This window comes from Hemiscyllium ocellatum, chromosome 46 (genome assembly GCF_020745735.1).
Source record: "Hemiscyllium ocellatum isolate sHemOce1 chromosome 46, sHemOce1.pat.X.cur, whole genome shotgun sequence".
NCBI lineage: Eukaryota > Metazoa > Chordata > Chondrichthyes > Orectolobiformes > Hemiscylliidae > Hemiscyllium > Hemiscyllium ocellatum.
This window is the reverse complement of record NC_083446.1, coordinates 10,832,173-10,899,563: the sequence shown is the minus strand read 5'-3', so window position 1 is coordinate 10,899,563 and position 67,391 is coordinate 10,832,173. Positions and strand designations below refer to the sequence as shown.

Below are 67,391 nucleotides of genomic sequence, written 5' to 3'. Positions count from 1 at the left end.
GATGTCCAATACCTTATCTTGAAAGAAGGCTTCCCATACATTCACCCACAATGGGAATCAAACGCATTGCCCCCTAACTTCCTGAACAACCCTCAGGATGAATATGGCAACCACAGTGCCTACGTCGACTGTAATCCAGGAAAAGGTTGACAGTCTCTATCCAAATTGTCTGCTATTTGCCAAGTCTCCCACTTACTAATATGAAAAGTCAGCATCAATAGCGAGTAGAGTCATCTTCATTATTCAGCGATTGCAGACTTGCCCACGTATGATGGTGGTATAGTCTATTTCAATATATTCCTGAGAAGTGAGCATTGAAAATGGTGCCAGTATAAGGCACATAGGGGGCAACCTCAATTCCAGTGTGTATGAAGACGCCATGGTGTAAATTCCACAGTGTAAAAAAACTCCACGGAGACAGGTCTAACATTCATCGTTTTATTCCAAAAACTAAGAAAATGGTGTTATGAAGATTGTGTATTTAATACTACCTAAAAAGTCACAATTTTTGAAATTGGATTTGTTTGCGTTTCATAGAATCCCGTGCTGTGATTTTTTTGAAAGAGGAAATTGAATGTTTTATTGTGAGTAACAGATTTTTTTTTAATTAACAAGGTTTCCTGTAAACTACATGATTGGTAATAATTGCTTCCTTTGCTGCAAACTCTTGCTGCAGCTGTCGGAATAGTGACTACCTCACAGAGGTTCTTGCGTGACCGGGTTGAATTAAAGGAAAGCACGCTAAGAACATCCGAGATCGGGAGGAAAGCGCGCTAAGAACAAACCTAGATCAGGAGGAAAGCGCGCTAAGAACATGCCGAGATCGGGAGGAAAGCGCGCTAAGAACAAACCTAGATCGGGAGGAAAGCGCGCTAAGAACAAGCCGAGATCGGAAGGAAAGCGTGCTAAGAATAAGCCGAGATTGAGAAGAAAGCACGTTAAGACCAAGCCGAGATCGGGAGGAAAGCGTGCTAAGAACAAACCTAGATCGGGAGGAAAGTCCGCTAAGAATAAGGCGAGTTCAGGAGGAAAGCACGCTAAGAACAAGCCGAGATAGAGAAGAAAGCGCGCTAAGACCAAGCTGAGATCGGGAGGAAAGCACGCTAAGAACAAGCCGAGATCAGGAGGAAAGCACGCTAAGAACAAGCCGAGATAGAGAAGAAAGCACGCTAAGAACAAGTCTGAATCGGGAGGAAAGCGCGCTAAGACCAAGCCGAGATCGGAGGAAAGCGCGCTAAGAACAAACCTAAATCGGGAGGAAAGCGTGATAAGAACAAGCCGAGATCAGGAGGAAAGCGCGTTAAGAACAAGGCGAGATCGGGAGGAAAGCCCGCTAAGGACAAACCTAGATTGGGAGGAAAGCGCGCTAAGAATAAGCCGAGATTGAGAAGAAAGCGCGTTAAGACCAAGCCGAGATCGGGAGGAAAGCACGCTAAGACCAAGCCGAGATCGGGAGGAAAGCACGCTAAGAACAAACCTAGATCGGGAGGAAAGCACGCTAAGAACAAGCCAAGATCAGGAGGAAAGCGCGCTAAGAACAAACCTAGATCGGGAGGAAAGCGCGCTAAGAACAAACCTAGATCGGGAGGAAAGCGCGCTAAGAACAAGGCGAGATCAGGAGGAAAGCGCGCTAAGAACAAACCTAGATCGGGAGGAAAGCACGTTAGGAACAAGCCGAGATCGGGAGGAAGGCGCGCTAAGAACAAGGCGAGATTGGGAGGAAAGCACGTTAAGAACAAGCCGAGATCGGGAGGAAAGCGCGCTAAGAACAAGGCAAGATCGGGAGGAAAGCGCACTAAGAACAAACCTAGATCAGGAGGAAAGCGCGCTAAGAATGAACCTAGATCAGAAGGAAAGCACGCCAAGAATAAGCCGAGATTGAGAAGAAAGCGCATTAAGACCAAGCCGAGATCGGGAGGAAAGCGTGCTAAGACCAAGCCAAGATCGGGAGGAAAGCGCGCTAAGAGCAAACCGAGAACAGGAGGAAAGCGCGCTAAGAACAAACCTAGATTGGGAGGAAAGCACGCTAAGAACAAACCTAGATCGGGAGGAAAGCACGCTAAGAACAAGGCGAGATCGGGAGGAAAGCACGCTAAGAACAAGCCGAGATCGGGAGGAAGGCGCGCTAAGAACATGGCGCGATTAGGAGGAAAGCCCGCTAAGAACAAGCCGAGATTTCGGAGGAAAGTGCGCTAAGAACAAGCCGAGATCAGGAGGAAACCACGCTAAGAACAAGCTGAGATCGGGAGGAAAGCATACTAAGAACAAGGCGAGATCGGGAGGAAAGCGCGCTAAGGACAAGGCGAGATCGGGAGGAAAGCATGCTAAGAACAAACCTAGATCAGGAGGAAAGCGCGCTAAGAATAAGCTGAGATTGAGAAGAAAGCGCATTAAGACCAAGCCGAGATCGGGAGGAAAGCGTGCTAAGACCAAGCCAAGACCGGGAGGAAAGCGCGCTAAGAGCAAACCGAGAACAGGAGGAAAGCGCGCTAAGAACAAACCGAGAACGGAGGAAAGCACGCTAAGAACAAGGCGAGATCGGGAGGAAAGCATGCTAAGAACAAGGCGAGATCGGGAAGAAAGCACGCTAAGAACAAGCCGAGATCGGGAGGAAGGCGCGCTAAGAACAAGCCGAGATCGGGAGGAAAGCGCGCTAAGAACATGGCAAGATTGGGAGGAAAGCCCGCTAAGAACAAGCCGAGATTTCGGAGGAAAGCGCGCTAAGAACAAGCTGAGATCAGGAGGAAACCACGCTAAGAACAAGCTGAGATCGGGAGGAAAGCACGCTAAGAACAAGCTGAGATCGGGAGGAAAGCGTACTAAGAACAAGGCGAGATCGGGAGGAAAGCGCGCTAAGGACAAACCTAGATCGGGATGAAAGCGCGCTAAGAATAAGGTGAGATCGGGAGGAAAGCACGTTAAGAACAAGCCGAGATCGGGAGGAAAGCGCGCGAAGAACAAACCTAGATCGGGAGGAAAGCCCGCTAAGAACAAGCCGAGATCGGGAGGAAAGCCCGCGAAGAACAAACCTAGATCGGGAGGAAAGCGCGCTAAGAACAAGGTGAGATCGGGAGGAAAGCGTACTAAGAACAAGGTGAGATCGGGAGGAAAGCACGTTAAGAACAAATCTAGATCGGGAGGAAAGCACGTTAAGAACAAGCCGAGATCGGGAGGAAAGCGCGCTAAGAACAAGGTGAGATCGGGAGGAAAGCGTACTAAGAACAAGGTGAGATCAGGAGGAAAGCGCGCTAAGAACCAACCTAGATCGGAAGGAAAGCGCGCTAAGAACAAACCTAGATCGGGAGGAAAGCCCGCTAAGAATAAGCTGAGATTGAGAAGAAAACGCGCTAAGACCAAGCCGAGATCGGGAGGAAGGCACGCTAAGAACAAGCCGAGATCGGGAGGAAAGCATGCTAACAACAAGCCGAGATCGGGAGGAAAGTGTGCTAAGAACATGGCAAGATCGGGAGGAAAGCACGCTAAGAACAAGCTGAGATCGGGAGGAAAGCCCGCTAAGAACAAGCCGAGATTTCGGTGGAAAGCGCGCTAAGAACAAGCCGAGATCGGGAGGAAAGCACACGAAGAACAAGCTGAGATCGGGAGGAAACCACGCTAAGAACAAGCTGAGATCGGGAGGAAAGCGTACTAAGAACAAGCTGAGATCGGGAGGAAAGCGTACTAAGAACAAGGCGAGATTGGGAGGAAAGCACGCTAAGAACAAGCCAAGATCGGGAGGAAAGCGCGCTAAGAACAAACCGAGATCGGGAGGAAAGCACGCTAAGAACAAGCCAAGATCGGGAGGAAAGCGCGCTAACAAGCCGAGATTGGGAGGAAAACGCACGAAGAACAAGCTGAGATTGGGAGGAAAGCGCGCTAAGAACAAGCTGAGATTGGGAGGAAAGGTGCTAAGAACAAGCCGAGATTGGGAGGAAAGCGCGCTAAGAACAAGCCGAGATCGGGAGGAAAGCGCGCCAAGAACAAGCTGAGATTGGGAGGAAAGCGTGCTAACAACAAGCAGTGATTGGGAGGAAAACGCGCTAAGAACAAGCTGAGATTGGGAGGAAAGGCGCTAAGAACAAGCTGAGATTGGGAGGAAAACGTGCTAAGAACAAGGCGAGATCGGGAGGAAAGGCGCTAATAACAAGCTGAGATTGGGAGGAAAGCGCGCTAAGAACAAGGCAAGATTGGGAGGAAAGTGTGCTAAGAACAAGCTGAGATTGGGAGGAAAGGCGCTAATAACAAAATTGAGATTGGGAAGGAAGCCTTTTTAAGAACAAGCTAGGTCTTTCATCTCTCTAACATCTGAAAAGTAAACCTTCTCACCGAGTGCAAGGTAAAATCTTTTTGTTTGTTTTGACAGAATATCTCAAGGTGGTATTTCCTGAGGAAGGTGTGATGGTAAAACTTCAAAAGACCACCATGTGTGATTAGTTACTTGACCGCAGGCGCCCAAACAGCACAGCTCTGGAACATGAGTGCTAAGCTCTGGAACATTCCACTTTCTCATTTTGCCTCCTACAATGATTTTTTTCGCCAAACTTTTTTTTTGAAAAGCTAACCTCTGATGTGAAACCTATCTTTCCCCTTTTTATTTCCCCTTAAGAGCATGTGTTTATTTTTGTGTGTTTTGGGAATATTTCAAGGGAGAAACTTTGCTGATAATTATTACATCTTCATTAACTTTTTTTTTACAATAAACCAATAATTGTGGTTATTCAGGAAGCTGGTCGAGAGGTCTCATTTAAACTTGATGCAGGTACGGCAATGATCATCTTGGCAGCTGGAAAGGGTATTTTTAATTTATGTTGTGACTCATAGTGTCAGGGACTACAGTAACAGTCACTCCTCCATCCTCGGTTACAGCCAGGGGCTGAGGGGAGATGGGTAAGACTGCATTGTGTAGAAAGTGATATTTAAAAGACAGCAGCTATTTGAAGAACACAGATCATAGAATCAGTGTTGTGGTTCTGTTCGCCGAACTGGGAATTTGTGTTGCAGATGTCTCATCCCCTGTCTAGGAACATCCTCAGTGCTTGGGAGCCTCCTGTGAAGTGCTTCTGTGATGTTTCCTCTGGCATTTATAATGATTTGTACCTGCCACTTCCAGTTGTCAGTTCCAGCTGTCCGCTGCAGTGGCCGGTATATTAGGTCCAGGTCGATGTGCTTATTGATAGAATCTGTGGATGAAACGACACGACCAGCTATCCTTAGTAGCCACACACAGATGACAGGCAACATGAGTTCGACTGGGACAACACTACTATTATAGGACAAGCCAAACAGAGAACAGCCAGGGAATTCTTAGAATCTGTGGATGAGTGCCATGCCTCTATCAACAAACACATTGACCTGGACCCAATATACCAGCCACTGCAGTGGACAGCTGGAACTGACAACTGGAAGCGGCAGAGACAAACCACTATAAATGTGGAGGAAACAACACAGAAGTGCTTCACAGGAGGCTCCCAAGCACTGAGGATGTCACCTAGACAGGGGACGAAATGTCTGCAACACAAATTTCCAGTTCGGCGAACAGAACCACAATGAGCACCCGAGCTACGAATCTTCTCACAAACTTTGAACATAGAATCATACATTATAGAAGAGGCCCTTCTACTTAACAAGTTAGCACCAACAAAATTACTTTATATCTACACTGGTCCCACTTTCCAGCATGTGGCTGATGGTCTTCTGTGTTATAAGATTGTGTGCTCATCCTTTTAAAAGGTTGCAAGGTTGCCTATCTCAATTACCCCACACCCACTGGGCAGTACATTCCAGACTTCTATTACCCTGGGTGATTATTTTCCCCTCAAATCCCCTCTATACCTCCTGCCTTTCACCTTATATTTAGGCCGCAACATTATTGATCCTCTCAATGCTGCTCAGTTTTATGTATCTCAATCAGGTCCCCTTTCAGCCTTCTCTACTCTACAAAAAAAAATGACCTGAACATACCCAGCCTTTCATTTAAGCTATAATGTTCCATCCCAGATTAAAGTGATCAGAGCTACACACACTACCTCAACTGTGGTCTGACCAAAGTTTTGCATAGCTCCGACATGACCCTTGTCAGAGATACCACATCCTTTTAATCCATTAATGGGCTGTGGGAAGTCATTGCCTGGCCAGCATTTATCTCACACCTCTCGTTGTCCTTAAGTTGTCTTCTTGGATTGCCTCAATCTATTTGTGGAGGTGACCCCCACAATGCTCTTGCGGAATTCCAGGATATTGACCGAGCAACACTGAGAACTGCAATATATTTTCAAGTCAGTATGAGTGGTTTGGAGGGAGATTTGAAGCTCATGGCACTCCCTTGTATCTGTTGTCCTCATGCTTCTTCAAGGTGGTGGTGGTGGTGGTGGGAGTAGAAGGAGCCTTAATGAATTCCAGCAGTGCATCTTATAGATGACACACACTGTTTCTATAACTGACCATGTTGGGAACATTAATTGCTGCACTTGTGTGGCACAAATGCTACTTGCCACTTGTGATCCCAAGCCTTGTCAGAGGAGTTGCAAATGGTGCTCAACACCATGCAATCATCAGCAAACATCCCTTTTTCTTAACTTATTTTGGAGGGAAGGCCATTCATGAAGCAGCTGGAAATGGCTTGTCCTAAGACACTACCCTGGGGAATTCCTGCAGAGATGTCCTGGAGCCAAGACAACAGACTTCCAGCATCTTCCTCTGCACCAGAGATTACACCAACCAATGGAGTTTTCACCCTAATTTCCCACTGAGTCCAGTCTTGCTAGCATGCCTGGATTATGCCACACTTAGTAAAATAGCAATCACTTTGGGAATTTAGCTTTTTTAAAATCCATATTTGAACCAAGGCTGGAATCAGGTTCAGAGCTAAGTGGCCCTGGCAGAACCCAAACATGGTGTTCGTGAGCTGGTTATTGATCAGTACTGCTTTGAAGGCACTGTTGGAATGACCCTTCCATCACCCTACTGATGGTTGAAAGTAAACGATGGAGTGGTCATTGATTAGCTCATTGATGCTCAGTAGGGACTAAGTACAACACCTACAAGGTGCACCTCCAGTAACTCACCAACGCTCCTTCAACAGCACTTTGCAAACTTGTAACCTCTCCCACCTAGAGGGTATGAGCAGCAGATACATGGAGACACCACCACCCACAAGATCCCCAAATAAGCCACATACCATCCTCATTTGAAACTATATTAGCTATTCTTTCACTGGCGCAACTCCAATCCTAACAGATCCACACCTGTACCCAGACAAGGATCGCAGTGGGTCAAGGTGTTTGCTCATCACCACTTCCCCAAGCGACAATGTGGGATGGATCACAAATGTGAAAGTTGGAGTACAAGAAAATGCAGCATCCTTAATGGCCATTGTATCTCATTGATGTCCACAAATGATTTATTAAATGTTATTAATTTTTGCCCCCACTCATGGCCAGTGGGCTATTAGGCAATGAGCAGAAGCTTTCTAACTGGGAACCAGTGTGGCACTGTTTTCCATGAGACAGGGACCAACCAGTGAACAGCCATGAAAGAATGGAGTTGGCAACCCAACTTGCAACCAACATTGGAATTAATGAAGAGTACGACAACAAACAGGTTTAAAACATGATGCATTCTATTTATTATTTACAGAGTCAGCAGCAGGGCGATGATTTAAAACACATTATGTTGAGAACCACTGCAAAGATCAACTGGTGGGAGAGGTCCTCCATTCATCCTCGAACCAGCAAATGGTCAAAGAAGCCACAGGTTGATTAAAACAAAGCGAAGTTCCGTGTCTGTCATCTGCTGCACTTATGGGACTAATGCCCATTTACCGAAAAAACAGCAATGGTGGTAGTCTGCAGGAGAGGTTCAGGAGTCTCTGTTCTATTACAGCCTGCTTGTCAGGGAGGGACATTCAGTTTTATTGCCACTGCTGACGGCTGGGAAGTAACAGCTGAGCTGCGCCAAAGACTCTAATACACTGTAGCTGCCTGGAATAGCCCTAGGAGAGTGTCCAGGTCGGTTTTATCCTCTCTCCTGCATCACTAAGCCATTTCTCTAAGCCACTAACAGCCATGCCTCTCCAAGGCAGGAAACACTCTCAAATAGCAGATGCAGGAGTGGCTATCTGGGGTGATGGCTGGCTCCCAGTTTCAACATAAAACTAAAGTTTCACAATATATTAGGGAAGTTGCACCAAGTCATTTCTCTTGACGTACTGGCGATTTTATTAAAAATTAGACCAAGATGTTAATCAATAGTATTGTGGTAGTGTAGGACTTTTTTTTTAAGGCACTTCCTCCCTGGTGCAATCCTCCTCCTCCAACAGGAGGGTCAGGGAAACAGGGAAGGACGGTGTTGGAGTGGAAGATGAGAGAGAATGCACAAACTGATAACTGGGAGAATTACTGGTACTGTACAACTCAATTAGGCTGGGATGTCAGTTTCATAAACAGTATCAGCGAGTGCTGCAACAACAGCATGGGCACAATATGCTGCAGCCTCTTTTTGTCATTTCTTTTATTGAGGCTTGGATTGTAAGGCTTGGTGGAATATCTGGGGCAGACGCAGCCTTGGTTTAATGTATTGCTTCAGCACGTCAGTGTAGCATTGAAATATCAGCCTCGGTTATGTATCCCGGAGCAGGGCTTTTAATCACAACCTTTTGAGGGGAGTGCACGATACAGATGGAGTAAAGATTTAGAGTCGAGTGCTTTGATTCTTCTCTTGTTCTCATGTCTTTCATGTTTTCACAGCCATGGTCTAAATGAGCAATAACTCATGATGTGAGTGCAACTCTCTCAAACTTTCCTGTACACCAGGACAGACACCCTGTACAATAAAAGTCCTCACCACAGCAAACTCATACTTCATTCACAGACAGCATTAGAGACGGTACATCTGTCCGGAATTATGTACCATATACAGCTCTGCCTGAGGCTGTAGAATTCTGGCTTCAAAGTAAACAAGTGGAACGTTTTTGGCACTCCTTTATAAACTGCTAGCATCTTCTGAGGAAGGGACCAACTTAATATTGTGCAATGATACATTGGGATAGAATGACAAAACCCACAATACTTGGCACTCTACCCCACCACCCCCCCACAAACCCTTGACTACCACCTCAGTATCCCTCACCGAATCAGGTGAACAGTCAGCCAGTAAATGATGAGAGGCTGAAATGCAGCAACAGCCAGGGTGACGTACATCCGTAGTTGGTTCCTGGAGCTATGGCTGGAAACTCCATCGGAGGTGGAGGACAGGACTTTCATTCTCAAGGAACGGACCTGTGGAGGGGGCAAAGTGGGAAGGGAAAGAGAAAGAGAGAGTGAGAGTGAGACTGCATGCAATGTGATACCAGCAGTCTTCAGAGAGAGCAGTTCAACAAGCATGGAGAGATGCTGGTATGTACAAAATGACAGGGAGTAAACTGAAAACTCATCAGTGTGAATGCATTATTATATCACTGAATGAAAAAGATGTGCTGTTGAAGTTTTTTTCCCTTGCACTAATCAGCATTGAAATTTTGCATTCTTGCAATTCTAAGGGAACAATTCATATTGCATAAGGAAAGGGTGTCACTTGGTCAAATTGGTCAGAGAGTGTACAAGGGAACAGGTGTCCACCTTGCTCTTGTTTAAGTCAAAAAAAAGTGCAAAGTCTGGATGTGTTCATTGTGCCTGTAGAGGATAGGTCCCTGCATACGAATGTGTGTAAATTCTAGCAAGTGTAAATAAGCTACGTGGAGAGCCTGAAAGAAATATTAAGTTGTTGTTAGCTTAATTCTAATACACTTAGGATTATCTAGCAAGTGCTGTCCAATCACAGAACTACATCTAACATCAGACATTAGGTCCGGAGTGCTCAAAGCATGGCCTATTTGAGTGCAGTCACCACAAAACGCCAGGAGTTGTGTTTCCTAATATGTCTGAAATTCCATACATCACATTACTTATTTCTAGAGCAGAAAGAGGGTCTTTGACTTGACCACAACATCCTGGTCATGGAAAATAGTTGCCAATGCACAGTAGCGATATGAAATGGCTCGTTTTTCCAGTTGCTCAAAGTACATTATAATGGCCTCGAATAACTGGTCCTTTAAGAAACAGTAGGGGATTTGAGGTGCGAAGTGTGGCATGTACAGCCTGCCTGGGAGGAATTATTAATTTGTAACTTGTTGATTCCCAAACATCTCTACCACTGGCAGTTCACCTGCTCAATGAAGTGTTAGAAGAGATATGGAAATTGTGCTTAAATTAGCTCAGTGGTCTTGAATGTACTATCAGAAAGGATGGTAGAAAAAGATTCAATAGCAATGTTTGAAAGGGAATTAGATGTACATTGTAATATGTCCAGTCACGCTTTCGTTAAGGCCCAAGCAGCACTTTAGTACAGTACTTTCGGAGCAGATACAAGAAAGATAGAAAAGAACATTCCAGTTACTCTAATTCACTCGGACGATGAGGGTGTAGCTGGTTGGTTAGCATTTTATTGCCATTCCCTAATTACCCAGAGGGCAGTTTAAGAATCAACTACATTGCTGCGAGACTGACCGTGTGGGCCAGACCAGATAAGAACATTAGTGAACCAAGATGTGTTTTTCTGACAATTGACAATGATCATCATTAGACCCTCAATTCCAGATTTTTTGAATAATGGAACTCAAAGCTGACAATCTGCCATTTGAATCCAGCTCCCTTGAATACTGTCTGGGTCTCTGGATTAATAGTCTTGCCATAATACCATGAGGCAATCGCCTCCTCAGTTATTCCTACTGTTTGATGTTTCAGGTAAATAAAGACAACACATCCTAGTGGACTCACTTGTAGTCAGTATTCTAGTGTCACTTTATAATCTGGAAATTTCTGAAATCCAGAAACAACTTGGTTATAAGCATTCTGGACTGGACAAGTCGCAGTGTGTTTCAATGCAAGATTTTAATAAGTAGCCTGAAGGCTAATTGAAGAACATTTCCTTTCTATGATTAGTTAGCCATTTCATTATTGTTATCATGAGGGGACAGGGAGGATGGGGGTAAGACGAAAGGAACTGTGAATTTTTTTTTCCATTTCCTGAGAGGCAAGAGAGCACGAAGGAGTCACTTACTAGGAAGAACATGATGGCGCAGGACGTCCAAGCCAATGCCACATAGTAACCATCTCGGCCAAACAATAAGCCGGCTAGAATCGTGATTATCATCCTGAGGGAGAGAGATATAGGAACAGACCACTTTACCAATGATAAACATTGACCAGAAATGAGGAATCAGAGTGAAATCAAGAGGTTAGGTTCCTGTATTTTCATCAAAACAAGACAGGAGAGATTGAGGGAGTGAATTACTGCCAATTCAAGAAAGGCCTGCATTTCCACCGCACCTTCCACAACTGCAGGATATCTCAAAGCACTTTACAGGCAAAGTATTTTAAGTAATCACTAACGTAGGAAACACAGAAGCCATCCTGTGGCACAGCAAGCAGCATTAAATAACCTGCTTTTGTAATGTCAATTGAAGGATAAATATTGGCCTCAGGATACCAGGGAGAGTACCACCCACGACCCCTTCCTTACAATTGTGGTCATGGGCTTTTTTACATCCATTTGAGGATAAATGTACCAAATTTTAACATCTCATTTAAAAGACAGCACCTTTGGCAGTGCAGATCCTCTCAGGAATGTGTAAACCTACCAGCCTAGATTGAGCATTCAGATCTCTGCAGAGGGATTCTAAACCATAGCATCCTAACTCATACCCTTGTTGAGAGACTTTATCGAACTCCAATCACTCTGCAATATCCTGCAAAGTAGAGGATATTTGGCACCTTTGTAATACAATCCTCATTTATCTACATAGCATTGAAGAACATTTCATTTCTATGATTAGTTAGCCATTTCATTATTGTTATCATGAGGGGACACGGAGGATGGGGGTAAAACAAAAAGGAACAGTGAATTTTTTTTTCCATTTCCTGAGAGGCAAGAGAGCACGAAGGAGTCACTTACTAGGAAGAACATGATGGCGCAGGACGTCCAAGCCAATGCCACATAGTAACCATCTCGGCCAAACAATAAGCCGGCTAGAACCGTGATTATCATCCTGTACTGGTATCCCAATAAAGAGAAATCAGTGGGAAAGAGGCCTCAGGGGCAACACGGAATCACACAAACTTACTCTTTATCCAATTACAACTCACCAGGTTACAGCAGCTGGTAGTTCAATTTGGGCCTTTGTAGCACATAAAAGGGTTCTGCTTTCCTGCTTCCACAGTACAATTGTACAAGTTACATTTAGCCCATGGTGTCAGTGCTGGCGATAGTTCCTTGGTTGGAACTGTCCACTCTGATCTGCTCACAATCCATATTACTCCTCTTCAAAAATCCATAATTTCTTTTCCTCTCTCATGGTGGCACTTAGTGTCATCACCTTGGGGAACGTGGGACAGCTTCTAAAATACAGGGTATTTCCTATAGAGATGGTTACTACGTGGCATCTCTTCATCACCTCTTAAACCTTGCAAATGGACCATACCTTTGACCCAGAATCTTCCTCTATCCCGACCCTTCACACTCTCCACTGAGAATCCAATGGAAAATCTAGCCAACCTCCAGGTACATGACAGAGAACCAAGATATTTGTTGCAACAGTTTGTTTGAGGAAACATGAGATTCAAGGCTGCACCCTAATCTGCAGCAGATTACGGCAATAAATTACTCGAGCTTTGCTCTCATGATTAGATTACAAACCATGTTTGCATCTCATTCTCATACACTGCTCTGTGCCAAGTATTCATTGCCTGCTGTGGGTTGACACAAGAACTGCAATTACACATTCACTGCGATCTCAGACTGATGTGCTATCTCTGTGTTGATCCCACTTGAAAGTGCGAAGGTTTGAATCTGTTGGTGCTGTTATCTTTTATTGAAGGGAGCGGAGGAGGCCAAGTGCAAGTGACAGAGGTGCTTCTTCATTGCTGTGGTGATGGCCGCAGCAGTGACCCAGCAGCAGCAGCAGCATGTAACGTTTCCCTCCATGAACATACTCTTGAAGATCACTGGATGCACCAATTACTATGACATTATACCACCTCGTAAAGTGATATTAAACTCCTTGGCAGCCTACAAGAATATAACATGTGTATGCAGAAATAGGCCACACAGCTCATCTAGTCTGCTCTACCATTCAATGAGATCATTGTTGATAGGATTAACCTCAAAGGCACACTCTTCCCTGCCCCCCCCCACCCCACCACCCTCAATTCTTTCATTGATTAAAAATCTAGCTCAGTCTTGAATATACGTAACAATCCATCCTTGCCTGCTTTCTGTAGTAAAGAATTTCAGTTTCATAAGCCTCAAAATAAGAAATTCCTCCATTTCTGCTCTAACTGGATGACTTCTTTCTGTGAGATAATGCCATCTAGATACTGGACTGTCCCACAAAGGGAAAGAATCCCTCCATATCTACTCTGACAAACCCCCTAAGAGTCTTGTACTTTTTAATATGGTTGCCTCTCAAATCTTCTAAACACCAATGAATATAGGCCCAACCTAATCAATCTCTCCTCAAGATAACCCTTCCATACCTGGAATTAACCTACTGAACCTTAGGCTACATCTAATGCCAGTGTATCCTTCCTTAGATAACTGCCCCCCAACATTGATTACGGTAATCCAAATGTGGTCTAACTAGTGTCATGTATAATTTTAGCAAGGCTTCCTTGTTACTATACTCCATTCCCTTTGAAATCAAAGCCAACATTCCATTTGCTTTTTATGTTTCCCACTGAACCTGGATGCTAGCTTTTTGTGATATATGAATGATGGCTCCAAAGTGCTGCTGTGCTATGGCTTTCTGCCGTCTTTCTCCATCTAAATAATACTCAGCTCCTTTTTTTTTACTTCCTGTCACCTCAAACTTTCCCACATTACCTTTAGTCTGGCAAGTTTTTGTTCACTGACTCACTCTGTTCACCTCCCCCAACAGACTGTATGGGTGTCATCCTCAGTACTTGTTTTTTGTACCTATTTTTGTGTCATCTGCAAAGTTGGTGACAATGCGTTCACCTTCCTCACCATGTCATTAGTATATATTATAATGAATGGTGGCTCCAGAACTGATCCCTGTGTGCCACTGGTCACCATGCTGAAAATGACCCCAATATGCCAATGTATGGTGTTTAATTAGTTAGCGAACCTTCTACCCATACTAATATTGTCTCCACCACCGTGGGGTCAAATCTCTAAGTAGCCTAACGTATGGTGCCTTCTCAAACATTTTGTAATCCAAATATATTAAATTCACTACTTTCCTTCTATCTGTTACCTACTCATAAAATATGCCAGGCATGATTTCCCTCATTCTACCTCACCTTACATGATGCTATTATACTGACCCCATTATAACGGTCCAGCATCACAATGCGTACAATAACACAATGGAACAGGCCCTTGCCAGCACTTACCCTACATACTTATATCCACTGTAGGCAATAAGATCAAACGTAGTGAGGTCTGTATGTACTGATATCAAGTACAGTGCGAGGACAAGGGCTAAAACTTCAATAATGATCCATACCAGAGCAGTACTGGCACACATCCCCAGCACCTCAGGAGAAAACCTGAAACACAAATACACAGTCTTATTACCAGAAAAACACATCACTACAAAATATGAAATTCAACCCCATTGTGCACGAACGCAACAGACCCAAGCCCAATGAATCAAATCCTTTCTCTGTAACTCCTATCGTACGCAATTGCCACAGACCCAAACACCATCCCATCCACACAGCCTCCCTTTGTGGCCGTGGGTTTCTGTAATAAGTCCATATAAATGTTTAACAGAAACACTAAATAGTAAGAACAACTAGGTGGGAGTAAGAGTAGTGTAGAGGATGTAAAGAGGCTTCAGTACAATTTGGATAAGTTGAGTAAGAGGGCATGCATGGAAGCTGAAGCACTACATGGATAAATATGAAGCTGCTCATTCAGCCAAGAAAAACAAAGACAAAATGCCAGAATACTGTTTAAATGCGGATATATTGGGAAATATTGACATACAAAAGGAACCTAGGCTTCTTTTACACCAGTTACTGAAAGCAAACACACAGGTGCACCAAGTAATTAGGAAGGCAAATGATATGTTGGTCATTACAAAGAAGATCTGTGATATGGGAGCAAGGAAGCCTTAGTAAAGCTGGACATAGCCTTGCGTGTCCAATTGCGTGAAGTTTTCATCTACGTATCCAAGAAAAGATATTGTTGCCTTGGAGGTCAGTGAAAGCTCATCAGTCCAATTCCTTTATGGCAGGTTTCCCATTTGGAGAGAAATTGGGTTGACTGAACCTATATTCATTAGAGTTTAAAAGAATGCGTGGGGAAACTCACTGAAATGTATAAAATCCAGAGAGACTGAATAGAGGGATGATGTTCCCTTGGGGGTGGTGGTGGTGGGGCACGGAAGTGGTGAGCAGGGAAGAGGTGTCAGAGAAAGAGATGACAATCTCAGGATACATGGTGGGCCATTTCAGACTGAGGTGAAGAGAAATTTCTTCACTCAGAGGGTACAAACCTGGGGAATTACCTACCACAGAAGGCTGTTGAGGCAATGTCACTGAATATACCTAAGAAATTTATAGAAGCCAAAGGTATCAGGAGGCAACCAGAGACAGCAAAGTGTTGCAACAGAGTTTAGCCATGATTGTGTTGAATGGTGGAGTAATGTCAATGGACCGAATGGCCTACTCCTGCTTCTATTTTCTATGTTTGCAACACAGCCAAAGAGTGAGGCAGAATAAATTGGAAACCAATGGGCTGATAGATACCACTGAATATACCCCTGAAACGCATTACCCTGGTTTCATTGTTAAGATAAAATCAGTGTTTTGCACACAGCTGCAGTTTCTGCAATTTTACATCCACTTCTCCAACTCCCCTGACAGTGTAATGCTACACAATGCCCTCAAATCAAGTATAACACTACCATCCACTGGCACACAGCAGCCAGTTCTTCCCCCTCTGCCATGGAACGAACAAACTTCCTATAACAAACGCAATTCTCTTCTCCTTGCGCAGCCTTTTCCCAATGTGTGCCACCCTCTGCTCCCAACAGCTTTCTGGCACTAACCTTTACTCACAACTATCTTGCAGCAGCTGGATTCAATGTGGATGTTAACTGTACCTGTTCTACCATGGAGCTTTTTGGGAACCTGCATAAATACAGGCATACCCAGGACAGATCCCACTGACTATATCTGTACTGCTTCTTGCTTGTTCAAACTAGAAAACATTATTGCTGGTGTTTCCCTTCTTCAACCTCTCTATCACCATGTCTGGAGACAGGCCGTGTATTAACACTCCCTCCAAGCTGGTGTGCCAACGCATGTTTCTGCTTCCAGAGGTTGCTGCCCCACAGACTTCAGAGGTCCAGGCAGCAGCAAGAAATATTACAGAGAACGCTGCTGTGCACCAACATCTATAAACCCAGTGCCTCCTCACAATAACCTTGATTATACTTCCTCCCATTGGGGTTCTGTAGGGAAATACGTTCTGCATCTGTTTTGTTCTGTTGATTCAATATTGCATAACAACATCTCATGTTTTTATCTCAAACTTCAACCAAGGATTCTCATCCCATCAGTACTGCCTTTGACAACATGCCCATTCCATTTCACACACTTCAGGCCCTCCTGCAGTCCCTGAGTTATAGAACTGTACAGCACGGAAACAGACCCTTCGGTCCAACCCGTCCATGCCGACCAGATATCTCAACCCAATCTAGTCCCACTTGCCAGCACACGGCCCATATCCCTCCAAACCCTTCCTATTCATGTACCCATCCAAATGCCTCTTAAATGTTGCAATTGTACCAGTCTCCACCACTTCCTTTGGCAGCTCATTCCATACACGCACCACCCTCTGCGTGAAAAAGTTGTCCCTTAGATCCCTTTTATATCTTTCCCCTCTCACCCTCAACCTTATGCCCTCTAGTTCTGGACTTCCCAACACCAGGGAAAATACTTTGTCTATTTATCCTATCCATGCCCCTCATAATTTTGTAAACCTCTATAAGGTCACCCCTCAGCCTCCGAAGCTCCAGGGAAAATATCCCCAGCTAGTTCAGCCTCTCCCTACAGCTCAAATCCTCCAATCCTGGCAACATCCTTGTAAATCTTTTCTGAACCATTTCAAGTTTCACAACATCCTTTCCATAGCAGGAAGACCAGAATTGCACGCAATATTCCAACAGTGACCTAACCAATGTCCTGTACAGCCACAACATGACCTCCCAACTCCTGTACTCAATACTCTGTCCAATCAAGGAAAGTATACCAAACGCCTTCTTCACTATCCGATCTACCTACGACTCCACTTTCAAGGAGCTATGAATCTGCACTCCAAGGTCTTTGTTCAGCAACACTCCTTAGGACCTTACCATTAAGTGTACAAGTCCTGCTAAGATTTGCTTTCTCAAAATGCAGCACCTCGCATTTATCTGAACTAAACTCCATCTGCCACTTCTCAGCCCATTGGCCCATCTGATCAAGATCCTGTTGTAATCTGAGGTAACCTTCTTCACTGTCCATTACACCTCCAATGCAAATTTACTAACTGTACATGCTCTGCTGACATCCAAATCAATTGGACTCAAAATGGACTTCTCGCCCTCTTCATCTTTTACCCCAGCAGCTTCCAGAATAAGTGGATAATAAAGCTGATACTTTACCACCTGCACTATGATACCACTACTGACCATATCTACCTTTCCTTCACTCTATATTCAATGTCACAATGGGTCTGTTCACTTCACAACATACTAATTCACTCCTCTTTCACCCCAAACCCTGCTTTCCGTCTCATGGTACCTGCCTGTGCAATTGCAGAAGATACACACCTTCTCCCTTTGCACTGCTGGGCACAAAGCACTCCTGCAAAGCAAATCAACGATTTACTGGTATTTCTAATTTAGTACAACGCACTCAGAGTTTGTGTTGCAGCTCCCTCTGTAGTGGTGAAGAGGTGAAATGCAGATTGGACAATGTGTTTGCACTATATCGCCATTCAATCACTTATCTGTCAACCATCTGCCCGCTTGCCATGTCAATTCTCCATTCGGATCTGATCATGCCTCTTACAGTGGCATTTCTGTTTAAGGATAACATTAGGGAGGATATTCCTGGGAAATCACCCAGTAAGGTTATATGGGTAGAACTCAGAAATAGAAAATGGATTATCACCTTACTGGGATTGTACTACAGCTTCCCCGCCCCAGTCTACAAGTTGAAGTTCTAAATTGGAGGTAGGCCAAATTTGACAGCATTAAGCAAGAACTTTCAAAACATTGTTTGGGCGAGGTTATATGCAGGTAAAGGGACGGTTGGGAGGGGGGCTTCAAAAATGAGATAACGAGAGTCCAGGGATGGGCGAAAAGCATTGCTAATAGGTATAGGGTACGCTGAATGACTGAAACATCAATTGTCCTGCTCCTCGGATGCTGTCCTTCCTGTTGTGTTTTTCCAGCACCCCTCACACTCTACTCTGATCTCCAGCATCCGCAATCCTCACTTTCTCCACACAATAGGATGGATGTAGAGAGGGTGAAAACGAGGTTTATGAAAATGTTGCCTGGATTGGAGGGTACTGTCTATAACAAAAGGTTGGGCAAACAGATTGCTTTTATTCGGGTGTCAGAGACCAAGGGGTGACCTGACAACAGTATATAAAATTATGAGGTGCATGGATAAGGTGGATAGTTGGAATCTTTTTCCCGATTGGAAATGCCAAATATTAGGGGGACACAGGTTTAAGGTGAGAGGAGCAAGTTTAAAGGACGTATGCTAGGCAAGGTTTTTTCAAAAAATACAGAGGGTGGTAGGTGCCTTGAATATGCTGCCAGGGGTGTTGGTAGCAGATATGTTTCACAGGCTTTTAGACAGACACATGAACACACAGATAATTTAAGAATATGAACCATATGCAGGCAGATGGGTTAAGGTTAGAATGGCATCATGGTCAGCACACACATGATGGGCCAAAGGGTTTCTGCCATCATCATTCACTGCTCCTCCAGATCCACCACTTTCTTCGATTGTCCTATCAACAGCACCCTTTGCATTTTATCACTTGGTTTCTGCCCTTTCTAGTTGATCACACATATCCCTCCTTTTTCCCTTTCCTCCTCTCCTGACCCCTGCCATGTCTCTGTGCTCAGTTAAACCTGCTAGATTGTCAACATTTTCCCCTTTGGGCGAAAAGCTATCAACCTGGAACACCAGTACTATTCTTCTTTCTTTGCAGATGGAACTGAACCTGCTGAATGTTTTCAGCATTTTAAGTTTTACTTTTACAGCATGTTTTTGTTTTGAATTTCCCTCATTAAATATCACTTTGCTTCAATGCTGATCAGCTCATAGGCCTGTATTCTTGTTTAGTGCCACAAGTTTCATTTGAGTCATTTCTACCAGTCTGAAGAAAGCCTGAGTGACCATCGGACCAACCCTCTTCCTCCCCACTCCTGCTGCCTTGTCACTCATGGGAGGGAAGAGAGAAACACCAAATAGGAGAGCGAGGAAACTGAAGGTTCAGCAACAAGGTGGGTTAGGGAGCAGGAGAGACTACAAACCAGAGGGTTTGAGAGAGGAAGTCTTTGTAGCAATAAGGAGGGACGGGACAGTTATAGAACATAGAAAAATACAGTGCAGTACAGGCCCTTTGGCCCTCGATATTGCGCCGATCCAAGCCCAGAAGTTACTATAGTTCTTTTAAAATTTTAAAACACATTTTGAAATATATTTAATTTACCAACATAGCGATTTAGCAATATAAAACTCTCACGCTGCAGGATGCAATGTTTTAACTTATTTTTCCTGATAAGAAAAAAACTATAGCTTTTATATCAGTTTTAATGGCAAAATCTGATTCATTTGAAGCAGTTTAGTTTTGAAACTTCACTAAAGTAACCAAAGTTGAAGTGAAGTGAAGATTTCCCACTTCTCTGCTAAAATGCTTTTGTAACACTATCCCAGATGGCAGTGAAATACTGACCTCTGTTGGATGCCCAGTGCCACCCCAGCCAACAGGATGTATGTAATAAAAGCCATAGCTGAAACAGAAAACCAAAGACAGCAGTCAGCTCTGGAACAATAATTCTTCATCGCTACAGCGCAGTTAACATACAACATCCCAAAGTGCTGCACAGAATGATTCCAAAACACAGTATGGCATAGAACTACGCAAAGAGATATTCAGGATGAAGCCCAAAGATTTGGTTGAAGAGGCAACTTATAAAGAATGTCTTTGAAAAGGAAAGGAGACAGAGAGGGGTTTAGGCAGGGAATTCCAGAGCTTGTGAGCCAGGTAGCAAGACACAGCCCCCAATATTGGAGTTACAGAAATTGGGGGATGCTCAAGAGAATAATTCTGTCAATTACTCTGGACAGTCCAATGCTGTAGAGTTGGATCACGTAGCACAAATTGTTCACCGTGGACACTGACGTACAAGTCAAACCCACTACCGGGGGATTGGATTAAGGGAACACACTCCCACCCTACCAGAAGAGCGGTTATTTACACACTGTGGCAGCTGGACTGAGTTAAGGATAAAGAACACCATATCCTGAACCATGTAAAATGCCACACTACTGGTCCACAATCAAAAAAACAGAGGGCAGCAGGGAACCACGACCAAAGCTGCCATTTTAAAATAAATTGTGTTTCTGGTGAACTGGAGTGACAATTGCAGCCTTAACACTCTAGTACTAATAATGTACCAGCATTGGATTTAGCAGAATGTGACCAACTGGAAATCTGTTCTAACTGCCCTAGACCTTCGTGTATGGTCGATATACATTATACTTGAAAATTGACCTTTACGTTACCCACACAGTTTTAGAAAATTTCCTTTCAATAAATAATGAAAACAGTTGGGAGGTGCATTGTAGAACAACATACCCTATAGAATCAATTAGTGGCCATAATAGGTAATGCTGCTGTGATGGCTGATCTGGTTTTCAGTCTTACCACTAGTGACCTTGGTATATATATTTTCTTAAAGTTCATTCAGGGGATAAGGGTTTGGCTGCCTGGGCCAGCATTTACTGACCATCATTAGTCAACCTTGAGAAGGCTGAGAATCCACTGGAGTACCAAGGGAGCATTGCACTGTTGGAAGGGTCACATTTGAGTTGATGTCTCGTCTGCACTTGCATATCCCAAGGAATAAAAGAGTAGAGGAGCGCTTCCAGTGACCTAGCCAGTATTTTGCCCTCATTAGTCATTACCACATTGGGTCAGAATTTGCAGTATGCAGAATGCTTGTCATTTTTCCTATGTTGCAATACTTGCAAAGTGTTTATTGGTTGTCGGGTTCTTTGGGAAGCAGTGATTGATACAGGCAGTCTATAAAAAGGTGAATGTTACCATCCCAGACTTGAACCAGAAACACCACGTTACACACTCACTTGGAATGTACAGGTCTGGAGCGTTCGCATGAAAGTCCTCTCGTGGGGTCAGTCGTGAGTCAACACGGTATCCAAGCTCCCAGTTCTAAGATGAGATGGAAAGATTTCAACGAGAGTCTGTGTCCTAGAGGTTTCAGTTCAAACTTCAAGTGGATGCAATGGTTAAACATAAATGTCGCTTTGCTGCCTGTCTTATTAACAATACTTGCTGTGGAGCCTATGTTGTGCACCTCTCTTGTTAAACTGTTCTAAACACTGGACCTTAATTAAATCACTCCACACACGTTTAAACAAATGGTAAGCCTCCTCAGGTCCAAGATCCTGGAACAGAATGGAACGGAGGGATGTATTTGGCATTAAAGCATGAAAAATACTGAACAAATTGTTCTGTCCCTAATGAAAATCCTACTGTATTATATATGAAAATCTGCTGGCAAGATGTTGATTAACTCACTCCCAGTTTTGCTTTCTCTAGGCTCAAACCCCAACTCACTTCAACTTACTCCAGGAGACGTGAGGCTCTAAATTTCTGCTGGCCCTGCGACACAGTAGTGAGGGATGCTCTCCTGTCACAGGTGCCATTTTATAAACAACAGCTTGCCTGCCTTCCGAGGCCAACAGATGCTGCCTGTCCTGCTGTGCTTTTCCAGCAGCACACTCTCGACTCTAATCCCAAGGATCTGCAATCCTCACTTTCTTCTAGTTGATGTCAACCTAGGTTTCAGGGCTTGAGCCCACAGTCTTCTTGATTCGGTCGGTGATAATAACCAAGATGTGACTTGCTTTTCAAATGCAAACTACAAAATGCCTCTCAGTGGCAAAGATAGGATTTTCTCTCAACACTTTGCTGCCAAGCGCAAGGATCCATCTAAATGGTAGCCCAGTAAAGGTGCTTACACCCAAACCTCAGAACTGATGAGATAGTCATTTCAACTTCCCTGTGGCATCTCTCACAGACAGATAATTTAGTGCTGAGATATGCAGCAGGCACATAGCCGCCTGGAATAGTATTAAGACAGCCAGTTCAACTTTGCTTCGAAATCTTATACCCAGAGGATCTCAGCATGTTGGTCAAGCATCATTATAGGACTGGGCCCTTGGCCGTAATAATTATATGGCCACATCCACAAGACATGAAAGAGATCACTAATTATTTAAAACACAAAGACAAAGCTAAGCAGATCACCCAAATGAAATTTTTCGTTAGTTGCATGCACAGTTAGCACAAATGGTTTATCTAAACATCTGGTTAAGAACCAACAGGTGACGGATATTTGCAGGTGCTAATAACCTCATCTATACCCTCAGGTGAAAAATGGGGACCCCTGACCAGAGACTTTGAAACTAATTGGTAAGTTGAAACACTAGTCCAGTTTTGATGTTACATTTTTTCAGGATCCCAGACAATCTACAAATAATCTAAACTGGTAATAACCATAGCTTCACTACAGCTAATGTCAAGTCTGTCAGAAATAAACCGGTTTCAAAAGCCTATTTCTCTAGTAGATTATTGTAATTGCCTGAAAAGTGGACTAACTTTGCTTATGGCAATCCGTTATTGCTGTGCTTTTCTCAACCCTACTTTGAAATCTACCATTCCTGTTAGAAGCCCCACACTTATTTTGTGAAAAGACATCAAAACCACCTCATGAGGTTGAATTGCCCTGCCAGTGAAAAGACTATCTTTGCACTTCAGTACTTGAGATTGCAGACTGAAATAGGAAAAAGGACTATTTTAAAAACCTGCACTTTACCAGCACGTGTGATGGATACTGGGAAGTTATTTCTGTTAGTGGGGAAGACTGTGACCTGAGGGCACAGCCTTAGATTTGGAGGGAGTCAATTTAGAATGGAAATGAGGAGACATTTCTTCAGCCAGCGAGTGGTTGGCCTGTGGAATTCATTGCCATGGAGCACAGTAGAGGTCGGGACATTAAACGTCTTCAAGGCAGAAATTGATAAATTCTTGATCTCGCAAGGAATAAAGAGCTACAGGAAGAGTGCAGGTAGGTGGAATTGAAATGCCTGTCGACCATGATTAAATGGCGGAGTGGATTCGATGGGCCGAATTGCCTACTTCCACTCCTGTGTCTTATGGTCTTACAGTGTTGTTTGTTCATCCAGTGGAGAGACGTTTAGTTGCAGACAAGCTAGCACCAGAAATTGTGAACAGGATGAGATGTGGCCAGCAACAAGTAGTTGATTGGTCTATGACAAAGGCCATCTGCCCACCACATCCACATGATTGAACAGTTTTTGTGGGTCTGAATAACATGATCAGACATATTCAGACCTCTAGAAGGATCCTTGTTCCTCCAGTAAAGAAAACCAAAACACCTGAAGGGAGGCCAGATTATTTTCCCTCACCAAGTGCTGCAAACAGTTGCTTTTAACTAATACGTCATAGATTTTATACAATATGAGCTAGTTGTTCTGTGCCTCGTGCAAGCCAGAGAACTGAAGAGAAGCACACATAAGAACTAGAAATAGGAGGAGGAGGCCATCCAGTTCCTCCAGCCTGCTCTGCCATTCAATAAGATCGTGGCTGATCTTATCATGGCCTCAGCTCCATTTGCCCACCCTCTCACCATATCCCTTAATTCCATTACAGTCCAAAAAATGATTTTAGTTTTAAAAACATTGAAGTAATTGAGGCTTCCTCAATCACTGAGCAAGGAATTCAATAGATTTACAAACCTCTGGGTGAAGTTCTTTTCAATTCAATCCTAAATCTGCTTCCCCTAATTTTGAGGCTATGCCCTCCTGACCTAGCTTTACCCACCAGTGGAAACATTACCTCTACTTCTGTACTATCTATTCCATTCATTATTTTATGTTTCTGAAAGATCCCTCCCATTCTTCTAAATTCCAATGAATATAATCCCAGTCAACTCAGCCTCTCCTCTTAAGCCAACCCCCTCAACCCCAGAATCAACCTAGTGAACCTCCTTTGCACTCCCTCTAGTGCTAGTGCATCCTTTATCGAGGTGATCAAAGCTGCACGCAGTACTCCAGGTGTGCACCTTGTACAGCTGCAACATAACCTCCCTGCTCTTAAATTCAATCCCATTAGCAATGAAGGACGAAATTCCATTTGCCTTCTTAATTACCCATTGCACCCTCAGACCAACTTCTACGATTCATGCACAAGGACACCCAGGTCCCTCTGCACAGCAGCATGCTGCAACTTTTTTTTTTAACCATCCAAGTAATCATCCTTTTTACAATTATTCCTACCGAAATGTATGACTTCACATTTATTAACATTGTAGTCCATCTGCCAGACCTTTGCCCATTCACTTAAACTATGTCTCTAGTCACTGACTGTCAACCAGAAAAACACTCACTTATCCCCACTCTTTGCTTTCCATTTGTTAACCAATCCTCTATCCATGCTAATACATTGCCCATAATACCATGCATCTTAATCTTATGCAGCAGCCTTTTGTGTAGCACCTTGTCAAATGCCTTTTGGAAATCTAGATACACCACATCTACTGGGTCCCCGTTGTCCACCATGCTTGTAATGTCTGCATAGAATTCCAGTAGATTGGTTAAGCATGACCTGCCCTTCATGAACTCATGCTGCGTCTGCCCAATGGGACAATTTTTAACTAGATGCCTTGCTATTTCTTTCTTGATAATAGACTCAAGTATTCCCCCACTACAGAAGCTAAGCTAACTGGTCTACAATTCATCTTTTTTCTATTTTCTTTCTTTTAAAAACGGTGGCATCATATTTGCTGTTTTTCAATTTGTTGAAACTGCCCCAGGATCCAGTGAATTTTGGGAAAGTATAAGTGTATTTGCTATTTCTTTCACTATCTCTTTTGGTACCCTGGATGCATTTCATCAGGGCCAGGAGACTGGTCCTCCACTGTGAGGACCAACACAAATACCTGATCAGCGCCCTAGCCTATTTCCTCATATTCCATTACTAAATCCCCCTTCTCATCCTCTAAAGGATCAATATTTACTTAGCTGCTCTTTCATTTTATATATTTTTAGAAACATTTGCTATCTGTCTGTATATTCTGAGCTCATTTATTCTCATAATCTATCTTACTATTCTTTACAGCTTTTTTTTTGTGGCTTTCTGTTGACCTTTAAATCTTTCCCAATCTTGTAATTTCCGGGAGATCTTGGCCACTTTGTATGCCTTTTCTTTCAATGTGATAGCCTCCCTTATTTCCTTGGGCTCCTGTGGCAGATTACCCCTTTTCCTTCAGTCCTTCCTTTTCACAGGTATATACTTTTGCTCAGCACTTTGAAAAACTGCTTTGACAGTCCTCCACTGTTAATCAATTGTCCCACCATGAAGTCTTTGCTTTCAGTCTACTTTAGCTAACTCCTCCCTCATCCTACTGTAGTCTTTGTTTAAGCACAGGACCCTGGTATTGGATTCTAAATTCAACCATACTGTCCTCACTCCTTCGAAAAGGATCCCTAACTATGACATCATTAATTATTCCGGCCTCATTACACAGGACCAGATCTATGATGGCTGCTCCCTCATCAGTTCCATTACATACTGTTCAAGAAAACTATTGCAGATATCTTCAATAAACTCCTCCTTGAGCAAGTTCTGGCCAGCAAAAAGGATCATCTCAGCAAACCCTGAACTAGCTTTGCAAATGATGGGTGAGTAGGTGAGCATAATGAGATTTTTAACTAACAGAGATATATGGCAAACACACAGCCAGAATCTGTATTGCAGAAATCTGGACCATTCTGTCATCCTGGGTCAAAAGAAGACACGTAAATTGGCAAATTTGCATACCTTAAAATCTCTTAACTTTTGTGATAACTTCCGCAATACAGGGGTTTGATTTCCAGAGTGCTACCTCAATGAGCTGTGACATCAGGAACCCGGTTACATGCCTGAAACTTCTGGCTTTTGAATAGTTTCAATTATACAGCTCTGAACTCTTCTCAGACTGCTTTTAAACATCAGGACAGAGTAATAGCTCTCAGCTCAGCTACAGACTGCCTCGTCTCCATCTCTCTTCTCAGTAATCAGGTGTGCTGCCTCAGAAGTGAACTCATTCCCAGGCTACAAAGATCACATTGACCACAAGATATGCAAAAGCACAAGTAGGCCATTTGAGTCTTCCTTTTACATTCAATGAGGTCATGGCTGATCTGACAACCCCAATTCTACTTTCCCACCTTTCCCCCATAACCCTTACTGATTAAAAAAATCTGTCTATATTATACATCTTTACTTGCACATGAGCATCTGTGAAAAGGAATTGTGACAGTGCAGCCAACTGCAAATACCTTGACTCATACCAACTTACTGGACTCAAGGGAATTAATGTCCAAAATCATATTTCTCTTTAATTGCGACTTCTCTTCCTCCCTTGTTCTGTGCATGCATGTGGTGTAGCCTAACAGGGTTTGAACCATCCTTTTTTTTTAAAAGCATGAAAGAGTTTGCTGTAGGTCACTTAGAAATGAAACTTCAGAGGGTTTAAGAACTAGGAGCAGGAGGAGGTCAATTGTCCACCATTTAATAAGATCATGGTTGACCTTTCCATGGACTCAGCTCCACTTACCTGCCCACTCACCACAACCCCAAATTCCTTTGCTGCTCAAAAATCCATCTATCTTTGCCTGAAAAACATTCAACAAGGTAACCCTCAACTGCTTCCCCAGACAGGGAATTCCACAGATCCAAAACTGAGTGAAGAAGTTCCTTCTCAACTCAGTCCTAAATCTGCTGACCCTTATTTTTTTTTTGAGTCTATGCCTTCGAGTTCTAGTTTCACCCACCAGTGGAAACAACCTCCCTGCTTCTACCTTATCTACTCACTTCATAATTTTTTTGTGTCTATAAGACCCCCCCCCACACCAATTCTTCTAAATTCCAATGAGTATAGTCTCAGTCCAGGCAATCTCTCCTCATAAAAGCCAACCTTCTCAACTGCAGAACCAATCCAGTGAACCTCCTCTGCCAGTACATCCGTTCTCAAGTAAGGAGATTCAAACTGTACACAGAGGAAACACACCATGGTCTGTTTCAGAAAGGATATGGAATAAGATGTTTTTTTAAAAAAAAAATCACCTTTTACAGACAGGAGGACAATAAAATTATTAATTTTGCCTCTCCCTCTTGACTCTGACACCCATTTCTTGCTATTAAACGTGAAGGCACAAAGACTAGCTCAGCTTTGAATATCAATAAATAATACTTTTCACTTAAACCCGAGAGGGAGACGAGATTCATTTTTAAAAAGTGACTTTGTAAACAGAAGTTTGGGACATATACTACAGCCTTTTCACAAATAAATTGTAAAAGAGGTAAAGTGAACACAGAGTTCAGTCTGCCTATCTACCCTGTCCATAACAATACTTTGCCCAACCCCCCATGTAGTTCTGTACCTGGTGGGTGTAAGGGAACAGGAGCAAGGCCAACTTCTTGGTGACGTATCTGGTGTCGACCGTGAAGAAATATTTCAGCTTGTTGACGGACACAAACCTGTTCAGCTGTCATAAAGAAAGAAATGTGTATAGTCAGTCTGGTCTGAGCCTGCAAGGTTATCAGATCTTGTGGCACTGGTCATAACGAATGAGTAGCTTTTACAAGACCAGTGATGCTGACGTTATCTGACACACAGTTCAAATGGTGACTTCAGTCCCACATCAAGTAGTTGAAAGTCAACACCCTTTGAAGTGTCCAGGCAAGCCATTTCACTGTACTATTGCTATGAAACAAAATGAACACTTGTCAATATAGATACTGCTAGAAGTGAGCATTTCCAGCAACATCTGTCTTTGTTTCTGATTTACAGCATCTGCATTTCTTGCAGTTTTTGTTTTGAACACCTGTCATGGCAGCACAGATACTATCAACATGTTCAGAATGATATAAACACAGAAGGCAGCCAGTCAGTTCATTGTATCTATGTTCGTATCCATTTAGACCCATTCCCCAACTTTGCCCACAAGTCTGGCAAGTAGTTATCTAATTCCCTGTTGAAAGTTAATGTTGATTTCCACTACCCTTCTAGGCATCATGTTTCAGATTACAATTTCACTTTCAGTTGCTTTGCTGATTAACTTGGGTCTGTGTCCATCCACTTGTACTGGAAATAGCTTCTCTTTGTTTACTCCATCAAACACTCTCATAAAAAAGGTCTTCATAAACCAGCAGTCTCTAATCTCCTGAGCACAATCCCAGCTTCAGCCTCTCCACATAGCTGAACTTTCACATCCTTTCGGTGTTCTACAAAGGAAAGAGAGAGGGTCCGCCGTTGTCAAGAAACCCCTGAACTGGACCAGCCATATAAATACAATGGGCTATGAAAGCAGTTCAAAGGCTGGGAATTCCATGGCAATTATTCGCTTCCTGACTCCTCAAAGTCTGTACACCATCGACAAGGCACAAGTCAGCAATCTCCCAACCTTACAGCAACACTCAAGAAGCTCAACGCCATTCAAGACGAACTTGTCCACTTAATTAGCATCCTACCCACCATCTTCAACATCCACTGTCTCCAGCACCAAACTGCACAATGGCAAAAGTACACAACCTGTCAGGTGTATTGTACCAACTCACACAGGCCCCTTTAGCAGCACTTACAAACACAGTTAGTATCACAAAGGAGGACAATGGGAACAGTTTTTTGTCTTTATCTTTTGGATATGGTCATTGATAAACAATGAATGCGAGCTTAGCCAACAATGTTGGGGTCTGGAGCCACATGTCAGCCAAATTTCCTACTCTAGTGAGTCAGATGGGCTTTTATGTCAATTGACAATGGTTCCATAGTTGTTATTAGGCTAGATTTTTATTCCAGATTTTTGCTGAGTTCAAGTTTCGCAAATAGCCGCGATGAGATTTGAGCCAACGTCTCCAGAACATTAGCTAACGGATTATAAGTACAATGCCAATACAACAATACCACCATTTTCCTGAAAATGCATTAGATGCATGGAAACACAACCACCTCCAGATTCCCCGCTGCGCCACATATCATCCTGGCTTGGAAATATACTGACCATTCCTTCACAATCACTGGGCCAAAGATGCTGGAACTTTGTCCCTAACAGCATTGTTCAATGTGGCAGCTCACCACCTTGAGAAGGGTAATTAGGAAGTGAATAGAAGTTGGCAAAACCAGAAACACCCACCTAAGAGAGTTTTACAAAACAGCACTTCTGCATGGCCTCCAGAAATGGACAGTACCTTAGTCTTGGGTCTAACCATTGACGCAAAGCTTCCCTGTTTGGAACTCTTGTGCCTCTGGTCACTAAGTCAAAGATTCCATTTGGCTAAGTATTTTAAAAAAAAGCAGCCACCTAAATTGTCCCTGTCAGCTTCAGATTCGAGAAAGGAATCTTAAAAGTTCAAATACAATTGATCACAAGTGCAGCTGCAGAGATGTTTCCAGTCACTGGGGAGAGCTAAACCAGATGCCATAAATGAATCCAGTCGGGATTTCAGGACAAACCTTTTTACTCAGAGTTGGGATAATGTAGAACTCAATACCACTGGGAGTGGATGAGGGAATAGTACAGATGTATTTAAGGGAGAAGCTCACAGTTACTCGATGATTAACAGGGTGAGGAGGATCATATGAGTGACCCTTTTCTGTGCTGTAAACACAATATAACATTAACAAAGTAAAAAATCACAACCACCCGGTTATAGTCCAACAGGTTTAATTGGAAAAATATTAGCTTTCGGTGCTCCGAAAGCTCGTGTGCTTCTAATTAAACCTGTTGGATTATAATCTGGTGTGGGATTTTTAACTTTGCACACCCCAGTCCAACATCGGCATCTCCAAATCATAACATTAACAAGGTATTATTTTCTTGGATTAGCTCTCGCATTCAATGCTTCTTAAGCAAGTTGCAAACTACTTATTTGCAAGCTGCGTTTGTCCAATACACTAAGTACTTTAAGCAGGGCAGCCACCGACAAAGGTACTGACGTTTGCCCATTTGCACAGTTACAGCTGATATTCATTTTAAATGCGGATGCATTACATAGTTGGAACTGCAGAGCGCGCAGTGGAATTTATAATCAGACTCCTGCTGTACTAAATGGTTTAGCACATGAGCAGTTACCTACCTACCTCTTTATGGACCATGTCTTTTCCTTGGCTGGCAATTGTTGTGCCATAGGTCATGGCAAAATCCGCTACAGGCTCACTGAGGAAGTTGTTGATCGGAAGCCCCATGTCAATTCCTTGGACGGTGTAGCTGGTGGGCTGGGGGTGCTGCGAGGCACTGGTGTCATCGAAAAGTTGGTTGGGGTCCATCATGTTGGAAACGGGAGGCCGCCCTCTCTGTTTTGGAGCTAGGGAGCAAGTGCAACGGTCATTCTGATCAGGAGCTACAGGCTCACAAAAGAACTACAAACACAGCAGAGCAAAAGAACCAACTGAACTGAGATACAAGCATTATGGAAGGTCACAACTCTGCTTCCACGTGCACATGTTCTATGTAAATCTTGATCCTTTATACCTACACCCAGCTTTTCACAGAGTGCCAGACCTGAAGTGAACAAATCACACTGGAAAAAGCAGGATTAACCTGGAATCCTGACCCAGGATTTAGTTTCTCCCAAAGCTGTTCTTTGCATTGGTCCATTCAAAACAATAATTCATTTGATTTTGACTCTTTAATCATACACTGTAGCCTTGCTGGTTACAGTCAGTGATATTCTACTGATTCCAGCAAGCACAGTGCACTGTCTATTCATAATTGTATTGGAACAGAGTGCACAGAGAGGAGGGAATTCTATCAAAAACTTATTTGCTCCTGGTCTTGGATAATGTAACCCAAGCCATTTATAAGATATAGAAAAATACTATTATAACACTCAATATCCATTAAGATAATATACTTGGACACCGAATCCCCTTAAATAAAACAGCGTTAAAATGAGCTCATCTCCTATTCCCCTCTGGAAAGAACAGCCACACTAATCATTTCACAGCCAGAAATAACCTTTTGTGCTCTCAGATTGCTCTCCCTCCAGGGTGCTGTCTGGGCAACTTAAACTCACGTTATATGCAAACTGTACAAAGACTTAATCACTGCACACACCAGCAATGCTGTGATTTGGAATCCACAGCCCAGTAAACAGGTGAAAGCATTCAAACATACAAACCAAGAGAAGTAGGCCATTTGGCTCCTTCATGCCTTTTCTGCACTTATATCACGGCTGATCTGGGTGTAACCTCAACTCTATTTTCCTACCTATTCATGTCTTAAAAGTGCACAAACATAAAAACTTTGAGCAACAGTAGGTTACATGGCTCGTCGAGCCCACTCTGCCATTCAACATGATCATGGCTTATCCTCTACATCAACATCACACACTCATGACCTCCTCATACCCTTTGACTCAACGTCTAGAAACCTACTTCTTTTTTTAAATATATTAAACTACTCACTCTCAGCCGCTTTGCAGGAGGGAATTCCACAAGTTCATTAGCGTCTACGTGAAGAAACTTCTTCTCATCTCAGTTCGAAATGACCTACTTTTTATCCTGAGGACATGATTCCTTGTTCTGGAGGCCACAGCCAGAGGGAACATAGCCCCTACATCCAGTCTGACAAGCCTCCTCAGGATTTTGTACATTTGAATGATATCCCATCTCAATCTTCTAAACTCCAGTGACTCAATTTCTCTTCATACGACAAATCTTCCATCCCAGGGATCAGTCTGACTAACCTTCACTGTACTTGCTCTATGGCAAGCATATCTTTGCTTCGGTAAGGAGACCAAAACTGCACACAATACCTTCGGTGTGGTCTCGCCAAGGCCTTGTATAGCTGTAAAAAAAAATCCTTATTCTTCTAAGCTGCATTCAATTTCCCTTCCCCCAATGCTCTCCAGGGATGAGAGTTCCAAAATCAAAAAAAATCTCATCTCCCTCTCACCTGGGTGACACTTCATTTTTAAACTGTGTTCCCTAGTTCTAGTCTTTCCCAGATGTAGAGACAGCTTTGCAGAATGCACCCTGTTGATTCCCTTCAAGTTGTTATCTGTTTCAAAACACTCTTCATTCTTCCAAATTGCAATGGATACAGTTCCATCCTTTCCTCACAAGGTAATACTGTCCTACCAACTCAAGTATCAGTCAAGTGAGCCTTTATCAAAGGGTTCCATGCACATTTACATCCTTAAACAAGGAGTCCAAAGCTGTGGAGAGTACTCCAAATATAGCCCCACCAAAGTACTATGCAATTACAGTAAAAATCCCTATTTTAATATTCCATCCCCCATAAAATAAATTACAATAGTCCACCTACCTTACTGATCACTTAGGAATGTAGATACAAATTATATGAATTAGGCGAAGTAGGTCACTTAACCCCTCAAACCTGTGCCACTGTATCTTCTGTAGTGAACACAGACAGAACAGTACAGCACAGGCCCTTTGGCCCTCAACGTTGTGCTGACCTTTTAAATCCTACTCCAAGATCAAACTAACCTACAGACCTTTCATTATACTATCCTCCATGTGACTATCCAAGAGTCCCTAATGTGCCTGACTACTACCACTGTTGGCAGTGCCATTCCATACACCCACCACTCTGAGTAAAGAGCCTACCTCTGACAACTCTCCAAACCTTTCTCCAATCACCTTAAAATGACACTCTCTCATGATAGCCATTTGCACCCTGGGAAAAAGTCACTCCCAAAAAGGAAGAAAGATCCTAGGAGGAGGCACTGGGTGGCCATGGCTGACGAGGGAAGTTAAGAAACATGTAAAGTTAAAAGAGAAAAAGTATAACATAGCAAAGATAAGTGGGAAAACGGAGGACTGGGAAGCTTTTAAAGAACAACAGAGGATTACTAAGAAGGAGATACAGAAAAAATGAGGTACGAAGGTAAACTGGCCAAAAATATAAAGGAGGATAGTAAAAGCTTTTTTAGGTATGTGAAAGGCAAAAAAATGGTTAAGACTAAAATTGGGCCCTTTAAGACAGAAACAGGGGAATATATTACGGGAAACAAAGAAATGGCAGAATTGAATTGGTACTTCAGATCTGTCTTCACTGGAGAAGACACGAGCAATCTCCCTGAGGTAACAGTGGCTGAAGGACCCGAACTTAAGGGAATTTATATTTGCCAGGAATTGGTGTTGGAGAGACTGTTAGGTCTGAAGGTTGATAAGTCCCCAGGGCCTGATGGTCTACATCCCAGGATACTGAAGGAGGTGGCTCGAGAAATCGTGGATGCATTGGTGATTATTTTCCAGAGTTTGATAGATTCGGGATCAGTTCCTGCGGATTGGAAGGTGGCTAATGTTATACCACTTTTTAAGAAAGGTGGGAGAGAGAAAACAGGAAATTATGGACCAGTTAGCCTGACCTCAGTGGTGGGAAAGATGCTGGAGTCTATTATAAAGGATGAAATTACGACACATCTGGATAGTAGTAACAGGATAGGTCAGAATCAGCATGGATTTATGAAGGGGAAATCATGCTTGACTAATCTTCTGGAATTTTTTGAGGATGTAACTCTGAAGACGGATAAGGGAGATCCAGTAGATGTAGTGTACCTGGACTTTCAGAAAGCTTTTAATAAAGTCCCACACAGGAGTTAGTGAGCAAAATTAGGGAGCATGGTATTGGGGACAAAGTACTGATTTGGACTGAAAGTTGGTTGGCTGACAGGAAACAAAGAGTAGTGATAAACGGCTCCATTTCAGAATGGCAGGCAGTGACCAGTGGGGTACTGCAGCTTTTTACAATATATATTAATGATATAGAAGACGGTATTAGTAATAACATTAGTAAATTTGCTGATGATACAAAGCTGGGTGGCAGGGTGAAATGTAATGAGGATGTTAGGAGATTACAATGTGACCTGGACAGGTTAGGTGAATGGTCAGATGCACGGCAGATTCTGTTTAATGTGGATAACTGTATGGTTATCCACTTTGGTGGCAAGAACAGGAAGGCAGATTACTACCTAAATGGAATCAATTTAGGTAAAGGGGCAGTACAAAGACATCTGGGTGTTCTTGTACACCAGTCAATGAAGGTAAGCATGCAGGTACAGCAGGTAGTGAAGAAGGCTAATAGCATGCTAGCCTTCATAACAAGAGGGATTGAGTATAGAAGCAAAGGGGTTCTTCTGCAGCTGTACAGGGCCCTGGTGAGACCACACCTGGAGTATTGTATGCAGTTCTGGTCTCCAAATTTGAGGAAAGACATTCTGGCTATTGAGGGAGTGCAGCATAGGTTCACGAGGTCAATTCCTGGAATGGCAGGATGACCTTATGCTGAAAGACTGGAGTGACTGGGCTTGTATACCCTTGAGTTTAGAAGACTGAGAGGGGATCTGATTGAGACATACAAGATTATTAAAGGATTGGACACACTGGAGGCAGGAAACATGTTTCCGCTGATGGACGGGTGCCGAACCAGAGGACACAGCTTAAAAATATGGGGTAGACCATTTAGGGCAGAGATGAGGAGAAACTTGTTCACCCAGAGAGTGGTGGCCGTGTGGAATGCTCTGCCCCAGAGAGCAATGGAGGCCCAGTCTCTGGATTCATTTAAGAAAGAGTTGGATAGAGTTCTCAAGGATAGTGGAATCAAGGGTTATGGAGATAAGGCAGGAACAGGATACTGATGAAGGATAATCAGCCATGATCATAAAGAATGGTGGTGCAGGCTCGAAGGGCAGAATGGCCTACTCCTGCACCTATTATTGTCTATTGTCTATCCACTCTATGCTTATTATCTTGTACACCTCTATCAAGTCACTTCTCAACCTTCTTCACTCCAATCAGAAAAGCCCTAGCCCCCTCAACCTTTCTTCATAAGACATACCTCCAGCATCATGGGTAAATCTCCTCTGCACCCTCCCTAAAGCTTTCACATCCTTCCTATAATTAGGTGACCAGAACTGAATACAATATTCCAAGTGTGGTCTAACCAGGGCTCTATAGAGCTGCAGCATAACCTTGCCGTTGTTAAACTCAATCCCCCTGTTAATGAAAGGCAAGACACTTTAACCTTCTTAACAACTCTATCAACTCGGGTGGCAACTCTGAGGAATCTATGGATGTGGACCTCAAGATCCCTCTATTCCTTCACACTGCCAAGATTCCTGCCTTTAACCCTGCAGATTGCATTCAAATTTGACCCTCCAAAATGAATCACTTCACATTTTTCCAGGTTGAACTCCATCTGTCACTTCTCAGCCCAACTATGCACCCTGTCAATGTCCGTTGCAAACTATAGCAGCCCTCCACACTATTCACCACTCCACCAACCTTCATGTCATCAGCAAACCCACCCTTCTACTTCCTCATCCAAGACATTTATAAAAATCACAAAGAGCAGAGACCTCAGAACTGATCCCTGCGGAACACCACTAGTGACCAAGCTCCAGGCTGAATATTTTTCATTAACTAAGTCCTCTGTCTTCTATGGGCTAGCCAATTCTATATCCAGACGACCAGACAACCCTGTATCCCACACCTCCTTACCTTCTGAATGAGCCTACCTTGGGGAACGTTATCAAGCACCTTGCTAAAGTCCATTTACACAGCATCCACTGCTCTACCTTCAATGTGTTTTGTCACATTCTCAAAGAATTCAATAAGGCTTGTGAGGTATGACCAGTCTCTCACAAAGCCATGCTGACTATGTCTAATTAAGCTATGACTTTCCAAGCAATATAAATCCTGTCAGAATCCTCTCAAATAAATTTGCCCACCACAGACGCAAGCTTGATAGGTCTGTAGTTTTGACCAGTTTGAGCAGATCAGTCTGTTCCAAATTGTCCTCACAAACCTCAAGGTCCCTCTTAATAAATACTTTGTTTCAGTATTCACTAAGGACCTCCTCTGACTCCAGGCACAAGTTCGCACCATGATCCCATATTGGCCCTACCCTCAATCTGGCCATCCTCCTGCTCCTCACACAAGTATATAATGCCTTAGGGTTTTCCTTAATCCTACCGCACTAAAGCTTTTTCATGCTTCCTTTCAGCTCTCTGAGATGATCAACGCAAAATGTCAGCTCAAGTCATCTGCCATCTACTTATTTTCCATGAATACTGCTGTGCTGCATACTAATATATGGGATTTATATAGAGATTCAGTAGTCACTTTAGAAATAACAGTTAAAAAGGGAAAAAAAATTACAAGGCCTGGGAAAGCACAGGTGAAATCAGTCTAAGTAGATAGCTCTTTCAAAAACACCAAGTACAAACAAGGGCTTAAAATCCTCCCTCAATGCAAAGTCAACGATTTGAACCCTCCCCTACCCCTCCTCACATTCACCCTCCAGGGGCACCCCCACACCCACCCCTCCCTCACATGCATCCTCCAGGGGCACCCCCACACCCACCCCTCCCTCACATTCACCCTCCAGGGGCACCCCCACACCCCACCCCTCCCTCACATTCACCCTCCAGGGGCACCCCCACACCCACCCCTCCCTCACATTCACCCTCCAGGGGCACCCCCACACCCACCCCTCCCTCACATGTATCCTCCAGGGACACCCCTACCCCTCCCCCACATGCATCCTCCAGGGACACCCCTACCCCTCCCCCTCCCTCACATTCATCCTCCAGGGGCACTCCCCTACCCCTCCCCCTCCCTCACATTCATCCTCCAGGGGCACTCCCCTACCCCTCCCTCACATTCATCCTCCAGGGGCACTCCCCTACCCCTCCCTCACATTCATCCTCCAGGGGCACTCCCCTACCCCTCCCTCACATTCATCCTCCAGGGGCACTCCCCTACTCCTCCCTCACATTCTCCCTCCAGGGTGCACTCCCACCCATCCTCCCCCACATTCACCCCTATCCCCTCCCTCACCTTCATCCTCCAAGGGCACTTCTACCCCTCCCTCCCAGTCACCCTCCAGGGGCACCCCTACCCCGACCCCTACCTCCCTCCCTCACCTTCATCCTCCAAGGGCACTCCCTCCCTCCCTTATCCATCCCTCCCTCCCTTATCCATCCCTCCCCCTCCCTCATCCCCCCCCCTCCCTCACATTCACCCTCTAGGGGCACTCCCAACCACCCTCCCCTACCCCTACCTCACATTCACCCTCCAAGGGAACTCCCACCCACCCACCCCTCCCTACCTACCCCCTCCCTACCTACCCCCTCCCTACCTACCTACCCCCTCCCTACCTACCTACCCCCTCCCTACCTACCTACCCCCTCCCTACCTACCTACCCCCTCCCTACCTACCTACCCCCCCCCTCCCTACCTACCTACCCCCTCCCTACCTACCTACCCCCTCCCTACCTACCTACCCCCTCCCTACCTACCTACCCCCTCCCTACCTACCTACCCCCTCCCTACCTCCCTACCTACCCCCTCCCTACCTACCTACCCCCTCCCTACCTCCCTACCTACCCCCTCCCTACCTCCCTACCTACCCCCTCCCTACCTACCTACCCCCTCCCTACCTCCCTACCTACCCCCTCCCTACCTACCCCCTCCCTACCCCCTCCCTACCTACCCACCCCCTCCCTACCTCCTCCCTACCTACCCACCCCCTCCCTACCTCCCTACCTACCCCCTCCCTACCTACTCCCTACCTACCCCCTCCCTACCCCCTCCCTACCTACCCCCTCCCTACCTACCCCCTCCCTACCTACCCCCTCCCTACCTACCCCCTCCCTCACATTCACCCTCTAGGGGCACCCCCAACCACCCTCCCCTACCCCTCCCCCACAGTCACCCTCCAGGGGCACCCTTACCCCTACCCCTACCCCTACCCCAACCCCTACCCCTACCCCTACCTCACCTACGCCTTCCAGACACTCCCACAACATTCTCCTCCCCTCTCAATCCCTGCACCCTAAAATGCCCCCGTTCCCCCCCCCCCCCCTCAAAAATACCTCCTGACGCTCCCCTTCAAAATGCTCCCTCAGGTCTTCCCCCAGAGTGAGGAGACGCACATTAATTGACACTTACGCTGCCGGTAGCTGACGTGCTGAGCCATGGCCGGCTTCAGTCCGGTGGTTGTTAGGGAGAGGTGACGAGCACCCTTTTTTTCCCCCCCCCTCTCTGTCTGTCTATGTGTGTGTATATCTGTCAACGTTTGTGTCCCTCTCCCTCAGGTCTGCCGCTTCGCCAGCCACCGTGCTCTCTCCGCCAAACCCGCTGGCACGCGACGTCATCCTGACCCCGCCTCCCCTGTCGCACATCCCGGCTCTCATTGGCCGGAAGCTACACCCGTCACGCCTGCCATCAGGTTCGGTTGGTCGGCGCGCGTGCGCAGTGTCTCCCCGGCCCATCCCCCACCTAGCAACGGTCGACGTCCCCTCTCCTCCTCCCACCGCCGGTGCCACGAAGTCAAGTCCAGGAGGACAGGTAAAGGGGGGGCATAAAAGGCAACTGAGGGAATAATAAACAACACTTTACCTCATAATTTCTCATAAAACTTCAATTTGTCTGTCTTCCCCCCATACTAAAGCTAATTTTTTTTAAAACAGAAAGCCTTGCAAAAGTTGGTCACTTAAAGGGGGCGGTGACTGGATTTTTTTTTCGTTTGGCCTCATTGATAAATGGTCAAGTGCAATTTTTCTTAAAGGTGCATTTGTTGCTTGTGAGCGCTCGTTGAACATAAAGGAGAAAGTGAGGGCACATGCCCACAGTATGGGAAGAGGACTGCATTTCCTATCAATTACCGCCCTATCCGTTTGTTTTCCAGGCAAAATGCAATTTTACAGCAAGCTGTCCGTTCAGTTCAGTTGGTCTCACCTGAGCAGGTAGTGGGTTTGAGTAGAGTCATAGAGATGTACAGCATGGAAACGGACTCTTTGGTCCAACCCGTCCATGCCGACCAGATATCCCAATCCAATCTAGTCCCATCTGCCAGCACCCGGCCCATATCCCTCCAAACCCTTCCTATTCATATACCCATCCAGATGCCTTTTAAATGTTGCAATTGTACCAGCCTCCACCACTTTCTCTGACAGCTCCTTTCATACACGTATCACCCTCTGGGTGAAAAAATTGCCCCTTAGGTCTCTTTTATATCTTTCCCCTCTCACCCTAAAGCTATGCCCCTCTAGTTCTGGACTCCCCCATCCCAGGGAAGAGACTCTGTCTATTTATCCTATCCATGCCCCTTATGAATGTGTTGACCTCTATAAGGTCATCCCTTAGCCTCTGATGTTCCAGGAAAAACAGTCCAAGCCTATTCAACCTCTCCCTACAGCTCAAATCGTCCAATCCTGGCAACATCTTTGTATTTCTTTTCTGAACCCTTTCAAGTTTCATAACATCCTTCCAATGAGAAGGAGACCAGAATCGCATGCAATATTCCAAAAGTGGCCTAACCAGTGTCCTGTACAGCCTCAACATGACCTTCCAACTCCTGTACTCAATGCTCTGACCAATAAAGGAAAGCATACCAAACACCACCTTCAATATCCTATCTACATTTGATTCCACTTTCAAAGAGCTATGGACCTGTGCTCCAAGGTCTCTTTGTTCAGCAACACTCCCTAGGACTTTACCATTACTTGTGTTTTATGAGTCTGGCTGACATGATGCCTGTACATGAGAGAATGCTGCAGTGTCAGAGGTGCAGTTTTTCTGGATGTGTCTTTAAATTGAGACATCGTTTGGTGCTTAAAATTAACATAAAAGTATCCTTTTGCCGTGTCTGGAAGAATGGATGGAGTCCCCAGTCAAATATTCATGCCTGAACTCTCAGCTAATTCAATTCAATGCCAGACAAAACCCCTCAAAATATATCAAAGAGATAGGGTCTAAGCAAGTGTTCCAAATGTGATTTAATTGGTCAACTACTAGGCTTCTTATACCCCTTTATTCTTATATCAGAGTTAAAACACAAACAAAAGGAGAAGAATTGTCTTAATGCTTTCGAAATACTTAACAAAAGAATATGATTTAACAACTAATCATCAACTGTTCCAATATGGCAACGTCCCATAAATGTACCCTTGGCAAAGGCTAATTCAGCAAAACAGATGGTCTCATCTGATATCTCCTGTCCACGGAGCACCAAATCAAACAATCTAGCAACAGAGAAAGGATTCAAACTTTTAGCTTCAGCAGAGAGAGCTGTTTCTATCAACTGTTATAAAGCAGCAGTTTAACTCTGTAAGTTAAAACCGAAACACCCAAAGAGGAGCACCTCGCCCTATAATCTGTAAAAAGGAGTGTGAAAGTGGTGTAACCTGCTTTTTAGAAACTTTTAGTGGTTAAATAAAATAAATCCTTGAATCTCACTTCAAAATCAACAATTAGCAATTTATTTATCCAACAGTGAACAAATTAATTAATAAACCAAATATAACCCTTCTCTCTACTAACTATACCCGAATAAAGCAAGATTCTCATGGTATGCTGTTCCAATAAATAAAAGTCCCACTCATATAAAATTTAGTCTCTCGAAATGACTGCCAGGTTACATGTTTTCTAGAATGTTCTGTGCCTTCTTCATCGATTCTTCTGTCAGGAATGCCTTCTCTGTCATTGGTACCATTGTTGTTTAAGATAGTACTTTCTCTGAGGATCAATGAGGCTATGAGAGCCAGAGCTGAGGGTCGTAACCTCTGGCGGAGGGCAGCTTGTTCTGTCCAGCTGCTGTCCTCTTTTATACCTTTGATGACATAGCAATATCTCTTAGATTAGATTAGATTAGATTCCCTACAGTATGGAAACAGGCCCTTCAGTCCAACAAGTCCACACCGACCCTCCGAAGAGTAACCCACCCAGATCCATTCCCCTTTATTGACCCTTAACTAATGCACCTAACCTACATATCCCTGAACAATAGGATTAATCCTATGTTGTCAAAACTAAGTGCCTGATTCAAATTGATTGGCAGAAGTGGGTACTACAGATGCTGGAGATTAGAGTCACGATTAGAGTGGTGCTGGAAAAGCACAGCAGGTCAAGCAGCATCCAAGGAGCAGGAAAATCAACGTTTTGAACAAAAGCCCTTCATCAGGAATCACAAATTCAAAACCTGTTGACTTGGTAAAAACTGCTGTTTGGCCTGCTAACTGTATGGCATTTCGATGGAAATGTTTCAATTCGGGTGCTGTCCGTGTACTCGTAAACTTCAAGCTGCTACTCACAGAAATCCACTTTAAATCGCTAAGCACAGAAAAAGAACCGTATTTTGAAGTGACCACACAATGCTGTTGCCCCCTAGCATTTTACAATTTTACAAACAACAAATTGCAACTTCCTGCCTCCCAATCTGCAGTTACTCTACCCAGCTTCACAACTCCGGTTCAAACCCCAACTTCAACTGAAAGCAAAACTAAAACCCTAGGTCTGTGTAGCTCAAAGCTGTTTAACCATTGCTTTTGAAGCAGATATGCTGACTCTAGGGTGATAACACCAAAAGAAACAGCACAGAACAAATCCTTCTTAAAAGCATAGTACCATCACAAATAATATCACTAAAACATCTAATTATTATTACAGTACAGGTCGTTCTTCTATAACACGCATTTTGTCAACGGGATTTGGCTGTAACTTGATTTACGAATGGGAGATGTTGTTTCTAAAGTGTAAACTTTTAAAATGTGTGTTGGCTATAATCTGATTATATAGCCACCAAGTCAAGTGTTATTTGTATTGTGTGATGGCATAGGAAAGGAACTATCACGCTACAGAAGAAATGACTACTGTATTTAAGGCTTGCTGTGCACAATTTAGCAGTCTTGTTTCTGACATTACAAGCTACAATATAAAAGCACTCATAGAATCCCTACATTGTGAAAGCAGAATTCTCAGCCCATTGAGTCCACACTGATCCTCCGAAACACATCCTACTTAGATCAACCACCCCCACCCACCCATGGCTAATCCACCTAATCTACACTTGGGTAATTTAGTATGGCCAATCCACCTAACCAGCGCATCTTTGGAATGGGAAGCATCCGGAGAAAACTCATACAAACATATGGAAATGTCTGTGTGGAGCTTGCACAGTCACCGAGGATCAAATTGAACCCGAATTCCTGGCGCTGTGTGGCAGCAGTGCTAACCCCTGAGCTACTATTATGTCACAGCCACTGTACTGCCACTCAAGATCATAAGACTTGGGAGCAGAAGGAGGCCTTTCAGCCCATCAAGTCTGCACTGCCATTCAGTGAGAACGTGGCTGATGTGTTGATCCTCAGCCTCACTTTCCTGTCTTTTCCTCACAATCCTTGATTCCCTTACTGATTAAAAATCTGTCTATCTCATCCATGAAGATCCATAATGGCCCAGCCTTGACAGCTCCCTGTCAAGAATTCCACTGATTCACTGCCCTCTGAGAGAAGAAATCTGTCCTCATCTCTGACTTAAGTATACAACCCCTTATTCTGAGATTATGCTGTCTGCTCCAAGTCTGATCCACAAGGGTAAACTGTCTCTCAGACTCTACCCTGCCAAATCCCTTAAGAATCCTACATGTTTCAATAAGGTCTCCTCACATTTTTCTATATTCCAATAAATAAAGACGCAACCTACTCAACATCTCCTCATTACCTGATATCAGAGCTGAAAATGTGTTGCTGGAAAAGCGCAGCAGGTCAGGCAGCATCCAAGGAACAGGAGAATCGATGTTTCGGGCATAAGCCCTTCTTCAGGAACTTTATATGGATTGCTTCCAATACCAGTATTACCTTCTTTAGATAAGGGGACCGAAACTGCTTCAGTTTTGGTCTGACCAGTTCCTTGTGACATTTTATTCAGCTCCTTTTTGCTTCCTGCCAAATGCATAATCTCACTTTATATTCCATCTGCCAGGTTTTTGCCTGCTCATTTAAGCTGTCTACAGAGGAACCTCGATTATCTGGCATTCGATTATCCAAATATACTATTATCCGGCAAGATTGCAAGGTCCCAATGCTTGGTTACACGACGTTAACTGGCATTCAATTATTGGAATTCGATTAACTGTCCGAAATACTCCCTGCCATGTCCTTCGAATAATCGAGGTTCCTCTGTATATCCTTCAGCACATTTTGTGTTATCCTCACCACTTGCCTTCTCACCTAATTTTGTGACATAACTTGGCTACAGTACATTCACTTTCTTCATCCAAATCATTCGTATATACTGAAAACAATTGTCATTGGCTGTAAAGCATTCTGGAATGTGTAATGAATTTTGTATATTGTATACTTCCATTTTGGTTTTTCTTCCTGTGTTGAACAGTTTCAGCAATATGTTTGAAAATATTTTTTTAAAAACTCATCTCAGCATTTCCCTGTCACACCAGAATGCATCTCATAAAGTCAGTAATGTCTTCATCAATTATCTTTCATCTTAAGAACAAAGAACAAAGAAAATTTACAGCCCAGGAACAGGCCCTTCGGCCCTCCAAGCCTGAGCCGATCCAAATGTACTGTCTATACCTGTCGGTCAATTCCGAAGCATTTGTATCCGTCTACTCCCCACCTACTCATGCATCTGTCCAGATGCATCTTAAATGAATCTACTGTGCCTGCCTCTACCACCTCTGTTAACAATGTGTTCCAAACGCCCACCACCCTCTGTATGAAGTACTTGCCGCGTGTACCCCCCTTAAACTTTCCACCTCTCACCTTGAAAACATGACATCTTGTTATTGAATCCTTCACCCTGGGGAAAAAGCTTGTCTCTATCCACCCTGTCTATACCCTTCATGATTTTGTAAACCTCAATTAGGTCCCCCTGCAATCTCCTTTTTTCTAGTGAAAATAAACCTAACCTACTCAACCTCTCTTCATAGCTAGCACCTTCCATACCAGGCACCATCCTCATTAACCTTCTCTGTACCCTGTCCAAAGCGTCCACATCCTTTTGGTAATGTGGCACCCAAAACTGTACACAGTATTCTAAATGCGGCCGAACAAATGTCTTGTACAATTTTAACATGACCTGCCAGCTCTTATACTCAATACTCCATCCAATGAAGGCAAGCATACTGTTCCTGAAGAAGGGCTTATGCCCGAAACATTGATTTTCCTGCTCCTTGGATGCTGCCTGACCTACTGCGCTTTTCCACCAACACATTTTTCAGCTCTGACCTCCAGCATCTGCAGTCCTCACTTTCTACAAGCATACTATATGCCTTCTTGACCACTCTATCCACCTGTGCAGCAACTTTCAGGGTACAATGGACCTGCACTCCCAGATCTCTCTGCCCATCAACTTTTCCCAAGGCTCTTCCATTCATTGTATAACTCGCTCTAGAATTAGACTTGCCTAAATGCATCACCTCACATTTGTCTGGATTGTCTTACTTAAAGTCAGAAGTGGGGATGTTCGCTGAAGATTGCATAATGTGCAATCATGATGCTTCAGAAAATGAAGTAGCCCGTGTACAAATGCAGCAAGACCTGTACAGTATCCAAGTTTGAACTGATAAGTGCCAAGTAACATACGTGGCAGACAATGACCAGCTTCAGTATAAGAGCATCCAACCCTGACATTCAATGCTGCTGCTCCTCCCCCCCCCCCCCCCCCCCCCCCCCCCCCCCCCCCCCCCCCCCCAAATGAGATTGTTATTCAGCAATATTAGTCGCTTCATCTGATGGCCAAAGAAGAGAAAGAAGCAGAGAGTTGGTGAGGTGGTGAGGCTGCCCCTTTTTTTCTCCTTGGGCCACCCTCTACCATGTGCTTAATGGTAGCCAGAAGAGGGAGTGGTGCCACCCGTACTGCACATTATAACCACAGGAGCTATTGCTGCAGATGGCATGTTTGATGCAGTTTTCTATTGAAGCAGAAACTCTGCAAGTTGTCCTTTAGCAGTTGGGTACCGACTGCTACTGGGTCACCTAGATCAAATTTGCACCCCTCACTTTTTCTTTTTTTACCGAAGCAAATGTAAATAAATACGGAAAAACCACTTCTGCCAGAATGTAACAGCAGTGTCGTTACCTTTGGCATTCACGTCTTGTGAACGATTGAACAAAAACAGGGTAGGAAAAAAAGAAAGAATCAGGTTAGAGAGAAGTTCAGAAGTAGCCTCAAAATTCTGTCATAGTCTTCCCATGGAGAATCAAGTGAACCGAGAGCCTGGAATAATGAGTAAAGACGCCAATATCCATCAAAATAGATTAGATTAGATTAGATACAGTGTGGAAACAGTCCCTTCGGGCCAACAAGTCCACACCGACCCGCCGAAGCGTAACCCACCCATTCCCGTACATTTACCCCTTACCTAACACTACGGGCAATTTAGCATGGCCAATTCACCTGACGTGCACATCTTTGGACTGTGGGAGGAAACCGGAGCACCCGGAGGAAACCCACACAGACACGGGGAGAACGTGCAAACTCCACACAGTCAGTCACCTGAGTCAGGAATTGAACCCGGGTCTCTGGCGCTGTGAGGCAGCAGTGCTAACCACTGTGCCACCGTGCCGCCCAAAATAGATAACATGTATTCAGCATCAGTCTGTCCGTCATCTGAATGTGCAAATTAAACACATTTGGAAATTACATGGATGTCTACATTATTCAAATGGGGAACTACTTCGGATATGTGGATTGATTGGAGAAATTGAGACCTTTTCTGGAGAAAGTTAAAAATCATACAACACCAGGTTATGGTCCGACAGGTTTAATTGGGAGCACTAGCTTTCGGAGCACTGCTCCTTCGTCAGGTGGTTTTCATAATTTTTTTGAAGATGTGACAGTTGAGACATGATATAGATAGAAAATCACGAGGGGTGCAATCAGACTAGATAGTGAAGAGGGGTGGGTCAAGGACAGGAGGGCATAGATTTAAAGTATTGACAAAAGAAGCAATGGAAACATGAAAAGAAATTTTGTCATGCAAGCAAGGGGTTATGTTGGAATGTGCTGCCTGAGAGTTTGGGAAGACAGGTTCAATCAAAATATCCAAGAGGGAGCAGTATCTGTGACTGAAGAATGGGCAGCAGTATGGTGGCGTTACAGGGAGAGTGCTAGTAAATGAATTGTCCATACGGAGAGCTGGTGCAGACACGACAGGTTTAACGGCCCACTTCTGCACTTAGACCATTCTGTAGCTGTAAAATTCCCTGCAAGCTGCCAGACACATTGGTGCTCAAACAGTGCACCTAGAGAAGCTTTAACTGGTGTATGGGCGGAAATCTGTCATAACAGTCTGCCATATAATGCCTGTGATAAAAACTGATGTAATATTATCGGTTTGTATCAAAAATTCTAAAGTGGATCAAAATGGCTTTTTAGTTTCATTCTGTGAAAGTGATTTGTTTTCTTTTAAGAGTTAAAGTTTTTTAAAATCTGTTTGATCAAAATTTCATTTTCAAGAAATCATTCAATTTAAACTGAGTGTTTCATCAGGGGACCTTCTTGGAAAAGTGTTTACTGGGTGAAGAGAGTGGCTGATGGCAAGGGCCAAATGCAGGTATCATTCAGATGACAAGATCCATATTAGCAGAAGAGTGATTTTGTCTTAGCAATTTCCAGGTTATCAGAGCTGGAAGGAAGTCTGGTGCTGTTTTGTCAATCAAAGTAGATTGGACTAGGAAAAAGAACCCTGAACTCCTCTTCAAGTTTATTGACAAAGGTCAGTGGGTTAGCTTGTGTCTTTGAGTCTTGAGGAGAGATGGAGCGAGTCACATCTGCTGAATGTATAGAAAGTTTCTGGGAGGAAATTTTTGCAACTTCAATTGCATGAAAAACTAACAAGTGACGATTGGAGTGAAATGTCAGTGGGATTGAGTGTAAAGACTATGGCTGAGAAAAAGTGTGTTAAATCCTTTTGGTTTGTATGCTCATATGATTGTGTTATATATTGTTTGAGTTTTCCCTCTGAGTAATAAAACTCTGAACTATGACATTATTGTGATTCTAAAAACTTGATTGAAAGAGGGACAGGACTGGCAATTAGGACGTGCCAGGATTTAGATGTTTCAGATGTGATTGAAAGGGATGTAAAAGAGGTGGGGGAGTTTCATTACTGATAAAGGAGTATCTCACAGCTGTACTGAGGGAGGATACATCAGAGGATTTGTACAATAAGGCAATGTGGGTAGAATTCAGGAATAGGAGAGGTGAGATCACAATGCTGGGGATATACTACAGGCTTCCCAACAGCCAGCGGGAGACAGAGGAGAGACTTTGTAGATAGATTTTGAAATATGTAAAAACAGCAGGGTTGTTGTGGTAGGTGATTTTAACTTTCCCTGTATTGACTGAGACTCACTTTGTGCCAGGGTGGAGCATAATTTGTGAGGACCATTCAGGAGGGTTTTTTTGGCACAGTATGAAATCAGGGTTATACTGGACCTAGTTTTAGGAAATGAGCCGGCCAGGTGAGCAAAATTTCAGTGGGGGAGCATTTCGGGAGTAGTGACCATAGTGAGTAGTGATTTTGAAGTTACTCATGGATAGGAATAACAGCAATCCTCAGGTGAAAGTGTTAAATTGGAGGAAGGCAAACTGCAACAATAGTAGGCAGGAACTGGAGAGTGTTGTTGAAAGTGGCTGTTTTAGGGTAAATCTGTATTGGATATGTGAGAGTATTTCAACTAGCAGTTCAGGTGTGGCATGCTCCTGCAAGAATGAAGAATAAATATGGCAAGTTTCGTGAACCCTGGATGAGCAGAGATGTTATGACTGGTCAAAAAGAAAAAGGAAGCTTATGTAAGGTCTAGGAGAATCGGAACTGACAAAGCCCTTGAAGTATATAAGGAAAGTAGGGAAAAACATAAGCAAGGAATTAGAAGGGCTAAAAAGGGTCATGAAAAGTCATTAGCAAACAGGATTAAGGAGAATCCCAAGGCTTTTTATACATAAATAAAAAGCAAGAGGTTGGCATGGAAAGGATAGGCCTACTTAAGGACAAAGGAGGGAATGTATATGTGCAGGCAGATGAGGTAGGTGAGGTCTTAAACAGGAAGAGGCGTATGTCTTAAAAAGTACTAAGATTCAGGGAGGCAAGAACACAAATTGCTGGAGTATTGACAGACATCCTTGTATCCTCTTTGACCACAGGTGAGATCCCAGGGGACTGGAGAATAGCTAGTGTTGTCCTATTGTTTAAGAAGGGTAACAGGGATAATCCAGGGAATTACAGGCCTGTAAGCCTCACTTTGGTGATAGGGAAATAATTGGAAAAGATTCTCAGGAACAAGATCTATAAGCATTTCGGAGCAAATGGATCGATTAGTGATAAACAGCATGATTTTGTGTGGGGGAGGTCATGCCTCACTAACTTGGAGTTTTTTGAGGAGGTGATGAAGATAGTTGTGGGAAAAGCGGTTGATATTGTCCACATGGACTTCAGTAAAGCCTTGAGAAGGTCCCTCATGACAGACTGGTACAAAATGTGAAGTCACATCATACTGACGTGAGTTGGCAAGGCAGTTTCAGAACTGGCTTAATCATAGGAGACAGGAGGTAGTGGTGGAAGGATGCTTTTTGGAATGGATGGCTGTGACTAGCGTTCCGCTGAGACCTCTGCTGGAGGAAAATGTAGCTGGTCTAATTAGTAAATTTGGAGGAGATACAAAGATTGATGGAGTTGTGGCTAGTGAGGAGGATTGTCAAAGGATACAGCAGGATATAGATCAGTTGGAGGCAAGGGCAGAAAAATGGCAGATGGAGTTTAATGCGGACAAATGTGAGGTGACACATTTTGGAAGATCAAGTACAGGTGGAAATTATACAGTGAATGGCAGAACCCCTTGGAGTGTTGATATGCAGTGGAATCTGGGTTTGGAGGTCCACTGATCAGTGAAAGTGGCAGCATAGGTAGATAAGGCAGTAAAAAAGGCCTATGGCATGCCTGCCTTTCTTAGAAGCGGCATTGACTATAAGGTTAGGCAAATTATGCTGCAGCTTTATAGAACTTTAGTTATGCCACACTTGGAATATTGTGTACAATTCTGGTTACCACACTAGTAAAAGGATATGGATAATTTGGAGAGGGTACAGAAAAGGTTTACCAGGATGTGGCCTGGTCTGGGGGATTTTGGCTATGAAGAAAGGTTGGATAGACTGGGTTTGTTTTCACTGGAACGCAGGAAGTTGATGGGCAACCTGATAGAAGTTTATAAGATTGTGAATGACATGAATAGAATCTAAAGTATGATGCTTTTTCCTGGGGTGGAGGGTCAGTTACTGAGGGACACAGGTTCAAGATGTGAGGGGATGGGGCAGTTTAAAAGAGATATGCAAGGCACATTTTTCACACAAACGTTGATGGGTGCCTGGAATGCACTGCCAGGGGAGAGACATTCCACTCGTGAGCATCCCAGATGTCCACCTATTTCAAACAACGTGCTTTTCTTCCCTCTGTCATCCAGACAGCTCTCCGCCTTCCGCCAGGACCGTTCCCTTCTGCAGTCCTTGCTTGGCACCATTCTTTTTCCCCCCCATCCCCCGAATCACCAGGTACCTTTCCCTGCAACTGGAAAAGACGCAAAAGCTGCCAGCGCCCCAAACAGTCCTTTCAAGTGAGACAGAGGTTCACCTGCCTCCCTTCCAATCTAGTTTCCTGTATCAGGGGCTCCTGATATGGTCTTCTGTACACTGGGGAGATTGAACATAAACTTAGGGAATGGTTTGCCGAGCATCACAGCCAGGCCAACTGGGGCTGACCGGACTTCTCAGTCGCCACCCGTTTTAATTCCCCTTCCCACTCCCTTTCCAATGTGACCATCCTTGGCCTCCTCCATTGCCACAATGAACTACACCGCAAATTGGAAGGACAACACCTCATCTTCCGCCTGGGCAGCCTACACCCCGGAGGACTCAACATTGAATTCTCCAATTTCAAATAACCTCCCTCCCCATCCACTGACTCCCCAGCCCTTCCACCTCCCCCTCCACTCCTCCCTGCCAACAACTAGATTAATTCCTCCCATTGACCAACCAGGTCATACCCTCTAGTTGTCTTCACCTATCCCCACTTCACACCCCTGCCCCCACTACCGGCTTTATCTGCAGCTCCCCATACACCTACCCTCCCAGTCCTGAAGAAGGGTTACACCCAAAATATCGACTTCTCCACCTCCTGATGCTGCCTGGTTTGCTGTGTTCTTCCACCCTCCTGCCTTTCCACTTTGGATTCCAGCATCTGCAGTTTTTTTTGTCTCTAACCAAGGAGGTGGTGAAGCAGACACAATAGCAGCATTCAAGAAGCACTTGAACGAATACATGAATAGGAAGTGAATAGAGGAATATGGATCCTGTAAGTGAAGACAGTTTTAATATGGCAGGGTAAAATTATTTTAATTATTGGTTCACTAATGTCCTTCATGAAGGAAATCTGCTATTCTTACTCAATCATCAAAGGTGCAAATTGGGATAGGCCGCAGATTAAGACATATTAGATCATCACAAATAACAGCAAATAGAATTACTGTAACTTGGATAAAAGCAAATGAACATCCCTTCATTGTTCATGAGCTAGCAATAGCTCACTCTCTCTACCTCTCTCAGTCAACAGGTCATTTGTTTAAGACTCACTCCAGAGATTAAAGTGCATAGAACAGGCTGACTCACTGTTGTAGTGCCAGCACTGCCTTGAGGGAATGCTGCACTTTTGTTAAGAGATCAGATGAGACAGACCAAAGGCTATGTCTACCCTCCTCAGGTCGGTGCCCATGGCCACTATTTTGAAGAGGTGTACAAATTTTTCTGATCACCTGGCTATTAATAATCAATCGAAAAACATGATAAGATGTTTTACTCTCACAGTGCTGCTTGATGAATCCTCCTGTACCCAGATTGGCTGCCCTGGTCCCTGCATTAGTACAGTGATTATACTTTAAAAACACTTTATTGTCTATGTAGCAATTTCAGACCTGCCCAGATGGAGGAACGACAATAGAGACATACAAATCTTCCTTTTTATACAGCACGTTACACTTTAGAATCTTAAAGTGCGAAATTGAACAATCCTGCAAGTTGCTACTGCTACTGATAAGCAGCTTCTTCTATCAATCCACTCTAAGGGATTGACTGATGCTGAGTTCAAGACTTGGAATATTCTCATCTTCACAGCAGTGTTGGTGTGTACATAGTTGTTGTACTGAAGATCTGAACTAAGGTGCTGCAGCTGTTTTGGCTCCATCTGATGTTGGCCAGCAAGTGGAGAAATAAAACAGTTTCAACCTTTACACACATTGTGTTTTGCAAAAACAAAGCCAGTATTTTCTCTTTGGCAAAGGCCCTTTGAAACCAAAATTAAGTTTTGGGGAAAGAATTTATTACCCAAATTGCTTGCTTGGGACAATGCCAAAGTATTGAACATGACCCAAGTTGCTCTGGAAGCAAGACTCAGCTAAAGCAGAAGCAAATGGACAACTGATTTTTGATACTGAGTTATAACTGGTGTTCTGGTCATCACATGGTTGCAGAAAATAAAGGCATTCACACCGAATCTCATGACAGCAGAGGCAGAACTTGTGGTGGGTGGCCTTTGCCAGAGCTGACATGACCAATTAAGAGTTTATCAAAGGGGTCAGATAAAGGAGCCCCCTGGAAACCCTGTGCCATCTGGACTGAGGTGACCAGTGGGAGACAGAGTTTATTGAAGTATGCCTTGCTGATGGTGACCATGTCTGGAAACTACAATGAAGCAGTCAGGGAAGACCTCTTTAAAGATTTGACTCAGGTGGCTGAAGATGGTGACCACTGCCAGAGTTCTTGACGAAAGTCCAGAACTGCCCTTAATATTGCATGCCTGTCCATTAGCAATTGTATCAGTTTACAGTAAAATGTACTTTTATGTTGGAAGCATCCTTTATCTGTTATTTAATGTTTTAAATTATGTTGCTTTTGGTTTGTTTATTACAGTAAAGATTTTTAAAAAGTGAAACTCTGTTCATCAGCTACCTCTGTTAGATCATTACAGAAATCATGTTTTTCAGAAGTTATTGGTCCAAACAGGAATCATAACACTCTCAACTCGTCAACCGCCAGTTCCAACAGCGAAAAATCGTATTGACCTCCTCAGGGGACAGACACTGCTGCAACCGATAGGGTACCCTTTGTTGTCCCGTACTTCCCAGGAGCTGATAAACTGTGTTAAGTTCTTCGCAGCCTGCAACACATTATCAACGAGGATGAGCACCTCGCCAAGGCCTTCGTCACACTTCAATTTCTTGCCTTTAAACAGCCACCAAACCTCAAATAGATCATTGTTCACAGCAAACTGCCCAGCCTTCAGGACAACATCGACCATGATATCGTACAACCCTGTCATGGCAACCGCCGCAAGACATGTCAGAGTGTCGACATGGATACCATCATTACACGTGGGGACACCTCCCACCATGTACACGGTAGGTACTCATGTGACTCGGCCAACATTGTCTATCTCATACGCTGCAGGGAAGGATGCCCTGGGGCATGGTATATTGGTGAGACCAAGCAGACGCTATGAATACAGATGAATAGAAATGATGCAACGATCACCAGGCAGCAACGTTCTCTCCCAGTCGGGGGACACTTCAGCTGTCCGGGCCTGTCCGGGCCATTTGGCCTCGGACTTTTGGATGACTGTCCTCTCCAAGCCAGACTTCAGGACAGCAGTGACGCAAAGCGGCCAAGAAGAGGCTGATAGCCAGGTTCGGTACTAATGGGGATGGCCTCAATCGGGACCTTGGGTTCATGTCACACTACAGGTGACCCCACTGCACTACACTCTCGCTCCATCTATATCTCTATCTCTATCCCCATCTCTGTCTATCTCTTTCACTCGCTTATCTCTCTATCTCTCTCTGTCTCTATCTCTCTCTGTTTCTCTATTTCTCTCTATCTCTCTCTGTCTCATGCGCGCATGCATACACACGCACCTACATACTCATGCAGACCCTCTCTCATACACACAAACATGCACCCCCACACATGCACACAACCTCTCACAAGCTTATACCCCATCACACTCACACAAACTTGACCAAGCTTACGCACACGTGCGTGCACACACACACACTGTCTTTCACATGCACTCACACCCACACACACACTCAATCTGTCTCTCTTGCACGCATGCACACATAAGTTTATGGGATGAATTTGTATTTGCAGAATTACATTTTATTTGCTCAAAAACTGCATAAATCTACGTAAGATTCTGTAAGTCTCACTTCAGAAATAGAACCAGTCTGACTCAACCTTGGGACACAAGCAGACTTTAACCTCACATCTTTAATGCATTGTCTAAGCTGAGATGGCATCTATTGTTAGAAAAGCTGATCTATCTTGAGAATGTAGCGTAAAAGGAGTTCTGGGATTTACATATTAAAGAACCAAAACTAGCATATCTCATTCTGAAATATGAAAGACTTAATCTAAAATTTGTTTAATTTATCATGCCAGCTCCAAGACACTGTAACCCTTTTGCTATAAATTCTGTGTCTAATGGTCCTGTTCTACAACCACCTGATGAAGAGGCAGTGCTCTGAAAGCTAGTGCTTCCAAATAAACCTGTTGGACTATAACCTGGTGTTGTGTGATTTTTTTTTAACTTGGACCAAAAAAGGTGTCGAACTTAATAGCAGCAGTAGAGGGCAGCAGAGCCCTTGTTTCCAGCATCTGCAGTCCTTGTTTTTACCTAGTTGACTTTAACCTACTGCGAATCCTCTTGCAAGGATGCCTGCCTTGAAGAAGTTTTTCTCCTCTCTCTACAAAAATCTCAGGGAGTCCCTCTCCCCCTGCAACTCCCAGGTCATTTCCTCTGCCCTGAAGCTCTTCAACCATGTCCTGAAACAGACTCACTACCACAGCACCCATTGTACTGTTTGCTACCTTCCCCCACCTTCCTCTCTGACCTATCAACTCCATCCCCACCCCCCATTCACCCATTGTACTCTATGCTACTTTCTCCCCACCCCCACCCTCCTCTCATTTATCTCTCCATCCTGCAGGCACTCTGCCTCTATTCCTGATGAAGGGCTTTTGCCCGAAACGTTGATTTTCCTGTTCCTCAGATGCTGCCTGAATTGCACCAGTCTAATCTAGAAACTGGTTTCCAGCATCTGCAGTCCTTGTTTTTACCTAATCTCAGTAACTGGACTGTAGCTCTCAACTACTGCAGGAAGGCTATGAGCAGATGTTATAACATAAGGAAGAATATTGAGTCGGCTTACATGTGCCTCCATGTCATTTCCTATACAGTTTTGGTACATAATGGGTTAAAGGAAACAAAGGGGCCACTTTTTTAAGGTGAGAGGAAAGAGATTTTAAAAAGACACAAAGGGCAACTTTTTTACACACACAGTGGTTCACATGTGAAATGGGCTTCCTGAGGAAGTGGTGGATTTGAGTACATTTACAATGTTTAAAAGACATTTTGATAATTACATGAATAGGAAAGGTTTGGAGGGATATGGGTCAGGAGCAGGCAGGTGGGACTAGTTTAGGATGGCATGGACTGGTTGATCCAAAGGACCTGTTTCCGTGCTGTATGACTCTACTCTATCTCGGGTGTGTGTGTGTGTGTGAATTCTTGTAGAAAGGGTGATGCAATGCGTTTAAAAATGAATGATTCACTCTTGTCAGGCTTTGTTTGGTGCATGTGTATCTGAGAGTTTTAACTTTGGCTCTCGTACAGTGCAGTACATGACCAAGTAAGTGGAACAATTCACACCTATCTGTCACTTTCAGTGTCAGCTCCTATACATGTAGAGTACACAGTGAGTAAAAGGCAATGGTTCAGTCCTTTCCATCGCTGCATATGTCTCCGTGTCATCTCCTGTAAATGTTCATGTACATAGCAGGTGAAACAATTTGCTCTTGTCTGGAGCAGAGTATATATCAGTGTCAGTTCCTTTACGTGTATAGAGCATTGTGGGTAAAAGAGAATGATTAACTCCTGCCTGGATCTATGTGGCCCAAGAGTATGTCTCATTATCAGCCTCTGAACATTTCATTATATATTCGTTCATAGGATGTAAGTGTTGTTAGCTATGCCAGTGTTTTTTTCCATCCCTAATTGAACAAGGGAAGTTAAATGTCAACCACATTGCTGTTTATCTCAGGTCACCTGTAGGCCAGACCAGGTAAGGGTGGCAGTTTTCCTTCCCTGAAGGATGTTGATGAACCACATGAGTTTTTATGACAGTGTTACATGGTTGCCATGAGGCTAGTATTGTAATTCCAAATCTAGTTAATGAATTCAAATTTCACCATCTGCCATGGTCGACTTCCCCAGAACATTGGCCTGGGGTTCAGAATTGCTTTTGTTTTAATACTGGTAGGTTGTCATTACCACTATCTCACTGCTCCCCCTACTTGATGTATAGTACACAGTGGTTAAAAGGAAACAGTGCAGTTATCCTGTATATAAGTGCAGTGCACAAGCAGGTAAAATGGTGCGATTTTCTCCTATCTGGCACTCTGTGTATCTCATTGCCAGCTCTTGTACAGATATAGTGTACAAAAAATTACTCAATTGATCAGTCAGCGCAACAGAGCTTCAGTCTCTTTGGAACCCAAATCCATCCAACACCTAATGTATTCTGTTCTGTTCTGCTCTGTCTTAAATGTTAGAGATGTCTAACCCCTCAGCCATGATGATATCCATAATGATGGACTTTGGTCAGAATGTAAGCCTCTTCTGGATTGTATGTTATCTGTTGTGGAGGCGATTTGCGACTGGGAGTTGGTTTTACGGCTGGCTCCGAAGATCAGCGTTGGTCTGAGGTTGACTGACTTTTTTACTCCCAGCAGCCTCACTTTGCTGCCGTCTTGTCATATCTTGGTCCTCTGCTTTTTCCTCACCCTTCCTGACTGTCACCTCAAACGTGTCCCTTAATAAAAATCGGCAACACTGGCATATATTTGGGCAGCCAAGAGAGGAGGTGGTTTGGTACAGTGTTCCTGTCGGCATTCCTTGTTCCCTTCCAGTTTGAAATCATTAGCGACAGCAAAGAAACATGACCAGGTTCCCAAGGTGAATCCAGCAGCTGTGCCCTGTCTTCCCTTTTAAGTTAAAAATCACACAACACCAGGTTATAGTCCAACAGGTTTAATTGGAAGCACACTAGCTTTCGGAGCGTCGCTCCTTCATCAGGTGATTGTGGAGGGCTCGATCGTAACACAATTTATAGCAAACATTTACAGTGTGATGTAACTGAAATTATACATTGAAAAATTGATTGTCTGTTAAGCCTTTCATCTGTTAGAATACAGTGATAGTTTCACTTCTTTCATGTGTAAATCACAAAACCCTTTTTTTAAAAGTTGCATTCTCGGGTTAGCTGTTAACAATGGTGATAGCTAGACAATATGTTGAAGGTGTTAGCCCCCTGTGTTCTCTGTCTATGACCTGATGTTTAGATTGTTTCTAATCTAAAAAGTGAGATAACAGTTTTACATAAATTCCTGCAGTGTTTGAGCTCAGAGTTCTACATGACTGTGTGCAGTTTTTGAGCAAAGTGCAATGTAACCCTGCAAGTACAAATTCACCCCACAAAATATATGTGTGCATATGGGTTGTTGTCTGTGTGTGTGTGTGTGTGTGTGTGTGTGTGTCTGTCTGTCTGTCTGTCTGTCTGGGGTGGGGGTTGTGAGTGTGAGAAAGTGTGTGTGTGTGTGTGTGAGAGTGCGAGTGCAGAGTGTCTTAAGTCTGTGAGGGGGTGCATGTGTGAGTGTGGGAGTATGTGTATAAGGGTGTATGTGGGTGTCTGTGTGTACCTGTGTCCATGTGTATGTGAAAGTGTGTGTGGGAGGGAATATCTGTGTGTAAGTGTAGTGCAATGGTGATCACCTGTAATGTGACATGACCCAAGGTCCTGGTTGAGGCCCTCCCTATGGGTACCGAACTTAGCTATCAGCCTCTGCTCGGCCACTTTCCTCTGCTGCCTGTCCCGAAGTCCACCTTGGAGGATGGTCACCCGAAGGTCCGAGGCTGAATGTCCTGGACCACTGAAGTGTTCCCCAACTAGGAGGGAGCCCTCCTGTCTGTTGATTGTTGTGCGGGGCCCATTCATCCATTGTCGTAGCCTTTGCTCGGTTTCCCCAATGTACCATCCCTCCCTTTTAAGCATCCACTACCTCCACCACCGTCACTTGATAGTGGCAGCGTGTGCCACCTGGGAGACATGCTATAGCGTTCCACCATGGGTTCTGGCAGAGCACTTTCTAGGCCTGTGGCCTTTACTCTAGAGGTGACAGCGAGTCGTTGGAGGTCTGTCTGTCAATTACTGGAGGATAGATGCCAGCGTGGACTGGGTTGGAAAAGCTGTTATTCCAAACATTTTATTACTTTATTTTCTAATTTATAATGCTGGACTTCTTATTTATTTACTTTTCTAATTTTTTCCCCTAATAATTTGTTCTTAAGAAGCTGTACCTAGGTGCCTTGTACATAAGGTGGCGCAGTAATTGTAAACTTTTCACTGTACTCATTTGAGTACATGTGACAATAAAGCTCATTCAATTCAGTTAGGAGCAGTTAGCAGACCCCAAGCAGCTCAGATTACTATTGGGATAGTGTTTAAATCACAAGGATAGGTTGCACAGATTAGTCTTGTATTCCCTGGAAGAATAGAAGATTAAGGTTTAATAAAGGTTTTGAAAACAATTAAGAGCTGATGGATTCATCAGAGAAAAGCAATTTCCTCTGTGTCAGAGTGGGACATGGGGACCCAGACAAAATAAATTCACCTTATAATGAGAGCCACGCCATTCACGGGTGATACTGGGAAATGCTTTTGTGCACAAAGGGCAGTCAAATCTGGACTTCTTCCCCACCACCACCAAGAAAGTTGAATGTCACAATTAGCTGAGAATTTCATGGCTAAAATTGATAGATTGGGCAAAGAGAATTAAAGGCTACAGAAGTAAGGCAGGTGTCTGGAGTTAAGGTATGGAGCAGCCATGATCTAATACTAATTGAATGGTGGCCCAAATTCGAGAGGTTCTCCTGTTCCAACGTTCTCCTGTCATGAAGGAGACCTGCTCTTACTTAACCTATCCAGTTTATATCTACCTTGCCAACCCCCCATCAATAATTGCTATCATCCTGTGCCCCCTCCAAGAGATGTGATAGACTTGGATTGTTTTCATAAAGTCCTACAGCACGGAGACAAGCCCTTTGTCCGAAATTGGTCCGTGCTGACCAAAATGTCCATCCACGCTAACCCCATTTCCCTGCACTTGGTCCATATCCTTTTAAACCTTTCCTATAAATGTATTCATCCAAATGCCTTTTAAGTGCTGTTAATGTACTATCCTAAACCACTTCTGCTGGCAGCTCATTCTATGTGCGTGCCACCCTTGGGCGACTGTATGGAGTTTGCACATTCTCCCAGTGGCTGAGCGGGATTTCCTCTGGACGCTTCGGTTTCCTCCCACATCATTCAAACTTGTGCGTGTTAGATGGATCGGCCATGTTAAATTGTTCATGGTGTCCAAAGCTGTGCAGGCAAGGTGAATTAGCCATGGGAAATATAAGGTTACAGGGATTGGGTAGGGGGATTGGGCCTGGGTGGAATGCTCTTTGGAGGATCAGTGTGGACTTGATGGGCTGAATGACCTCTTCTATACTATATGAATACTATGATAAGATTTGGAGCAGGTTTGACAGAAACATCCGAGAGGGAGATTGAATAAAAATTTGAAAAGGCAAAATCTGCAAAGATTATGTAACAGATTGGATTTTAAACGTTTTTCTTACTTAAAGAATTAAAAGAGCTAAAAGGCATCATAAAACTCATTAGCAAACAGGATTAAGGGGAATCCCAAGGCTTTGCATACCTATACAAAAAGCAAGAGGGTAGCTAGGGAAAGGGTTGGCCCACTCAAGGACAAAGACGGGAATGTATGTATGGAGGCAGAAGAGTAGGTGATGTCCTAAATGAATATTTTGTCAGTATTCACCAAAGACAAGGAATTGGTGGAGGATGATCTCAGGGAAGGGAGGGTTGGATCTCTAAAGCAATTTGCTGTTAGAAAGGAAGAGGCGTTGCGTCTCTTAAAACGTATTAAAGTAGTTAAGTCCCTGGGTCCTGTTGGGATCTATCCCAAAAATATTGACGGAGGCAAGAGAACAAATTGCTGGAGCATTGACAGATATCTTTTATCATCTTTGGCCAGAAGTAAGACTCCATAGGACTGGAAAATAGCTAATGTTGTCCCATTGTTTAAGAAGGGTAACAGGGATAATCCAGGGAACAACAGGCCTGTCAGCCTCATTTTGGTGGTAGGGAAATAATTGGAAAAGATTCTCAGGGACAAGATCTACAAGCATTTAGGAGCGAATGGACCGATTAGCGATAGACAGCATGTTTTTGTGTGGGAGAGGTCATGCCTCACTAACTTGGAGTTTTTTGAGGAGGTGATGAAGATGATTGAGGAAAAAGTAGTTGATATTGTCCACATGGTCTTCAGTAAAGCCTTGAGAAGGTCCCTCATGACAGACTGGTACAAAAGGTGAAGCCACATGATACTGAGGTGAGTTGGCAAGGTAGTTTCAGAACTGGCTTAGTCATAGGAGACAGGGAGTAGCGGTGTAATGATGCTTTTTAGAATGGATGGCTGTGACTAGTGTTCCACCAGGATCAGCGCTGGGACCTCTGCTCTTCACGATCTTCATAACTGATTTGGAGGAAAACGTAGCTGATCTGATGAGTAGGTTTGTGGATGATACAAAGATTGGAGTTGCGGATAGTGAGAGGATTGTCAGAGGTTATAGATCAGTTGGAAAGATGGGCAGAAAAATGGTAGATGGAGTTTAATGCGGACAAATGCGAGGTGATGCATTTTGGAAGGTCAAATACAGGTGGAAATTATACAGTGAATGGCAGAACTCTTAGGCGTATTGATATGCAGAGGGATCTGTATTTACATGTCAATGGATCACTGAAGGTGGCAGCGCATGTAGATAAGGTAGTAAAATAGACCAATGGCATGCTTGCCTTCATTGGAAGGGGTATTGAGTATAAGGGTAGACAAGTTATGCTGCAGCTTTATAGAACTTTAGTTGGTCCACACTTAAAATACTGTGTACAATTCTGGTTACCACACTGCCAGAAGGATATGGATGTGTTGGAGACAGTATAGAAAAGGTTTACCAGGATGTTGCCTGGTATGGGGGATATTAGCTATGAAGAAAGATTGGTAAGACTGGGTTTGTTTTCACTGGACTGTAGGAGTTTGAGGGGTGACCTGATAGAAGTTTATAAGATTGTGAATGGCTTGGACAGAGTGGAAAGTATGAGGCTTTTTCCCAGGTTGGACAGGTCAATTACTAGGGGACACAGGTTCAAGGTGTGCAGGGAGTCTAAAAGAGATGTGCAAAGCAAATTCTTCACACAAAGGGTTGTGAATGCCTGGATCGCACTGCCAGAGGTGGTGGTGGAAGTAGGCACGATAGCAGCATTCAAGAAACACCTGGATGGAGACATGAATAGGAGGATAAGAGGATATGAATCCTGTAACTGTAGGTTGTTTTAGTATGGAAGGGCAAAATATGTCAGCAAAGGCTTGGAGGGCCGAACGGCCTGTTCCTATGCTATATTGTTCTTTGTTCTTTTGTCCTCAGGATGCAGGCCTCGCTGGCATGACCAGCATTCATTGTCCATCTCAAATTGCCCTTGAACTGGGAGGCTTGGTTGGCCACTTCAGAGGGCGGTTAAGAAGTAAACGACTTGTTGTCAGCCAGACCACTTACAGCTGATATCGTAGTGTGGATGCTTGCCACGTGCAAATTGCCTGACTTGTTTCCTATGTCACCAGAGTGACCGCACTTCAAAAGCTCTCCATTGGCCTTAAACCACTTTGGGACGTCCCGAGTTTATGAAAAGGCAACGGAACTGCGGCTTCTCTCCCTTTCTGCATCATTCCTTTTTCTCTGCATGAACCATGGAATGCAGAGGCAGGGGACTTTATAACTCCAACCCACGTTCACCTGACTGTCACTTTCTGTTTTGACAGATTGAGGAAGGATCAGTGCCACTGATTTGTACAGCTTCCCCTCTTGCACTTAGGCTATTTCAGTAAATGCTGAGCTGAGTGACCACAGAGTTCACCCTGTCTACCTAGAAGCAATGTGGTCAATGTATGTAGCCCACGATTCTTTAAAACCACTGGCAGAAAGGGTTGAGAACAAAGGGGCCAAAGCAACAGAATCTGTATGCTGTAAGTCTGATATAGACACATGGAGAATAGGGATAATCAAAAGCTGGTCTGATGGAGGTCTTCAAAATTGTGAAGAGATTAGATTACTTACAGTGTGGAAACAGGCCCTTCCCCAACAAGTTCACACCGACCCACCAAAGCACAACCCACCCATACCCCTACATTTATCCCTAGCACTACGAGCAATTTAGCATGGCCAATTCACCTGACCCACACATCTTTGGACTGTGGGAGGAAACCAGAGCACCCGGAGGAAACCCACGCAGACATGGGGAGAACGTGCAAACTCCACACAGTCAGTCGTCTGAGGCGGGAATTGAACCCGGGTCTCTGGCGCTGTGAGGCAGCAGTGCTAACCACTGTGCCACCGTGCCGCCCACATTCAGTCATGCAGATGGAGAGGAGATGTTTCCACATGTGGCAGATTAAAACCAGTGATCATAAATATAAGATTGTCACTTATTTAAGGAATTGAGAAACCCAGAGGCCTCTCATATTCTATACTTAACAAACATAAAGTCATTCAGAATTCTGCTGTCTATGACTTGACTTACGTCAACTCCTATTCACCCATCATCCCTGTCCTCACTCTCAGTTAAGCAAAGACAGGATTTTAAAGTTCTTGCCTTCGTTTCCAAACATCCTATTCGGTCTTATCGCTCTCTATCTCTGCAATCTCCTTCAGACCCACAGCCTTCTGAGATCCTTGTGCCCGTCTAATTTTGGCTGTTTTGAGCATCCCCTAATTCTTCCATTCCTCCTCCATGGGTGGCCATGCCTTCAGCTGCCTGGGCCCGGAATTCTGGCATTTCATCCTTAAACCTCTCCACCTCACTCGCTGTCTCTTTCCTTTAGATACTTTCAAATCAGCCTGTTCAGACACATCCCTAGAGCAAATGGTACTTGAGTCAGGACCTCCTAGCTCGGAGGTAGGGACACTACCACTGCACCATACTGCCTATCTCTCTGCTTTTTAATACAAAACGTATTACCCTCTTTGGCAAATCATTTCAACGTCTGCTTTAATAATTCCTGATGTGATAGAGGGTTGTCAGACCTCAATTGTAATATTTCTGTGAAGTGATTTGAATGATTTGCGGCTGAGACCCACAACTGAGGTCTTGATTGATTGATAATGGAGCAGGTTCAAAGGGTCAAATGCTCAAATGGCTTCATCCTGCTCCAAAAACCTAAGATCCTATGATCTATGTTAAAGGTGCATAGTAAAAATAAACTGTTGTTCCAATGTTTTGAGTGTTGAAACAATGGTGATGTAGTCCCAGGTGTGCATCGTGAGCAGCTTGGCGATATTGATGTTCCCATTTCCCTGTTGTACATGCTTTGCCAAGTATTGAGATCTTGAAAGCCTTGACAAGTTGGTTCAGGGCAACTTGTAGGTGGTATACACTGTTGCCACTACACATTGGTAGTGGAGGCTGTGAATGTGGAAGGTGAGAGATGAGGTGTCATTCAAGCAGACTGCTTTGTCTTGGAAGGTGTCAAGGTCTTGAGTGTTGTTAGAGCAGCACTTATGCAGGAAAGGGCTCTGAAGTAGCTCTTCAAAGGCTGGTTTACCACCACTAATCATCCTTTATTTTCAAATGGATAGCCTTTTACTATAGCACTTTCTCTAACTGAGTCAGGCACTAGAGTTTCAGTATTCTTGCCATTCATCCTTTTATATTAGCTAGGTCTCCCTGATTGGGGCTGTTAATCTGGCCCAATCAGGGAACTCATATTCTACAAGGTCCAACTGGCTGACCTCATTACAATCACTACAGGGACAGTTTTGCATCACACTCCTGACTTATGCCCGCCAGCAGGAATTAAAGGGAATTAATGTTTAAATTTATGGAGGGGAAAGATGTAAAAGGGACTTAAGGGACAACTTTATCACATAGAGAGTTGTGCCTTTATGGAACAAGCTGCCAAAGGAAGTGGTAGAGGTGGTACAATTACAACATTTAAAAGGCATCTAGATGGATACATGAATAGGAAGGATTTAGAGGGATTTGGGTCAAATGCTAGCAAATGGGACTAGAGTAATTTAGGATATCTGGTCAGAATTGGTGACCGAAGGGTCTGTTTCCATGCTGTACCACACAACGCTATGATAAGATGCTAATTCTTGCAAAGGTTAAATCTACAGTCTCATTAATTTCAGACTTCCCAAGTTGTAACAGATCTTGGTGTTTGATTCAGAATTTATTTCCAACGGGCATCAATGTTAAGAACAGCCCTTTGCAAAGCAGCCAGGCATTCAATTGTTAAATAAGAACTATAAGTATGTGAATCTTGCAGTGGGTATCAGAATGAAGCTTGAGTTGTTCTTACCACATTTGCCCCCTACTCCAAGGGTCTCATGGCAATGATAAGGAGCAGAAACACTGGTTTATATCCTGACCAATGAACCAACAATTAGATTAAATTAGATTACTTACAGTGTGGAAACAGGCCCTTCGGCCCAACAAGTCCACACTGACCCGCCGAAGCGCAACCCACCCATACCCCTACATTTACCCCTTACCTAACACTACGGGCAATTTAGCATGGCCAATTCACCTGACCCGCACATCTTTGGACTATGGGAGGAAACCGGAGCACCCGGAGGAAACCCACGCAGACACGGGGAGAATGTGCAAACTCCACACAGTCAGTCGCCTGAGTCGGGAATTGAACCCGGGTCTCAGGCGCTGTGAGGCAGCAGTGCTAACCACTGTGCCACCGTGCCGCCCACTAACGATGTTCTAGTCAGCGTCGGAGAGGAGGGTTGCTTTCCACTGTACAGTTTCAATCGCTGCTTTCGCCATAGTGGTGGCAGTTTCATCCCACATTCAACATGCTCAGTAAGCCCAGCCAGTACGGTGCTACTGAGCCATCCCCAGCCGGCAGCAGGCAAGACTCAAGCTCCAGCCCTGGCCATGATTGGGTTAGCTTTGCTCAGGTACTGTGGCAGCAGCCTGGCCACCACCGTGCTACATCAGGGAAGCCAACCAGCATCCCTGCTGGAAGTAGCCGATATATGTTGGAAGATTTGATTTGATTTTTTTTATTGTCACATGTACCTAGGTACAGTGGAAAGTTTTTGTTTTGTGTGCAGAACAGGCAGATCATACCACACAAAGATCGTTGGGTGATAGAACAGAGCAAGGAATAGAAATGGCACATAAAGCAAGATCAGCATTAGATTTGAAATTGGAGAGGTCCATTCAGAAGTCTAATAATAGCAGGGCAGACGCTGTTCTTAAACCTGTTGGACCGTGTGATCACGCTTTTGTAATTTCTGCCTGATGGAAAAGGTTGGAAGAGATTGTTACTGGGCTGGGAGGGGTCTTTGATGTTGACTTCCTTCCAGAGGCAGAAATAAGTGCAGCTGGAGTCACAGAGAATAAAGAGGGTAGGAGACCATTAATGACTCAGGGCTCTAAAAGACAGTGAACGAGAGACAGCAAGAGACAACAGGAAGATGGTCACAAGATGAAACCAGAAAGCAAATTCTCAGAATTTTCTGGTAGAAGTTTGCTCTTTCAAGGGATTTTTTTTATGACTGAATGACAATGGGTTTGACACACATTCGAACCTCAGCACGCCCACACAATAAACTTTCCCTCATTTATGTTCTGATCTACATCCTCCCCTTCCACCTCCCTCACCCTATCCCCTGACCTCTGTCGGGTCTCAGTTAGCAATAGTAACTGGCTCCCTATCTGCTTATATTACGGAGCCCCTTTCTCCTTTATCTTAGCAAACCACCATCCCAGCTCGGGACGGTTTTGAGATTGAAAAGACTTTCACACAGACTATTTTTCACAGGAACCCACCAGGTTTTGGCCAGGGCCTCTAATTAAGTGCAGCTGTATTTGTGTGTGTGTGTGTGTGTGTGTGTGTGTGTGTGTGTGTGTGTGTGTGAGAGAGAGAGAGAGAGAGAGAGAGACCTTTTTAATTCTTTGCTCCATGCAAAGGATGCTCATTCTGGTACTCTGTTGATCCCAGGTCCCACTCTTAATGTGGGGAAGTGGAGGACACACTTGCCTTCAGTACCTCCCTGGGTCTGAAAATATTAGCCACTCCTGATCATTGTCCAACCCCCACTTCCCTGCCAATAAATGTGTGTGTGCCTGTTCAGCTTTTAACTCAGAACAGGAATTCTCACAATTGCGTTGGTTCCTGTGGTGCAATAACCTCTCACAGTTTAGGTTCCTATTGAGCAGTAATACAGCTGGTATTGGTCGGTAAGCGCTTCTACAATGGAAACTGAAGTAAACATGTCATGTTGTGATTACACCCTCCCACCAGTCACATTCACTGGGTGAGATTCCAGTGGCAAGAATCTATAAAGGGAAATCATTATTGGGTGTGCTCTGCTAATGATTCAAGCAACGTAAGTGCAAAACTCACTGTAGACACCTTGAGAATTCAAAGTTTTCAAAAACAATCCTGGCAATAAAAAATTAGTCTCAGCGAAAGCGATTACAAAGCTGTCAGATTCAACTGGTTCATGAATAATGCATTGGGGCAGACAACTACCATCCTTGTGTCTGATCTGGGCCCTTTCTAGAGGTGTATAAAATCATGAGAAGGTGAATAGCCAAGGTTTTTTGCCCAGGGTAGGGGAGTTCATAAGTAGAAGGTATAGGTGTAAGATGCTGAAAATGTGTTGCTGGTTAAAGCACAGCAGGTTAGGCAGCATCCAAGGAATAGGAAATTCGAATTTTCGGGCACAAGCCCTTCATCAGGAATGAGGAGAGTGTGCCAAGCAGGCTAAGATAAAAGGTAGGGAGGAGGGACTTGGGGGAGGGGTGATGGAGATGTGATAGGTGGAAGGAGGTCAAGGTGAGGGTGATAGGCCGGAGTGGGGTGGGGGCGGAGAGGTTAGGAAGAAGATTGCAAGTTAGGAGGGCGGTGCTGAGTTGAGGGAACCGACTGAGACAAGGTGGGGGGAGGGGAAATGAGGAAACTGGAGAAATCTGAGTTCATTCCTTGTGGTTGGAGGGTTCCCAGGCGGAAGATGAGGCGCTCCTCCTCCAGCCGTCGTGTTGTTATGTTCTGCTGGTGGAGGAGTCCAAGGACCTGCATGTCCTCGGTGGAGTGGGAGGGAGAGTTAAAGTGTTGAGCCACGGGGTGGTTGGGTTGGTTGGTCCGGGTGTCCCAGAGGTGTTCTCTGAAGCGTTCCGCAAGTAAGCGGCCCGTCTCCCCAATATAGAGGAGGCCACATCGGGTGCAGTGGATGCAATAGATGATGTGTGTGGAGGTACAGGTGAACTTGTGGCGGATATGGAAGGATCCCTTGGGGCCTTGGAGGGAAGTGAGGGAGGAGGTGTCGGCGCAAGTTTTACATTTCCTGCGGTTGCAGGAGAAGGTGCTGGGAGTGGAGGTTGGGTTGGTGGGGGGTGTGGACCTGACGAGGGAGTCACAAAGGGAGTGGTCTTTGCGGAACGCTGATAGGGGAGGGGAGGGAAATATATCCCTGGAGGTGGGGTCTGTTTGGAGGTGGCGGAAATGACGGCGGATGATACGTTGTATGCGGAGGTTGGTGGGGTGGTAGGTGAGACCCAGTGGGGTTCTGTCTTGGTGGCGGTTGGAGGAGCGGGGCTCAAGGGCGGAGGAGCGGGAAGTGGAGGAGATGCGGTGGAGGGCATCGTCGATCACTTCTGGGGGGAATCTGCGGTCCTTGAAGAAGGAGGCCATCTGGGCTGTGAGGTATTGGAACTGGTCCTTCTGGGAGCAGATGCAGCGGAGACGAAGGAATTGGGAATATGGGATGGCGTTTTTACAGGGGGCAGGGTGGGAGGAGGTGTAGTCCAGGTAGCTGTGGGAGTCAGTCGGTTTACAGTAGATGTCTGTGTTGAGTCGGTCGCCCGAGATAGAAATGGCAAGGTCTAGGAAGGGGAGGGAGGAGTCTGAGACAGTCCAGGTGAATTTGAGGTCG

At 44.3% G+C, this 67,391-nt stretch overlaps 1 protein-coding gene across 2 annotated transcripts; it reads right to left on the bottom strand.

Moving 5' to 3' along the window:
• Positions 1-7,597: 7,597 nt before the first annotated feature.
• yif1a (Yip1 interacting factor homolog A (S. cerevisiae)) lies at positions 7,598-38,565 on the bottom strand. Of its 2 annotated transcripts, none has more exons than XM_060855350.1 (8): positions 38,363-38,565; positions 30,524-30,747; positions 27,825-27,929; positions 21,441-21,525; positions 20,026-20,083; positions 14,445-14,600; positions 11,986-12,079; positions 7,598-9,272 (listed from the first exon to the last, which is right to left on the bottom strand). In XM_060855350.1, exons 1-8 carry the CDS (start codon positions 38,388-38,390, stop codon positions 9,120-9,122), a joined length of 903 nt encoding a protein of 300 aa, XP_060711333.1. In that variant the 5' UTR covers positions 38,391-38,565; the 3' UTR covers positions 7,598-9,119. The 2 variants fall into 2 exon arrangements, with proteins under 2 accessions (XP_060711333.1, XP_060711331.1); XM_060855348.1 differs by lacking the exon at positions 11,986-12,079 and adding an exon at positions 11,092-11,185.
• Between the last annotated feature and the right edge of the window lie 28,826 nt (positions 38,566-67,391).

Excerpts from the sequence above, each read along its gene's own strand:
- yif1a (XM_060855350.1), bottom strand. The coding sequence starts at position 38,390 with ATGGCTCAGCACGTCAGCTACCGGCAGC. Across the intron at positions 20,084-21,440 it reads TCCAGACCTGTACATTCCAA|CTATGGCTTTTATTACATAC; the intron begins GTGAGTGTGTAA and ends TTTCTGTTTCAG. Across the intron at positions 12,080-14,444 it reads AGTGGATATAAGTATGTAGG|GATGATAATCACGGTTCTAG; the intron begins GTAAGTGCTGGC and ends ATACCAGTACAG.